Genomic DNA, 72,089 nt, shown 5'->3' with positions numbered 1-72,089 from the left:
GCAGGGAGCACCACACTTAACCAGAGGCCTCATCCCAAATGTCAGAGAAGTGCAGGGAGGCCTGCATCTTAACCAAAGGCCTCATCCCAGATGTCAGAGAAGTACAGGGAGGCCTGCATCTTAACCAGAGGCCTCATCCCGAATGCAGTTCTGCTGCACATACTGAGTTTGAAGCCAGACTAAAATCTCACCATATCTTCAGAAATAATTAATTAGAAACCAAATGGAATGAAATGAATGTAGATAACAAACTTTATGGCTGAAACCAAAATTCACTCAAAATTGCCCATAGACAAATTTCAATTATCAAACTCTAACAATTCTAGACAAAACTTTACGTGACTTTGGCTCCAGTGATGAGTTTTAAAATGTAACATCAGGCTTCCCTGGTGGTCCAGTGGTTGAGAGTCTGTCTGCCAATGCAGGGGACACTGGTCCAATCCCTGGTCCCAGAGGATCCCACCTGCAACGGGGCGGCTAAACCTGTGTGCCACAGCTACTGAGCCCATGAGCCTAGAAGCATGCACTCCACAGCGAGAGGCTACTGCATGGAGAAGCCTGCACGTCGTAACCAGAGAGTACCCCCCCACACACACACATCACAACTAGACAAAGCCAGCACACAACAATAAAGACACAGTGAAGCCAAAAATATAAATAATAAAAAATAACAACTTTTAATAAAAAATCTATCAACAAAAGAAAAAATAATGTGGATTTTATAAAATTAAAAATTTCTACTCTATGGAAGACATTAGTCAGAAAACCAAGAGACAAATCACATACTGGAAGAAGCTATTTCCAAAACACATATCTAATAAAGGATCTGTACTCAAATTATACCAAATGACCCTATTAGAATTTGGTAAATGTTGAAACACACACCTGACTAAAGAAGATAAACAGATAATATATAAGCATATAAGAATATACTCAAGATGCTGGTGGAATGCACGTACAACCAACTTCGAAGACATTTTGGCAGTTTTCTCCAAAGCTAAACAGTCTCACCTTAAGATCTAAGAAGCATACCTCTTGTATTTAGATAACTGCTTTGAAAAACTGTTCAATAAAGGCTATTATCAAGTAATGCATGGCAGTTCTATTCATAATGGCTAAAAAATTAAACATATCAGGATGTTCTTCAATAGATGAATTTATAAGCAAATTATGGCACAAACTTGTCAAGGGAAGCATAATACAGAACCCCCAAATATGCCCACTTGACAAAAAGATTATTTTGGGCTGATAAATTTAAGAAACAGCAGAACCAGGAGAATCTTTGAAAACCAAGTAGAAAATGCCTTTTTATGAAGTAAATTTGTTTTTATTAATGATATCTCCATTTGAAAAGATGTGTCCCTCTCTAAGTCAGGAATTGGATGATGACTAAATATCAGGAAAAGTTTGTCAATGGAACGGACCTGGATGTAAATCTGTGTAACTGCCATCCTCTTGTTTACAGTGCTTTGCCTAATAACCTCTCTTAATTGGCTTCCTCCATTCCCTAACATCCTTCTTTCTTTCTTAGCTGAAGATAGCATTTAAAAATGGTTAAGTCTTGGGCCATTTCAGAGAGTGACTGAGTTTTCCCAGGTATCTTTCAAGTATACAGGAGGTACGCATGGCATATATTAAACTTCTGATTGTTTTTTTCTCCAGTTCAGCTTCTTTTCATTACAAGGGGGAATCTCCATGAAGAACATAGAAGAGTAGAGGGAAAATTATTTTTCCTTTTGTATAAAGAAATGCAATAGTATTCAGAGATATAAAGGAGTGAACCATCAACCCATACTAAAAAAAAAAAAAAAAAAAAAAGGATGACTCTAACCCTTATATTGCTAAGTGAAAGAATCTAGTTTGAAGTGCTACACACTGTATGGTCTTATTTATAAGACATTCTAAAAAGGGCAAACCAGACATAATAAACAGTTTATGGAAGATGTCACTGAAATATTCCATATGACACCTTAGTGATGACTACCTGCCACTATGCATTTGATCAAACACATTAGATTTTTTTAATATACAATCCAACAAATAAATTTTTATCTGTTCAAATTTAGTTATTTAGGGTATGGGAGTGTCAAAGACTGGAATGCAAAATTTCACAAAGAATCTAACTGATCGAGAAATGTATGAAAAAACTCAAGACTTCCCTGGTTGTCCAGTGGCTAAGATTCCACGTTGCTAATGCAGGGGATGTGGGTTCAATTCCTAGTTGGAAAACTAAAAGCTCACATGCCATACAGCATAGCCAAGAGATTAAGAGGAAGAAAAAGAGAAAACTCATACTTGGTGGTGGGGCAAAATGGGCTGAACTGAGTTAACTGTGGAAATGAATGGAACCTGCAGGTCAAAAGCAAAATGTACCATATATACATAAAGAATGGACTCTGAGTTCTTTCCCATGGAGGGTAGTAGCTAATAGTTCTGAAACTACTGTGTCAGTCATCAAATGGAACAAGCACTGAATTCGATAAATGACAAGTAGTGGAAGCCAGTTTTCTTAGCGCTGGTGTGGGAAGTTGCATAAAGACAAAGGGAGAAGTTTACGATATCCATGTCATAACAGATCAGGTTGGAGACATCAGTATAAACGGTCTGTAGCCTCATATATATACACATGGGAAGTACATGTGGAAGTACTTGTAATTATATGTGTGTGCATAGGCTGGGATGCATACACACATTTCCATGCATTATCTGCTGAGAGTATTAAGCTCCCACATGCAAGTTTTTAATACTATTCTCTAATAAAAAGGAACAAGAGCTCTTTGAATAAAGGACTGATACTAGGACTGAGAAAGTAAATATGTGAATCAGGATAATGTTAAAATGTAAGAAAGAATTACCCCCAAAAAACCCACAAAAGATAAATTATGTAAAATGAAAACAGGACCAAATGGAAAAAAGCTCTCAATAGCCAAAGTAAGAATGAATTAAACAGTCTAAATAACATAGTACTGGATTATAGCCAAAAGTTTAAAATAAATTTCATGTGTCCAAACTGGTTAAAATAAATTACATAATTTTTATGAATGGTGTTAAATAGAAGTCTCTATGCAGAAAAATTCTAAACAATTGATATAGACACTCAGCTGTCCACCAAGTATTTGAAGCTAACTCCCCTCTCCTCAAATATGGGTCCTGCATTATGACTTCTTCCTAAACAAGACACACAGGATGAACATGGGAAAAATTAACAAAGAAAAACAACAAATGTGGGCAACAATGTAGAGAAATTGGAACTCAAACTTTACTTGCAGAGATGTACAATGATGCAAACCATGTATGCAAAATTTTGGCATTTTCTTAAAAATATAAAATTGTAATTATCATATGTTTCAACAACTCCTCCACTCATAGGTATATACTCAAAGAATTTAAAACAGGTGTTCAAATATAAACTTGTACTTCAATATTCATAGTAGCACTGTTCTTAATAGCCTGAGGTAAAAACAATTAAAATGTCCACGAATGGATGAATAGATAAGCTAAATAGGGTAGATCCATAAGATGCATTATTCTGCCATATAAAAGAATAAAGTAAAATAGAGACACAGCTGTGGAGAATAGTAGGGAAGATCCTCAAAAACCTAAACACAGAGTTAATGTAGAATCCCTCAGTTCTGTTCCAGGGTATACAACCAAAATATTTACAAGCAAAGACTGGGACAGATTTATACCCCATATTCATACGAGCATTATTCATAGTAACCAAAAGGTGGAATCAACACAAGTGTCCTACAGCAGGTGAATGGATAAACATAATGTATTATATATTCACAATGGGATACAGTTCAGCCTTTATTAGTTCAGTTCAGCTGCTCAGTTGTGTCCAACTCTTTGCTACCCCATGGACTGCAGCACGCCAGGCTTCCCTGTTCATCACCAACTTCTGGAGCTTGTTCAAACTCATGTCCATCCAGTCAATGATGCCATCCAACCATCTCATCCTCTGTTTTCCCCTTCTCCTGCCTTCCCCTTCTCCTGCCTTCAGTCTTTCCCAGCATCAGGGTCTTTCCCAAGGAGTCAGTTCTTCATATAAGGTGGCCAAAGTATTGGAGCTTTGGCTTCAGCATCAGTCCTTCTAATGAATATTCAGGACTGATTTCCTTTAGGATGGACTGGTTGGATCTCCTTGCAGTCCAAGGGACTCTCAAGAGTCTTCAACACCATAGTTCAAAAGCATCAATTCTTCAGTGCTCAGCTTTCTTTATGGTCCAACTCTCACATCCATACATGACTACTGGAAAAACCATAGCTTGACTAGACAGACCTTTGTTGACAAAGTAATATCTCTGCTTTTTAATATGCTGTCTAGTTTGGTCATAGCTCTTCCAAGGATCAAGTGTCTTTTCATTTCATGGCTGCAGTTACTATTTGCAGTATTTCTGGAGCCCAAGAAGATAAAGTCTGTCACTGTTTCCATTGTTTCCCCATGTATTTTCCATGAAATGGTGCCGTGATCTTAGTTTTTTGAATGTTGAGTTTTAATTCAACTTTTATAACTAAGGTAATTCTCACATTATGATGTGTATCAATATTGAAGTCAATAGACTAAGTGAACAAGCCAGACACAGAAAGACAAACGATATGATTGCACTAGTGTGAGATATCCAGATAAGCCAGATTCAATTATAAAGTAGAATGTGGTTGCCAGGGGTTGAGGTGGTTAAGTGTTCAATGGTTAGTTTCAGTTGGGGAAAATGAAACGTTTCCAAAGCAAATGGTGAGGATATATTGACAGTGATGTGAATGAAGTTAATGTTATAGAAGTTATAAAAACCTGAAATGTTTTTAATCATAATGAAAAGATAATGATACATGTTGCAACATGGAAAAACACTGAAAACACCCTGAAACACTGAAAAATATGGTGAAAGAAACCGTATAGAAAATGCCACCCAGATCATACTCATCTTGTACACTTTAAATCCATGAAGGTTTATAAAATGAGTCAAAGCCCCAGTGGTGGTTCCAGAAAAGAAAACTGCATTAGAATGGAGAAAGACATTTGCACAAATTCGGGCAGCTGGTGAAAGTGGAAGCAGTCTTGTGAATACGACTGTAATGTAGAAACATATTATCCCTCATTTGGGGATTATTTGCTGGTTCCCTGAGAGTGTGGCCCTGTTTTGGGTGAAACACACTGTTATTTGGTGTGAATGTATAAAACTTTGTATTGCTATTTAAAGTTGAAATATTTGAAATTTACTAGAAAGTAAATCACTTTTCAATACAACCATGTAACATGCTAGAAAACCAGAGATGACATCAGCTATTGCTATAGAGACCAAGACTTGCCCAGACCAAATTCAACTAAGCTGGTGATGCTAATCGCCCTTGTAGGAGTCCACACGGTATTAAAAGGCACTGCGGGAAGAGTATATTAGTAACCACTATGTTTTGGGTGCTGTGAATGACCCTGATGTAACTTAAACAGTGAGATTTCTGAATTCTAGCTTTCCACATAAAACTACCAAAAAAATTGTCAGAACTAAAAAATGAATTCAAGGACTTCCCTGGTGATCTAGTGGTTAAGACTCTGCACTTCCACTGCAGGGGGTGTAGCTTCAATCCCTACTTGGGGAACTAAGATCCCACATGCTGAGTGGCATGGACAAAAAAAAAAAAAAAAAAAAAAAAAAAAAAAAAAAAGAAACAAACAAACAAATGAACAAAAAAAAACCATGAATTCAGTAAAACTGAAAGATCATTTGTGATTCTTTATATGAATAATGAACCATCAGAAAGAGGAATTAAGGAAATAATCTCATTTACAATTGCATCCCCCCAAAACTAAGAATTTAACCAAGGACTTGAAAGACCTGCAAACAGAAAACTGTTAAGACATTGATCAAAGAAACTGAACAGACACAAATGAAAAGATACCCCATGCTCACGGGGGAAGATATTGTTAAAATGTCCATTCTAACCAAAGCAATGTACACATTCATGCAATCACTACTGACATTTCAGTGACATTTTTCACAGAAACAAAAATAATCTTAAAATTTGTGAGGAGACACAAAGGACCTAGAAGAGCCAAAGTGACCTTGAGAAAGGAGAATAGGCTGCTGGCATCTCACTCCCTGACTTCAGTCTACATTATGCAGCTAAAGGCACCAAAGGAAGTGTGGAATTGAAACGGAAACAGGCATAGAGACACGAGGAACAGAAAGCTCAGAAATAAATCTACAGCCATGTGGTCAGTTAATTCACAAAAAAGTAGCCAAGAACATACACTGGGGAAAGGACAGTTCCCTTAAAAACGACGCTGGGAAAAACAGACATGGCACACCAAGGAACAACACTGGACAGCTCTGTCTAATACCACAGACAAAAGCTGACTAAACTCCCACCTTTCCACATCAAGCCCTTCCAGTCCTGGGCTCTCTGAAGACAGACACTGTCAGCAGTCGGCCACACACAGGAGCCTTCTCCTCACTTTTCCTCACCTTCTCCTTCAACAGCACCACCTCCACGCAGGTCCTGAGGAGACAGGCTCCCACCAGCATTAACTGAAACCCACGATGTCCCAAAGCTGAAGCCCCAGCAGGTCTGAGGAGACCAGACTCCCATCAGTGTAAACTGGACCCTACAAATTCCCCAGCTGAAGCCTCAGTGGATCCTGAGGGGCTGCCTCGGGGGGCTAGGTGCTCCTGCAGATTCACCCTGGGGATGCAGAAGTATCGGGGAGGTGGGCGCTGTGTTCCCTGCCACCCAGTAAGAACACTAAGATGAAGCCTCCCTCACAGCTTAGTGGAGACCCCACCCCCTGAGGCAGTTCTGCTAGGTTCATTAAACTGTGGAAATTCAAACTGAAGTAAAGTATCCCAAAAATTCTCCAACAATGTTAATGAACAATTAACATGAAACAGTATGGAATGAAATATAATCACCAAATTATCTCAAATTTATTAATAGACATTTAAAATGTGAAACTATAAAAATTATATATATAAACGTAGAAAATCTACATGATCATGGATTTGGTCTACTGATCATGAGCTTTGAGTTTTCACACACAAAAAGTCCACAAAAGAAAAAAATATTGTTGACCTTATATAATTAAAGATGTCTACTCTGAAAGACCTTATTCAGAAAATCAAAAGACAAGCCACAAACTGGGAGAAAATTATTTGTAAAACTTTTATCTGGTAAAGGATTTGGACTCAAAAATAGACAAAGAATGCTTAAACAGTCCCATGAAAAAATGGGTAAGGATCTGAACAGACATCCAGCCAGAAAATATATGTAGATAGTAAAAATCATACAAAAACATGCTCAACATTATACGCCATTAGGGAACTGCAAATTAAAATCATAAGATATCACACCACACCTATTAGGACTGCTAAAAATGATAGAATGATCTCGGTTCATTTCCAAGGAAAACCATTCAACATTACAGTAATCCAAGTCTATGCCCCAACCAGTAATGCTGAAGAAGCTGAAGTTGAATGGTTCTATGAAGACCTTCAAGATCTTCTAGAACTAATACCAATAAAAGATGTCTTTTTCATCATAGGGGACTAGAATGTAAAAGTAGGCAATCAAGAGATACCTGGAATAACAGGCAAGTTTGGCCTTGAAGTACAAAATGAAGCAGGGCAAAGGCTAACAGAGTTTTGCCAAGAGAACGCGCTGGTCAGAGAAAACACCCTCTTCCAACAACACAGGAGAAGACTCTACACATGGACATCACCAGATGGTCAACACTGAAATCAGATTGATTATATTCTTTGCAGCTGAAGATGGAGAAGCTCTATACAGTCAGCAAAAACAAGACCTAAAGCTGATTATGGCTCAATCATGAACTCCTTATTGCAAAATTCAGGCTTAAATTGAAGAAAGTAGGGTTTTCCACTAGACCATTCAGGCATGACCTAAATCAAATCCCTATGATTATACAGTGGAGATGATGAATGGATTCAAAGGATTAAATCTGGTAGACAGAGTGCCTGAAGAACTATGAACAGAAGTTCATGACATTGTACAGGAGGCAGTGACCAAAACCATCCCAAAGAGAAAGAAATGCAAGAAGGCAAAGTGGCTCTCTGAGGAGGGTTTACAAGTAGCTGAGGAAAGAAGAGAAGCAAAGAGCAAGGGAGAAAGGGAAAAATATACCCAACTGAATGCAGAGTTTCAGAGAATAACAAGGAGAGGTAAGTGAACAATGCAAAGAAACAGAGATAAACAATAGAATAGGAAAGACTAGAGATCTCTTTATTAAAATCGCAGATACCAGGGGAACATTTTATGCAAAGATGGGCATAAGAAAAGGCAGAAAAGGCAAGGACCTAACAAAAGAAGAGATTAAGAAGAGGTGGCAAGAATACACAGAAGAACTATACAAGAAAAGCCTTCACGACCTGGATAACTGTGATGGTGTGTTCACTCAAGTAGAAACAGACATCCTGGAGTGTGAAGTCAAGTGGGCCTTAGGAAGCATTACTACAAACAAAGCTAGTGGAGGTGATGGAATTCCAGCTGAGTTATTTCAAATCTTTAAAAGATGATGCTGTTAAAGTGCTGCACTCAATATGCCAGCAAATTTGGAAAACTCAGCAGTTTTCCATGACTTTTTCCATGGAAAAGGCAGATGAAAATTTCGAAGAGGCAGATGAATCAGAGATCAAATTGAAAAGGTAGAAGAACCCGAGAACAAATTGCCAACATCTGTTGGATTACAGAAAAAGCAAGGGAATTCCAGAAAAGCATCTACTTTTGCTTCATTGATTACTCTAAAGCCTTTGACAAAATGTGTGCAAAGTCCTTCCAGACTGGAGGAAAGGGTTTGGAACCGCACCATTGACAGCATGCTTGCTGAGTTGGTGCCTACAGGCCAAGCAGGATAGTCCTGGCCTGGGTGTTCTCTAGGTTTCAGTTTCCCTGAGTTATCCTTCCTGTCCTGTCTCCCACTGCCTTTTTTCTTGCTTCCTCACCTCTGCCTGGGAAGACTTCCAACAGCAGGTAGAGGTGACATATCCTCTTCCTAATCAAGTGGCGGCTGGCAGTCCTGCAGAAGGTCCAGCAGAGCCCCATTCAGATGACCACCTGAAGTGCTGTGGCCACCCCTCACTCCCTCTTGCCAGCCCAGCCCTGTGGCTTCTGAAAGGACAGAGACGATGGCATCAAGTCCTTGCTGCCTAGAGGGGGTATTTGTAAAGAATTCAACCTGGGCACACATGGGAAGGACTGGCCGGCTGAGTCAGGCTACCCAGGTCAGCCAGTAGGTGTCCATCAGGGTGCTCAGAAATGGGCCTTGTTGTTCTGGCCAGGTCTGAGGAACAGGTGTGGGTCCTGAGGGCCAGGATGGACATGTGGCTGCTGCTCCGGCTTGTTTCCTAATCATTTTATCTAGCCCACGAGTGAGAGAGAATTTCATGGAGATCTCTACATGAGAGGAATACAGGGGTTGGAGAGAGGAGAGGTGGTGGCCACGTGGAGACAGGGCCCAGTGCCCTGAGTGGTGTGGAAGCCTCTAGACGACTTGCTGGAAGGAGGCCACAGAGATCACAGACCTGCTCCAGGAGCTGCTGTCTGTTAGTCCAGGTCTTGCTCTGCGGTGCTCAGGGTCAGGTCTGACCAACAGGTGGGCTGGGGGTGCTATGCAATGAGGGCTCTCTGTGCACGGTCCCTTTGTGCCGAGTCCTGAGGGGTGCCTGGCCAGATGGGCCCCATGCTCTAGGAGGGGCCTGCCCGTGTGAGTCTCGTGGTTACTGGGTGCCTGCCCCACAAGAACACCATGCTCCTGGGAGAGGCATGTGACTGAATGTCCCTTTAGTGCAGCTGGCGCAGAGCAGCTTAGCGACTCCCTCAGGGGCATTGCTGGGATGAGATAGGAAGCAAGACACTCTGTGGGGCCTCTGAACCCTCCTGGGCCCATCCAGAGTGAGGAGGTCCACAGGCAGGCGCTGGCCAAGGTGCTGTGTGGGGACGCCCCCTGGGTACCTCTTGCTTCTTCCACCTGAGACCACAGAATCCTCCCCAAGACAGAGCAGACAGCCTACTCTGGGCAGGTGGGAGCTCCTAGTGACCTGCGGGGACACGAGAAGGAAGGACCCAGCAAGAGGTGGGTGGGTGCCTAGGCAGAGCCATGGGGCTTGGGCCATGAGGGCACCTTTCTGGGTCTGAGCTGGGAGTGGACAAGCAGGTGGTGAGTGTGAGCCCAGAAAGCTGCTCTGTGACGTGAGTCTGAACCTGCTTCAGAGTGACAAGCCTTCCAGATGATCCCCAAAACAGGATTGTAAGACAAATCCTATTAAAAGAATGTAAGTGAATCCCCTTAAGAGGAGGCTCTGTGAGCTGGTCCTAGGAAGGTGTGAAAAGGACGGATGGGGACCTTGTTATGAATGGGCAGTCACGCTGGGTGGATGGGGGTTACAGACACCACTCCATGGCCCCAAATCTGACCTTCTGGGTGGGTTACTTGGATTCTCAGAGCCTCAGCTTCCCAGCCAGCTTATGAAGTAATGGTAGCATGGACTGACCAGTAATTTGTTCAGAACAGGGTAGAAAAAGGTCTCCTAGAAATTCCACAGAACACTGTCAGGATGGGACTCACAGGCCGTTTCCCACAGACCTGTCTTCCATATCAGGATAGCAAGTCTAAGCCAACTTGCAGCAGCAGATCCCAGAGACGGGCTCGGTTTGGGAGGTCCTACTGTTTCCTGAATCTTGGAAGGAGCAGGCTCCAGGGGGCAGTGCCAGTTTCATCCCACGACCTCGGTCAGATGACAGAGTTAAGACTGGAAGTGATAAGGTGCATGAGGTTATATTCCCTTGACATAGTGATGAGGAAGCACTTTACCTCTGTGATTTGCTTTCTCAAAACCCATAACCCTAGTCTAATCACAAGAAAAACACCAAACAAACCCCAGTGCCGCACAGTCTACAAAATACCTTGGCCAGTCCTCCTCCACACTCACAAGGTCATAGAAATCAGGAGCGTCCAAGCCCAGAAGAAACCAAACAGACATGATGATTACATCTTGCTTTGGATCCTAGAACAGGAAGAGTTTTAATGAAGGAAACCTGAATAAAATATTTCCAGCTAATAATAAGGTTTTAATGTTTATTATGACAGTTTTGTAGAAAACTAGAAAGAAGAAAACTTAAATAAGTCAAATAAGAGAAAGCTGTTGTACCAAACTGAAAATCTAGAGAAAATTGGTGATTTCTTTGTAAAAATACATTACTCAAATGGACCCTAAATTCAAGAAAATGAAAAAGACGAATTAAACATTTAGGGATCCCTTCCCCCTCCTGTTGTCCTCTCAGTGTTCTGGGGTTTCCCTCCCCCAAGAGAGGGAATAAAAGGGAAAGAGCCATTCAGAGCTCCCTAAGATCTCCCTAGTATCTCCCTCTCCCTAGCCATGTCCACCCCACCATACCCCCACCCCTGCCATGAGGACACCCCAGGAAGGGTCAGGGAATATTGATTCAGATGTGTCAACTAGGATGTTTCTTATGACCAGGGACTGGACACATTTACTGAAGTAAAATAAATTAATATTTGCTGGTTTAAGAATGGGTTTGGACCTGGTAGATCCAGTGGCACATACTCTCTCAGTGTGACTTGCTCCTCTCCAAACCTTCGTCCTGCCTTCAGGGGGCTCCCTTCATAGGCACAGTCTCTTTCACTGTGTCTGGGGCTACAAGCAACTCCAGGCTGACAACCCTTACCCATCCATTTTCCCAAAAAGGATTTCTCTTTTCCTTGGTTTCCACGAAAAATCATGACTTTAAATTCCTTTGGCCTGGCTTGAGTCAGACTCATCCTTGAACCCATCACAGGAGCTAGAGGTTGGAAAATAGGATTGGCTATACATGGATATTAAATCCATCTTCAAGCTGAATGTAACATGGAGCCAGACCTCTGGAACTGTTTGGAATGGAAGCAGGTGAGGTGTAGTTCCCAAAGGAAAGCTGAGGTGCTAGACTTGGGTATAGAGAACAGATACTGGTTTGGAAAAAGCAGCAGTTTCCATGTCAATGACAGCTCACTGCACCATGCAAAATCTGACATAGGAGGATGAAAGGGGTTCCCTTAGGGTCAGGGGTTGAAGCCACCCAGCCAGTGCTGTTACTGACCTCCCACGACAGCAAGAAGTTCTTCCATTTTCTGAAAAAACAAAGTAGGTATCAGTGGTAAACTCAAGTCTCCTACCTTAGGCATTGAGTCCTTACATCTCAGACACTGGCCCAGAATAGCCCATATGCCCTCAGAAGACACACAGACCTCATTCCTATCCCTGAGAGGTGGGAGCCCTTGAGTCATGCCAGCACCCTGGCCATATGAATTACCCATCTCTGAAGAACAATATCAACAACCATAGATACTCAAATGATGCCACTCTAATAGCATAAAGGGAAGAGGAACTAAGCCTCTTGATGAGGGTGAAAGAGGAAAGTGAAAAAACTGGCTTAAAACTCAACATTCAGAAAATTAAGGTCATGACAAGCAGTCTCATCACTTGATAAATAGATGGGGAAAGAGCAGAAACAGTAATAGATTATATTTTCTTGGGCTCCAAAATCCCTGCAAATTGTTACTGAAGTCATAAAATTAAAAGACACTTGCTCCTTGGAAGGAAAGCTATGGCAAAGCTAAACAGGGTATTAAAAAGCAGAGAGATCACTTTGCCAACAGAAGTCCCTACAGTCAGAGCTATGGTTTTTTCCAGTTGTCATATACAGATGTGAGAGTTGTACCATAAAGAAAGCTGAGTGCTGAAGAACTGATGCTTTTGAACTGTGGTGTTGGAGAAGACTCTTGCAGTCTTGGACTGCAAGGAGATGAAAGCAGTCAATCCTAAAGGAAATCAGTCCTGAATATTCATTGGAAGGACCGATGCTGAAGCTGAAACTCCAATACTTTTGGTCACTTGACGCAATGAGTCAACTGACTCATTGGAAAAGACCATGCTGCTGGGAAAGATTGAAGACAAAAGGAGAAGTGAGTGGCAGAAGAGGATATGATTAGATAGAATAACTGACTTAGCGGACATGATTGTGAACAATCTCCAGGAGACAGTGGAGGACAGAAGAGCCTGGTGTGTTGCAGTCTATGGGGTCACAAAGAGTCAGTCATGACTTAGAGACTGAACAATAATAAATGTGGTCCAGCAACTCCACTCCTATATATATATATATATATGTATGTGTATATATATATATATATATATATATATATTCAAAGAATGGAAAACAGGCATTCAAACAAAACTTGTACACTAATATTCATAGCAGCACTGGTCACAATAGCCCAATGTAGAAAGGATTTAACTGTGTGTCAACAGGTAAACAGATAAGCTAAATAAGATAGAGCCATAAGTTGCATTATTCTGTCATATAAAGGAATAAAGTAAAATGGTGCAGCCACTGAGGAAAATGGTACAGTGGCTCTTCAGAAACTTAAACAACAGAATTCACATATGATGCTTGATTCTGATCCAGGATATACACCCAAATATTAGAAAACAAAGACTGGAACAGATATTTGTAACCCATATCCATAGCAGCATTATTCACAGTAGCTGAAAGATGGGAACAGAAGTGTTCTTTGACAGATGAATGGATAAGCACAAGACAGTATATACACAATGGAATATGATTCAGCTTTTAAAAATAAGATAATTCTCACACATGCTGCAATGTAGATGAATCTTAAAAAGTCATTATGCTAAGCGAAACAAGTCAGACACACAAGGACAAACATTCTATGATTCAGCTAGTATGAGATATCCAGATAAGTCAAATTCAATGTAGAATAAGGTTGCCAGGGGTTGAGTGTTGTTAGTGTTTAAAGGTTAGGGTGTCATGTGGGGAAAATGAGAAGGTTCTGGAGATGTATGGTGAGGATATTTTTACGACAATGTGAATGTAGTTAATGAACAGTTATAGAACTGTGTGCTTTAAATGGTTTAAATGATAAATGTTATGTTTTCAATCACAATGAAAAAAATGAATGAAATAATAATAAATGTTACAATGTGGATAAACACTGAAAACTTCTTAAGTGGAAAAAAAAAAAAAAAACCTGCAGAAAAAACCAACCCAAATCATGCTCATCTTGCACACTTTAAATCCAACAAGGTTTTTTAAAATGAGGGAACATCCCAGTAATGAATAGTTCCAGTAGAAGAAAACTGGATTGGAATGGAAAATGATATTTCCACAAAGTTGGGCAACTGGTGAAAGTTGAAGTGGTCCTGTGGATAGGACTATAATGTGGAAACCATAATTATCCCTCACTTTGGGGTTATGTACTGGTTCTCTGGGAGAGTGGCCTTCCTGATTTCACAGGGTAAAATACACTGCAGTATTTTGCAAATGTGGAAAACTTGGTACTGCTATTTAAATTTTTTTTACACACTTGAAATTCACTAGAAAATAAACTAATTATTAAAACCACGACATCATACCACACCAGAAAAATGAAGACAATCTTTTTTATTACAAAGGCCAAACCCCACCCAGATACAGTTCACCCACCGTGGTGATGGCCATTATAGGAGTTGACATGTTACTAAGAGGCACTGTGGGGTACAGTAGATAGGAACCTGTCTGCCCATGCAGAGGACATGGGTTCAACCTCTGGTCCAGGAAGATTCCACATGCCATAGAACAACTAAGACTGCAAACCACAACTACTTGGCCCGCGTTCTAGAGCCCGAGAGCTGCAGCTACTGAAGCCCGTGTGCCTAGAGTCTGTGCTCCACAATAAGAGAAGCCATTGCAATGAAAGGCTGTGTACCACAATGACGAGTAGCCACCAAAGAGTAGTTTGAGACTCCAAAACTACCAAAAATAAACATATATATATATTTTTAAAGAGACTGTGGGAAGATTATATTAGTAGCCACTATGTCTTGGGTGCTGTGGGTGACCTGGATGTAGTCAAAATAGTGAAAGTTCTAAATTCTAGTTTTCCAAATCAAACCACACACAAAAAATGTTAAAACTAAAAGAAAAATAAATTCAGTAAAACTGCAGAATTTAAAAAATCAAGACACAAAAGTAATCTGTTATTCTATACACTAATAATGAAATATATCTATTTAAAATCCCATTTACAATTGAATCCAAAAAAAAAAAAAAAACTAGGAGTGAATTTAACCAAAAATATGAAAGACTTACATACTGAAAGCTGTAAGACACTGATGAAAGAAACTGAACAAATAGAAAGATATCCTGTGCTCCTGGGTGAAAGAATATTATTAAAATATGCATTCCACTCAAATTAACATACACATTCAATGTGATCCCTACCAAAATTCCAATGACATTTTTCATAGAAACAGAACAACGTTAAGATGTGCATGGAATCACGAAGGACCCAGAACGCCGAAGCAAACCTGAGAAGGGAGAACAGGCCGGAAGCGTCTACATTAGGAAGACACGGTCACCAAGGGAAGTGTGGGACTGACAGAGAAACAGATGCACAGGCCAGAGGGGCAGTGTAGAGAGCCCAGAAAAGTCCCATGGGCTCAGTTAATTCACAAGGAAGGAGACGAGCGCATACACCAGGGAAAGGACAGTCCCCTTAATAAGCGGCGCAGGGGAAACTGGACACCACACACCAAAACACAGCTCTGTGCTCTGTCCCCACCACACACAAAAAACTGGCTCAACACCCAGTTCTCCACATCAAGTCCTTCTTCTCCTGGGTCCTCAGAAGTCAGCCACACACAGGCATCATCTCCCCGCTTTTTCTCACTTTTCTTTCCCTTCTTCTTCCGTAGCACTGCCTCCAGCAGATCCTGAGAAGACTGGGCTCCTGTCAGAGTGAACAGGACCCTACAACATCCCAAAGCTGAAGCCGCAGTGGGTCCTGTCAGCATGGACTTGACCCAGGGTTGTCCTGAAACCCAGGCTGTCAGCGTGTACTCAGCCCTGCGTGTTCCAGAAGCCAAAGCATGTCAGTTCCTGAGGAGATGATGCTCCCATCAGCCCTGAACTCAGTCCTTATACAGAATGCACATTCCAGGGCTGGGTCAGGGAGGCGCGCCCGTGTTCCCTGCCAGACAATTGGAAAGTGCAGACCAAGTCACCCTCTCAGTTGAGTGAAGGCCCAGGCACCTAAGAGCAGCTCTGCTAGATCCTTTAAACGGTGGAAATTCAAACTGAAATAGTGCCAAGTGTCCTGACTTCCCCAAAATAATTAAGGAACAAATAAATTGGAAACTGTATGAAATAAAATGGTTGTAGACACAAACTTCAAAACTTAACACCAAATTCAAATATATTAACAGACATTTAAAATGTAACTCTACAGAATTACAGAACTCTATCTGTAATTACAGAATTACAGAGATAAACTTAGAAGAAAATCTACATGACCTTGGGCTTGGTTTGTAGGTCATGAGCTTGAGTTTTAACACATGACACAATAAGCCAATTCACAAAAGAAAAAAATTTAAAAAGCAATATTGTGGATTTTATACACTTAGAGATGTACTCTGAAAGACTTTATTCAGAAAGTCGAAAGACAAGCCACAAACTGGGAGACATCTTGCAAACCACATATTTGTTAAAGGATTTGTACATCAAAGATCTCTAGAACAACCCCGGAAAAAATGGGTAAAAATCTGAACAGATATGTGACCAAAAAAGACATACATATAGTAAAAATCATACAAAGATATGCTCAACATCATACACTGTTAAGGAATTGCAAATTAAAATCATGAGATATCACAGCACATATTTAAGACTGCTAAAGTCCAAAAATATGACAATCCCAATTGTTGAAGGTGAGGAACAACAAGCTCTCCCTCATTGCTTGTGGAATGCACTTTGTAAGGCACTTGGGCAGTTTTTCCAAAACTAAACAAGACTCACTTTGGGACCTCTCAAGTACAAATTGGCACTTGCCATTGGCACTTGCTATCTACCTCTACAAGAATTAAATAATGTGCTGTTGCAACTGCTGACCTTCAACAACCCCTGAAAGGAGTTCAGGTGGAGAGCAGAAATGAGGCACTCCATGCTTGGGGAAAAACTGCCAGACCAGGTCTTCAGATAGATTATTTTCAGGAGCTGATTTTATGAGCCCAATTCTTGTATATCTTCCCATATCTAGAAAAGCACTAAAATCCTTCATGGTAATGACTGTTCCTCATGACTAGCAAAGCTTCACAAGAATAGTAGAAAGCTCCTGGAAAAAATGTGTCTGATTGCATGTATCCCCTCTTCACCAAGGTCACATATATGCAGACCTTTCCCCTCTGCCTCTTTGGAGTAGTTCCTCAGAACTATCTGAGGTACTTTCTCCTGGACTTAAGTTCTTATTTTGCCCCAAATAAAACTTAACTCACAACTCTCACATAGTACTTTTTTTTTTTTTTTTAAGTCAACAGATCCAACAATCGTGCTTTCAGTATTTAGGCAACTGCTCTGAAAATCTATGTCCAAATGCAAACAAAGATGCAATTACATACAGTAGCACTATTCATAATTGCTAAAAACTTGACAAAATTAGGATATCCTTCAATAGATGAATGCATAAGCAAAGTGGGGTACATCGATTTCAAGGTGATTAGAATATACCATCCCAAAATTTGTCTGATAATAAGGATTGTTTTACTCTGATTAAAAAAAAGGAAATTTAGAAATATGAGAATGCTCTTCTGTGAAGGATATTTACAATAGGAATATCTTTCATAACAGCATGTCCCCCCTTCAGTTCAGTCTGATTCTGCTACCCCATGAACTGTAGCATGCCAGGCTTCCATGTCCATCACCAACTTCTGGAGCTTCCTCAAACTCATGTACATCCAGTTGGTGATGCCATCCAACTGTCTCATCCTCTGCCATCCCCTTCTCCTGCTTTCAGTCTTTCCCAGCATCAGGGTCTTTTCCAATGAGTCAGTTCTTTGCAGCAGGTAGCCAAAGTATTGGAGCTTCAGCTTCAGCATCAGTCCCTCCAATGAATATTCAGGACTAATTTCCTTTAGGATTGACTGATTTGATCTCCTTTCAGTCCAAGGGACTCTCAAGAATCTTCTCCAACACCACAGTTCAAAAGCATTAATTCTTTGGCACTCAGCTTTCTTTATTGTCCATACATGGCTACTGGAAAAACCATAGCCTTGATTAGATGGACCTTTGTTGGCAAAGTAATGTCTCTGCTTTTTAATATGCTGTCCAGGTTGGCCATAGCTTTTCTTCCAAGGAACAAGCATCTTGGGTCAGTGGTAAAGAATCCACTTGCCAAGGCAGGAGACACAGGAGACATGGGCTCAGTCCCTGGGTTGAGAAGGTCCCCTGGAGAAGGAAATGGCAAACCACTCCAGTATTCTTGTCTGGGAAATCCCATAGACAGAGTAGCCTGGTAGGCTACAGTCCTTGGGTTCATGAAGAGTCAGACATGCCTGAACATGCACACATGTCCTTCTTTGCACCAGATAGAAGAATGACTAAATCTCAAGTAACTCATCACTGTAGAAGCCCTGACTTAAATCTGCAAACAATCATACCCTTGTTTACCCTGCTTTGCATAATATACTACCACAACTGGCATCCCCCCTTTCCCAAGGTCTTCTTTTGTTTTTTTTTTTTTTTTAATTTTTTTTTCTTCTTTTGTTTTTATCTGAAGATTTATATTTAAGGTGATGACTTTGGCTATTTCTGGGAGTAACTCAGTTTTTCTGGGTAGTTTACTTGTATAGAGAAGGTATACATGCTATTAACTTCTTTTTTTCTCTTAGTAATCTTTTAATACAAGGGGGTTCTCAACCGAGAATCTAGAAGGACAGAGTAAAAATTGTTTTTCCTCCTATACACATAAAATGAAACACTACTCAGTAATAGAAAGCAGTGAACTATCAACCAATGGAAACACCTGGATAAATCTTCAGCGTATACTGTTAAGTAAAAGAATCCAGTATGAAGAGGCTTCACACAGTATGACCCCATTTATAACATTCTGGGAAAGGCAAAGCTACATAGATGGCAAGCCAATCCTGGAGTGGGGGGTTTGAAGTGATACTATAAAATGGATAACTGTCACTATGCATTTGTCTAAGACCATAGATTTGTATAGCCCAAGGGGTCAGTCATAATTTATTCAAATTTAGTTATTTAGGTTGTGTGAGTGTCACAGGATGGAATACACAATATGGCAGAATGTAACTATATTAGGAATGTATGGAAAAACTCAACTGTAGGGGTTGGAGTAAAAGATGTTAACCTAAGTTAACTCTGAAAATGAACAGAATCTGTAGACAAAAGGCAAAATGGACTGTGCATAAACAGTGGGCTTTATTTTATGGAGTTCTTTTCCAGGGTGTAGTAGCTAAGGATGCTGAAACCTCTGCACATGTAACCTGGAAAGGAGCAATGCACAGATAAATGGCAGATGGTAGGAGCCAGGCTCCTCACTGTGGGAGTGGGAAGTTACAGATAAGCAAGGGGAAAGTCTCTGCCTTCATAATCATAGATCTGGGCTTCCTGGGAGGATGACATGGGGAGTTGACTGCCCAGGAAAAAATGTACAGATCTTCACCCTGGAAAGGCCTGGCTGACATAGGAACGTCACACACCATCTTTCTACCCATACCTGCTGCAAGCACTCAGCCCTCCATGATCTGTTAGTTGCAGCTTTTTAGATATTCTAATCCCCAGGCTGATAAAGGAGTATAAGGGTCTTGCTTACCCTTACACTGTCCTAGAATCCAGGCCCTGAAGGTTGGAGCCAGGATGGGGGTACCTGGGCCTCTAACCTGCAGCTGGCTGGAAGAAAGGAGACCAGTCCTGAGGGCCGGGATTCCCTGGAGTCCGTGAGCCCTGGTGTCCTGATGAAATTCATCCCCATTGGGGACATGGGCAAGGTCTGCAGTCATTCTGTTTTCTTCTGATGAAGCCCAGCAGCACTGCTCTCAGAAGTCTCATGGCGGTGTTTCAAACAACACAGTGGTTTTACAAATGAACAAGAGAAGGAAGCCTTTAAGTGAGTGTAAACTCACTTGACAAACCTCCATTTGTCTAGCTCCTTGGAAACCTGAGGATAAATCTTATTAATGTTTCAAAGTCCTTATACAAGTTCTTTACCCATCTTTCAGTAAATTGAGCTTCTTATTTAGGACAAAAACTTCAGGACATTAGACTTGACAATGATTCCCTGGTATGACACCAAAGGCACAGGCAACAACAATTATTAATTAAAAAATGAACAAATTTTGTTGCTGTTCAGTAGCTCAGTCATGTCCAAGTCTTTGCGACCCCATGGACTGCCAGGCTTCCCTCTCCATCACCATCTCCTGGAGCTTGATCAAACTCATGTCCATCAAGTTGGTTTTGCCACCCAATCATCTCAATCTCTGTCATACCCAGTAGGATGACTACTCTCAAAAAAAAACAGAAAATAACAAATGTTGATAAAGATACGAACAAATTGGACCCCTTGTTGGTGGGGATAGAAAATGGTACAGCCACTGTAGAAAGCACTATGGCAGTTTCTCAAGAACTTAAAAATAGGACTCTCCTAGCGGTCTAGTGGTTAAGAATCCACCTGCCAATGCAGGGAACACTGATTCTAGCCCTGGTCAGGGAAGATCCCACATGCCACAGTGCAACTAATCCCACATGCTGCAACTGATGAAGCTCGCATACCTAGAACCCATGCTCTACGAGAGAAGCCAATGCAATGAGAAGCCTGCGCACTGTAACTAGAGAGTAGAGAAAATGTATTGTAGCCTGGTCAGTGTAATGGTCCAGATGCAATTACCATATGGCTGTGTCTTCCTAGGGCTTCCCTCGTGGTTGAGATGGTAAAGAATCTGCTTGCAATGTGGGAGACTGGGTTCAGTCCCTGGGTTGGGAAGAGCCCCTGGAGAAGGGAATGGTTACCCACTCCAGCATTCTTGCTTGAAGAATTCCATGGACAGAGACGCCTGTTAGGGTATAGTCCATAGGGTTGCAAAGAGTCAGACACAACTGAGTAACACTTTCACATATACTGAAGTAGCCCTTACTAAATATAATGGGAGAAGGCAGAAAATACTCACCAAACTGCAAGAGAAGCGGTGACTGGACTTGTAATTGGGCTTAAGTCATGCATAGGTTGTCCTGGGACATGATTGCTTCCTGGTATAGATCATAGCTCAGGCTTGAAGTGCCCTGGGCATAAGACTGTCGTGGGGTTTTTGTATGGTATGTGTCAGTCAAGGAGCAAGCAGGGTCAGACATATACTCAGGTCAATCAGCATCTCCTTCTCCTATCTCTTCCCTAGACTCTGAGATGTCTGGAACTAATTCTCTCAAATCTATCATCCACCATCCCTCACACTCCAAAATCTTTCACCTTCACACTTATCTGAATAAAAGGCATCACCATTCATCCACTGGCCCAGGCTATGATGAAATCTTGAAATCAGTGTTGATTTTTCTCTATCCTTCATATCTCATTCTCAGTGCACTAGAAAAGTCTATTTTTCTACCTCCCCAAACAGCAAGGAGATCAAACCAGTCAATCCTCAAAGAAATTAACCCTGAATATTCATTGGAAGGACTGATGCTGAAGCTGAAGCTGCAATACTTTCACCACCTGATACAATCAGCCAACTCATTGGAAAAGACTCTGATACTGGGAAAGACTGAGGGTAAGAGGAGAAGGGGACAACAGAGAATGAGATGGTTAGATAGCACCACTGACTCAATGAACATGAGCAAATTCCGGGAGATAGTGCAGGACAGGGAAGCCTGGTGTGCTGCAGTCCACGGGGCCGCAAGGAGTCAGACAGACTGAGCAACTAAACGACAACAATGAAATTTCTTTATCTGTAGCACTGATGTGATCTTACAAAGTGATCCATAGTAGTTTTCTCATATTGTATGTGTACTGCAGCAAGAAGGCTAATCCTCAGAGCATGAAACCTGATTAACAGTCTCAAATCCTAAGTTCTATAACCTGCTGCATGTTCTGATATTTTAAAATCTGGTTACCACATATGCAGACTGATATAATTTTTAAAGAATAAGAATGTGTAAGTGTGAATATATTCATGTATGTGCATGTATTGTATTTTATATACTATATATATATATATGTACACACACATGTATACAGACATATAGCAGAATGGTAGAGAGAGAGACACAGAAAAACAGAGAGAGGGGCTGTACCTCTACCTTATTCACAATCAGCTTAATTTTATGTATGTGGGAAAATGCTTTAGAAAATAAAAACTGGAAGAAAATGCAATATGTTAACTATGATTGTCTTTGGGAAATAGAGTGTGGGTGATTTTTGCTTTGTGCATTTTATAGTTATGTAATAATTATATATTTACATTACCTTTGTAATCTCTATCATGTTTTAAGTAATAAAAAGCTTTATGTCCAAAACTTCAGTCCTTTTTAATAAAGTTTTATCAAAAAATATGATTATTTCAGGGGCTTCCCCAGTGGCTCAGTGGTAAAGAATCCACCTGCAATGCAGGGGCCAAGGAGACATGGGTTCAATGCCGGGTTGGAAAGATCACCTGGCGAAGGGCTTCCTGCCTGGAGACTCCTGTGGACAGAGGAGGTGGGCTACAGTCCATAGGGTTGCAAAGAGTTGACCACGACTGAAGCGAATTAGTTGCTTCATGCACACATGATTATTTCATCTTTTGTTGTTATTGTTGTTCAGTTGGTAAGTCATGTACGACACCTTGCGACCCCATGGCTGCAGCACACCAGGTTCACCTGTGCTTCACTATCTCCCCGAGTTTGATAAAATTCATGGTCATTGAGTCAGTGATGCTCTCTAGTCATCTCATCCTCTGATGTCCCCTTCTGCTTTTACCTTCAGTCTTTCCCAGGGTCTTTTCCAGTGAATCAGCACTTCGAACCAGGTGGCCAAAGTATTGGAGCTTCAGCTTCAGCATTGGTCCTTCCGATGAATATTAAGAATTTTTGAAAGTTGAGTATTAAGTTGAGTATTAAGCCAGCTTTTTCACTCTCCTCTCTGAAACCTCATCAAGAGACACTTTAGTTCCTCTTCACTCTCTGGTATTAGAGTGGTGTTATCTGTAGATCTGAGGTTATTGATATTTCTCCCAGCAATCCTGATTTCCATCTTGTGGTCTATCCAGCCCAGCATTTTGCATGATGTACTATGAATATAAGTTAAATAAGCAGGGTGACAATGTACAGCCTTGACATCTTCCTTTCCCAAAGTCAGTTATTCCATGTCCACTTCTGTTGCATCTAGACCTGCACACAGGTTTCTCAGGATAGGTTCCACGTTCAAGCTCAGGAGGGGCAGCTGTGAGGAGATACTCCTCATCCAAGGTAAGAAGCAGTGGCTGCACTTTGCTGGAGAGCCGTGAAGAGATACTCTATGTGCAAGATAAGAGAAACCCAAGTAAGATGGTACGTGTTGCGAGAGGGCATCAGAGGACAGGCACACTGAAACCATAATCACAAAAAACTAGTCAATCTAATCACACAGAGAACAGTCTTGTCTAACTCAATGAAACTAAGCCATGCCATGCGGGGCCACCCAAGACAGATGGATCATGGTGGAGAAGTCTGACGGAATGTGGTCCACTGGAGAAGGGAATGGCAAACCACTTCAGTATTCTTGCCTTGAGAACCCCATGAACAGTATGAAAAGGCAAAATGATAGGATACTGAAAGAGGAACTCCCCAGGTCGATAGGTGTCCATTATGCTACTGGAGATCAGTGGAGAAATAACTCCAGAAAGAATGAAGGGATGGAGCCAAAGCAAAAAGAATACCCAGTTGTGGATGTGACTGGTGATAGAAGCAAGGTCCAATGCTGTAAAGAGCAATACTGCCTAGGAACCTGGAATGTTATGTCCATGAATCAAGGCAAATGACTGATTATATTCTTTGTAGCCAAAGATGGAGAAGCTCTATACAGTCATCAAAAACAAGACCAGGAGCTGACTGTGGCTCAGATAATGAACTCCTTATTGCCACATTCAGACTGAAATTGAAGAAAGTAGGGAAAACCACTAGACCATTAAGGTATGACCTAAATCAAATCCCTTATGACTATACAGTGGAAGTGAGAAATAGATTAAAGGGACTAGATCTGATAGACAGAGCCTGATGAACTATGGACGGAGGTTCATGACATTGTACAGGAGACAGGGATCAAGACCATCCCCAAGAGAAAGAAATGCAAAAAGGCAAAATGGTTGTCTGAGGAGGCCTTAAAATAGCTGTGAAAAGAAAAGAAGTGAAAAGCAAAGGAGAAAAGGAAAAACATTCCCATTTGAATGCAGAGTTCCAAAGAATAGCAAGGAGAGATAAGAAAGCCTTCCTCAGTGATCAATGCAAAGAAATAAAGGAAAACAATAGAATGGGAAAGACTAGAGATCTCTTCAAAAAAATTAGAGATACCAAGGGAACATTTCATGCAAAGATGGGTTCGATAAAGGACAGAAATGATATGGACCTAACAGAAGCAGAAGGTATTAAGAAGAGGTGGCAAGAATATACAGAAGAACAGTACTAAAAAGATCTTCACGACCCAGATTATCACGATGGTGTGATCACTCACCTAGAGCCAGACATCCTGGAATGTGAAGTCAAGTGGGCCTTAGGAAGCATCACTACGAACAAAGCTAGTGGAGTTGATGGAATTCCAGTTGAGCTATTTCAGATTTTAAAAGATAATGCTGTGAAAATGTAGCATTCATTATGTCAGCAAATTTGGAAAACTCAGCAGTGGCCACAGGACTGGAAAAGGTCAGTTTTCATTCCAGTCCCAAAGAAAGGCAATCCCAAAGAATGCTCAAACTACCAATTGCACTCATCTCGCACGCTAGTAAGGTAATGCTCAAAATTCCAAGCCAGGCTTCAGCAATACATGAACCGTGAACTTCCAGATGTTCAAGCTGGTTTTAGAAAAGGCAGAGGAACCAGAGGTCAAGTTGCCAACATCCACTGAATCATCAAAAAGCAAGAGAGTTCCAGAAAAACATCTATTTCTGCTTTATTGACTATGCCAAAGCCTTTGACTGTGTGGATCACAATAAACTGTGGAAAATTCTGAAAGAAATGGGAGTACCACACCACCTGACTTGCCTCTTGAGAAACCTATATGCAGGTCAGGAAGCAACAGTTAGAACTGGACATGGAACAAGACTGGTTCCAAATAGGAAAAGGAGTACGTCAAGGCTGTATATTGTCACCCTGCTTATTTAACTTATATGCAGAGTACATCATGAGAAATGTTGGGCTGGAAGAAGCACAAGCTGGAATCAAGATTGCTGGGAGAAATATCAATAACCTCAGATATGCAGATGATACCACCCTCATGGCAGAAAGTGAAGAGGAACTAAAAAAGCCTCTTGATGAAAGTGAAAGAGGAGAGTGAAAAAGTTGGCTTAAAGCTCAACATTCAGAAAACTAAGATCATGGCATCTGGTCCCATCACTTCATGGGAAATAGATGGGGAAACAGTGGAAACCATGGCTGACTTTATTTTTTTGGGCTCCAAAATCATTGCAGATGGTGATTGCAGCCATGAAATGAAAAGACGCTTACTCCTTGGAAGGAAAGTTATGACCAACCTAGATAGCATATTAAAAAGCAGACATCACTTTGTCAACAAAGGTCCATCTAGTCAAGGCTATGGTTTTTCCAGTGGTCATGTATGGATGTGAGAGTTGGACTGTGAAGAAAGCTGAGTGCTGAAGAACTGATGCTTTTGAACTGTGGTGTTGGCGAAGACTCATGAGAGTCCCTTGGACTGCAAGGAGATCCAACCAGTCCATCCGAGAGGAGATCAGTCCTGGGTGTTAATTGGAAGGACTGATGTTGAAGCTGAAACTCCAGTATTTTGGCCACCTCATGGGAAGGGTTGTTGACTCATTGGAAACAACCCTGATGCTGGGAGGGATTGGGGGCAGGAGGAGAAGGGGATGACAGAGGATGAGATCACTGGATGGCATCACCGACTCGATGGACATGAGTTTGAGTAAACTGTGGGAGTTGGTGATGACAGGGAGGCCTGGCGTGCTGGGATTCATGGGGTCGCAGAGTCGGACACGACTGAGCGACTGGACTGAACTGAAAGTGGTCTGGTACTTTCATCTCTTTAAGAATTTTTCACAATTTGTTGTTATCTATACAGTCAAAGGCTGCTGTCTATCTATACAGTCCAAAGCTATCTATACAGTCAAAATCTGCTGCTGGTTGCTGCTAAGTCGCTTCAGTTGTGTCCCACTCTGTGGGACTGGTTATATGGGTCATTAAGGCCTTTGTTGTATAGCTCTTCAGTGTATTCTTTCCACCTCTTAATTTCTTTTCCTTCTCTTAGGTACTTACCATTTATGTCCTTTATCACCCCATCCTTGCATGAAATGTTCCTTTTCTATTTCCAGTTTCCTTGAATAGATCGCTAGTCTTTCCATTCTTTTGTTTTCCTCTATTTCTTTGCATTGTTTACTTAAGAAGCCCTTCTTATCTCCCCTTCCTATTTCCTGGAACTCTGCATTCAGTTAGACATATCTTTTTCACCATTGCCTTTCGCTTCTCTTCTTGCCTCAATTATTTGTAAACCTTTCTCAAAGAACCACTTTGACTTCTTGCATTTTCCTTTGGAATGGTTCTGATCACTGGTTCCTGCACATGTTATAAATGTCCACCAATAGTTCTTCAGGCACTCTGTCTACCAGATCTAATCCTTTGAATCTATTCATTGCCTCCACTATATAATCATAAAGAATTTGATTTAGGTCATACCTGAATGGCCTAGTACTTTTCCTTATTTTCTTCAATTTAAGCCTGAATTTTGCAGTAAGGAGCTGGTGATTTGAGCCACAGTCAGTTCCAGGTCTTATTTTTAGCCCTTTAGCCCACAAATAAAACTCATACCATATTTCCTATCATTATGAAATGAAACTTGGACTCAGTAAATATCACCCAATAAAATATATCTTGAATGATTCCCTTTTAATGCATCATATGAAATTACACTACTGAAAAGCAGACATTAAACACATGTCCTAAAATAATTCTTAAAACATCCTTTAGGAAGAATTTAGTTCAGTAAGTCAACATTATACAACTACATGTAATACATATGTTTCAAAATAACCAAATAACATGAAATTTTAACAGAAAAGAATTCAGAGAAGTCTCCAGTTAAATATCACATAGCATTCTTTATTGCTGGTTGCCAATGTATCCAGGAAGCAGGATAATTGATAGCATCTTTGCTTTGCATAGAATGGAGGCATGTGGGTTTAAATATTTTTTAATAGAGCATTATTGAAAGCAGAGTCAAAATTAAATCAGGACAGTGAGCTTTTTTGTACTAGTTTATTCTTGGGAACGATTTTGAGAAACATCAATTTCTCCTATTTTGTAAAATTCTTTTTCTCTACTGTATCTTAGCCCATGATTCAGCATTTAAAAAACTACAGTATTTCCCCACATTTCCCATGAAACTGTAGGTACACAAACAGCTCTGATCTGAGGTGGAGAAGGCTGTGGAAGAGCAAGGACACATCTGAGAGTACAAAACCCGATGACATAAATAATGGCAGATTATCAAAACTGTAGAATGGTGGACAATCTACAGCTGGGAAACCTGATACCTGAGTTGTAACTCTAGATTTCTTATGGTCCTTTGTGTGAGAACAGGCAAGTACAGGGCTTTGGAAATCGGTTTCTTTAACTTAGAAATAAGAATATGGGTCAGGTTTATTAAATTATTAAAATCTCTTTCAGATGCATAGTTATATCACTCTACTGTACCAAACTTTGGACACGTAACTAACAGCTACTGCTTTGGCAACAGTGAAAAAAACATCAGTTTCAATACTATTTAAAACAGTAAATGATCTACTCACATTTTCAAAATGTGATACAATGCAGACCATTGGAATATTGTTATCCCTGAACAATTCTTACTTTTTCTTTATAATTTTATTAATTTATTTTTTGGCTGTGCTGGGTCATCCTTGCCTCACAGACATTTCTCTGTCGATAGCTGCAGTGTGTGGGGCTACTCTCTCTAGCTGTAATGCCTGGGCTTCTCATTGCAGTGGCTTCTCTTGTTGTGGAGCACAGGTTTCAGGGTGCACAGATGTCCATAACTGCAGTATATGGGCTCAGTAGTTGCGGCTCCAGGTCCCTAGCACACAGGCTCAAGAGTTGTTGGGCACAGGTTTTGCTGTTCCACGGCATGTGGGATCTTCCTGGAATGGGGATCAAACCTATGTCTGCTCCTCTGGCAGGCAGATTCTTTACCACTGAGCCACCAGTGAAGCCCCAGTTCTTATTTTCTTACATTAAGAAAAATTTAACCTCTTCCTGATCTAAAACACCATATCATTTTCTTTTTATTTATGTAACACTAATTTTCTTGGTTATTATGAACTTTAATTCTGAATAAAATGGTGGCGCTAGTGGTAAAGAACCTGCCTGCCAATAAAGGAGACATAGGAGACTTGGATTCGACCCCCTGGGTCAGGAAGATCCCCTGGAGAAGGAAATGGCAACCCACTCCAGTATTCTTGCCTGGAGAATCCCATTGACAGACGAGCCTGGTGGGCTACAGTCATAGGGTCGCAAAGAGTCAGACACAACTGAAGTGACTTAGCACAGTTTTCTTGGTTATTATTAAACTTCAGTTCTGAATAAAATTTTCAGGTCAATGTATGACAAAAACGACTACAATATTATAAAGTAATTAGCCTCCAACTAATAAAAATAAATGGAAATAAAATAAAATAAAATTTCTAGGGAAATAGTTCTCAGTAATGTTTTAAAATATTCATTAAATTGCTATTTACTTTGAAGTGTCAGCATTTTCCAAGTACTCAATACAGTTTACAAAAGTAGAAGTTTAATTTGAAAATCTGTAGGATTTTAGTGTTTTTACTTCGAATTAATATTCCCTCATATTCCCAGGTGGTGCAGTGGTAAAGAATCCACCTGCCAAGGCAGGAGATGCAGGAGACAGCCAGTTCAGTCTCTGGGTTGGGAAGATCTCCTGGAGGAGAAGGAAATGGGAAACCACTCCAATATTCTTGCCTGGAAAATACCATGGACAGAGGAGTCTGGCGGGCTCCTGGGGTTGCATCGAGTTGGACACGATTGAGCACACACATATTTTAAGAAAAACTTAATAAATGTTAATGATATTGATATCTGATCATTTTAAAAGAAATACAGGGAAATCAAATGCCTTAAATAGACAAACGTCTTCAGGAGAATATTACCAGGCTTGATTCTTCTCTTTGGACCTCAAAAAGTAAATTCACTCAGCTCCCAGAACTCAGCTTTATTTCTGCTACAGGAGAAGAGGTTATTTCTTTCTGTTAGACCATTCAGTCAGTACAGCTTGCTGTAAACAGGAAATAATATTTTATTTAGCATAGTAAGATGAAAATTCTATTTGAGGGAAATGACTTGTTGGGTCTTTGCAAACACCTCAATATCCCTTTTCATTTATCTCACAAGAATGCTATGGAATTACTATTTAGATTTCTTTTTAGAAGGTCCCAAATGCAGGTCACCTCTGTATTTTGAGTGCTACAACTAGACTGTCCAGGGAAGCAGAGATTTATTCTTGTACATTAGTAATGTGCAATGTTAATTTACATTATCAACCCCATCCATGTTAATCTTGTCACAAACATGAGGTGGGGAAACACATGTCTCAGCATAAGAAGAAAATGAAAACAATGAACACTTACTTATTAAGCCTTTCCTTATGCTTTGTTAATTAACTATGATGTGATAACAGTTAATTCACTAAGCATGATAAATTAGATGAAAATGGTCAGGATGCTTAAGAAAATATTTGATGTGAAATCTATCACACACATAGTGAAGATCTCACAGCCATAAAAGTAGGTGTACTTTTTTCTAGTTTTCTTTATCTCCATGGAATTGGCAAGTATCTTTTAAGCTCTAAATAGCTAATTCAATACAATAAATACTTAATCTATTCTGTTTTTTTTTTTAATCTGTAGCACTGATGTGATCTTACAGAGATATCCATGACAGTTTTCTTACTTTGCACATCCACTGCAGCAAGCAGGCTAATCCTCAGAGTGTGAAACCTCCTAACTGTCTCAAAGTCTAAGTTTCATAACCCACTGGGTGTTCTGACATTCAATTAATAGACATGGGCATTTGAACTAACTCCTTAAATATTACGAATTTCTTTTTTCATTTTTGATTGTTTGATTTCTCTCTCAGTACTTTTATCTGCAAAATGAAGGTAAAAACACAAACTCTGAATAGCTGTTGTAAAGATAAAAAATAATACTTATAAAGCTCTAGTAGAGAGTATACAACAGATGCTTAATAAACAGTAACTTTACTCTCATCTACTAATGCATTGCCTCACTGGTTAAAGTAATATTTCAACTCAGAGCATACACTTGGTCTGTGATAAACTAGATGACAAGTATGAGTCTGATTAATGAGGATATGCAGAGATCAAATAAATATATACTCTTTGGACATTTTCTACAAATTATCTTTTCATAATTTCTTCTAAATATAAGTTGTATGACTCTGGATTAGCTAAGAGGACAAAAATTGTCTATCATTGTTATGGCTTTAGTCTAGAAAAGAATAGTAATAGTGACCCTCGACTCTTGTGAAATTTCCATAACTAATGGATACCACTACAATGAAATGGACATCTTTTGATATCAATGAAATGATAAAGTGAGACAAAATTTAGGAAGATATATTTTAGAGGTCTGCTCATTATAAAGTGCCTATGATCGTCATTTTAGCAGGAACAGATAAAGTACATTCACATTAAAAACATAAGGCAACATTCTTAAATAAAATGCCTCGATGATTTGAATGATTCTACTGAACTACTGCCTCAGCTGACCAAAATTCTAAGTTGTACAGTGTAAAAGGAACTACTTTGAGCTAAAGGTTAGTTTTAGAAGAAATAGTATATGTATACTTTGCAGTAATCATTCATTTTAAAACCTGAATCTACATGTGCAGTTAACCATTCAGAAATTTAATTATTTCTATGATTAAGGTACTAGATGATTTTCTTTTGATATTGGGGAATAAATACACTTAAATAACATGCACAGGTTAGTGCAAGTCATCATGGATCATCAGACTGTAAGAATTATCAGGACATGATAAAGGGTTATATATTTCAATGGTTAAAAGCAATCTGGTTATTAGCTCTTCATTTTTGGCAATTTACCAGATTGCACAGTAGTAATCTGCCTGCCAATCAATGCAGGAGACACAAGAGATGTGGGTTTGATTCCTGGGTCAGGAAGATCTCCTGGAGAAGGAAATGACAACCCACTCCAGTACTCTTGCCTGGAAAATCCCATGGACAGAGGAACCTGGCGGGATACAGCCCATGGGGTTACAAAAGGTCAGTCAGATGCGACTGAGCACATAGGTACACATACATCTAGAGATAAAAATGCCTTCACTGTTTTCACTGATTAAACTCCAAAGTATCTTTTTCATTGTCAGCAGAAATAATCAACATTAATCAAAACAGACTCTTCTAACTATAAATAGTTGCATGAATAGTTTTAAAGTTAGTTTAATAAATAATTAAATAAGGCAAGAATCAGTTCACTTCAGTTCAGTCACTCAGTCAGAGTCTCTGACTCTTTGCCACCCCATGGACTGCAGCACCCCAGGCCTGTTTGCCCATCACCAACTCCCAGAGTTTACTCAAACTCATGTCCACTGAGTCGGTGATGCCATCCAACCATCTCATCCTCTGTCATCCCCTTCTCCTCCCACCTTCAATCTTTCCCAGCATCAGGGTCTTTCAAATGAGTCAGTTCTTTGCATCAGGTGGCCAAAGTATTGGAGTTTCAGCTTCAGCATCAGTCCTTCCAATGAATATTCAGGACTGATTTCCTTTAGGATGGACTGGTTGGATCTCCTTGCTGTCCAAGGGACTCTCAAGAGTCTTCTCCAACACCACAGTTCAAAACCAATTCTTCAGCGCTCAGCTTTCTTTTTTTTTTTTTTTTTTTCAGCTTTCTTTATAGTCTGACTCTCACATCCATACATGACTACTGGAAAAACCATAACTTACATTAGACAGACCTTTGTTGTCAAAGTAATGTCTCTACTTTTTAATATGCTCTCTAGGTTGGTCATAGCTCTTCTTCCAAGGAGCAAGCATTTTTTAATTTCATGGCTGCAGTCACCATCTGCAGTGTTTTTGTAGCCCCCCCCCAAAAAAAGTGTCACTGTTTCCATTGTTTCCCCATCTATTTGCCATGAAGTGATGGGGCCAGATGCCATGATCTTAGTTTTCAGAATTATCAAAACACTTTTGAGAACACAATTCTGCTTGGAGGGTTCCATGGAGGAAGTGCCTCATTTTCAAGAAAGGGATGGCGTTTCTTTTGTTTTCGTTCAATTCGTTCCTTCCTTTCTTTTTTTTCCTAAAGAGAAAACAAAACAAACAAACAAACAAAAACTAAAAATGTATATACAAATATGACCATTATTTTCAAATCACGTTGCTTACTGAAGAACAAAATAATCATTATAGGGTATTTAAATGTCATTTGTTAGCTTTGTTAAGTTGCATCTGATTCTTTTCAACCCCATGAACTGCAGCATGCCAGGCTTCCCTGTCCTTCAGTATCTTCTGGAGTTTGCTCAAACTCATGTCCATTGAGTTGGTGATGCTATCTAACCATCTCATCTTCTGCTGCCCTCTTCTTTCCTTGCCCTCAATCTTTCCCAGCATCAGGGTCTTTTCCAATGAGTCAGTTATTTGAATCACGTAGTCAAAGTACTGGAACTTCAGCATCAATCCTTCTAATGAATATTCAGGAAAGATTTCCTTTAGGATTTGATCTTCTTGCTGTTCAAGGGACTCTGAAGAGTCTTCTCCAGCACCACAATTTGAAAGCATCAATTGCTCAGTGTTCAGTCTTTTTTATGGTTCAACTCTCACATCCATACATGACTACTGGAAAAATCATAGCTTTGACTATTCGGACCTTGGTTGGCAAAGTGATGTCTCTGTTTTTTAATATGCTGTCTAGGTTTGCCATGGATTTTCTTCCAAGGAGCAAGCATCTTTTCATTTCATAACTTCAGTCACTATCCAGTGACTTTGAAGCCCACGAAAACAAAATCTGTTATTGGTTCCACTTTCTCCTCATCTATTAGCCATGAAGTGATGGGACCAGATGCCATGATTTAAGTATTCTGAATGTTGAGTTTTAAGCAAGCCTTTTCACTCTTCTCTTTCACCCTCATCAAGAGACTCTTTAGTTCCTCCTTGCTTTCTGCCATTAGAGTGGTATCATCTGTATATCTAAGGTTGTTGATGTTTCTCCCAGTAATCTTGATTCCAGCTTGTGAGTCATCCAGCCTGGCATTTTCAGGATGTCCTCTGCATAGAAGTTCAATAAGTGGGTGACAATATATAGCCTTGATGTACTCCATTCCCAATTTTGAGTGCATTCTTTCATGTCTGGTTCTAACTGTTGCTTCTTGATCTGCATACAGATTTCTCAGGAGATGGGTAAGGTGGTCTGGTATTTCCATCCCTTGAAGAATTTCCCACAGTTTATAGTGATCCACACAGTCAAAGGATTTAGCAGAGTCAATGAAACAGAAGTAGATGTTTTTCTCAGTTCAGTTCAGTTTAGTTGCTCATTCATGTCTGATTCTTTGCAACCCCATGCCAGGCTTCCCTGTCCATCACCAACTCCTGGAGCTTGCTCAAATTTATGTCCATTCAGTCAGTGATACCATCCAACCATCTCATCCTCTGTCATCCCCTTCTCCTCCTGCCTTCCATCTTTCTCAGAGTGAAGATCATTTCCAATGAGTCAGTCCTTCACATCAGGTGGCCAGAGAACTGGAGCATTAGCTTCAGCATCAGTCCTTCCAATGAGTATTCAGGACTGATCTCCTTTAGGATTGACTGGTTTGATTTCCTTGCAGCCCAAGGGACTCTCAAGAGTTTTCTCCAACACAGTTCAGAAGCATTAATTCTTTGGCACTCAGCTTTCTTTATAGTCCAACTCTCACATCCATACATGACTACTGGAAAAACCATAGCTTTGACTAGACAGACCTTTATCGGCAAAGTAATGTCTCTGCTTTTTAATATGCTGTTTAGATTGGTCATAGCTTTTCTTCCAAGGAATAAGCATCTTTTAATTTCATGGCTACAGTCACCATCTGCCTTGATTTTGGAGACAAGAAAATAAAGTTTCTCATTGTTTCCATTGTTTCCCCATGTATTTGCCATGAAGTGATGGAACCAGAAGCCATGATCTTAGATTTTTGAATGTTGAGTTTTAAATCAACTTTTTCACTCTCTTCTTTTACTTTCATGAACATGCTCTTTAGTTCTCCTTCGCTTTCTGCCATAAGGGTGGTATCATCTGCGTATCATGTATTTCTGGAAATCCCTTAATTGGTTAGAAAGCAATAGCAGCTAGGGAATGTTGCTGAATTATAAGTATACTATCAACAGGCATTAGCACACCACTTAATTTTTTTAAATATTAACAGTGATAATATTTTAAGAGAATTATGAAAATAGGAAGAAAAAGATCTTTAATTCCATAAATCAAAGAGAATAATTGTTAGAAGTTAGTGATGACTTTTGGAGAACAGGGTCTCAGAAATAAATTACTAGATTCAAAGGCTGAGTATGTGATGGCAGCAGAAGATACTTCAGTGTTTACAGATATTTGAATATTGAGGCTCATATTTCTTTGCTTATTATTGAGCTTGAGCACCTTTTCATTTGTTTAGTCTTCTTGTGAATTTTTTGTCAAATTATTTGCTCACCTAACTGCATGTTAGGTGTTTACAATTTTTAGCAATTTGCATATTTTCATGTAACACATATTATCCTTGTAGCATTTTATCTACATATTTTTAGTCCTTAATTTTTTTTTAAATTAACATTTCAACGATAGACAACTAAACTGTTTAAAGAGCAATACAGTCAAAACCTGCACACTCACTACCAACCTTTTGAAATAAAACATGATCAATACTTGTGCAGCCCTTGCATCCATTCTCTCACTGCACCTGTTTTTTCTCTACCCTCCAGACCTAACCATTACTCTGAATGTAGTGCTTATAGTTGCAGCACATCTCTTAATACCTTTATCACACATATATTCATCCCCAAATAACAATTTTTAGGCATATTTTTAAAATTTATGCTAAAAGGTGTCATGTTGGACTCTCAAGAGTCTTCTCAAGCAACACAATTTGAAAGCATCAATTTTAAATCAATGCTAAATGGTACCATGCTACATATTCTTTGGCAACCATCTTCTTTATAATCATATCTCTAAGATATATCTATATAGAGCTATAGTTCTAATTCAGTGATGCACAGAATCCTAGTATATCAACAATTTACAATATACCTATTTTGGTGTTGAAGACATGATGTTCTAATGTTTTCTTCCCACACAAAGACAATGCTGCTGTAAATGTCTGATTCTTTGTGCTTATAAGTCAAGAATCTCCATATACATTTCTAGGAGTGAAACTGACAGTTTGTAGGGTATGAATATGTTTGACTTTGCTGCATGACAATTTATTTTCCAAAGTTGTAACAAATTATCTTCCAACAACTTTTCAGTCAGTTCAGTTGATTAGTAGTGTCCGACTCTTTGCAATCCCATGAACTGCAGTATGCCAGGCCTCCCTGTCCATCACCAACTCCCAGAGTTTACCCAAACTCAGGTCCATTGAGTCGGTGATGCCATCCAAACATCTCATCCTCTGCCACCCCCTTTTCCACCTACCTTCAATGTTTCCCAATATCAGGGTTTTTTCAAAAGAGTTAGCTCTTTGCATCAGGTGGCCAAATATTGGAGTTTCAGCTTCAACATCAGTCCTTCCAATGAATACCCAGGACTGATCTCCTTTAGGATGGACTGGTTGGATCTCCTTGCTGTCCAAGGGACTCTCAAGAGTCTTCTCCAACACCACAGTTCAAAAGCATCAGTTCTTTGGTGCTCAGCTTTTCTAACAACCATACCTGACTACTGGAAAAACCATAGCCTTGACTAGACGGACCTTTGTTGACAAAGTAATGTCTCTGCTTTTTAATATGCTATCTAGGTTGGTCATAACTTTCCTTCCAAGGAGTAAGCGTCTTTTCATTTCATAGCTGCAATCACCATCTGCAGTGAGTTTGGAGTCCAAAAAAATAAAGTCAGTCACTGTTTCCACTGTTTCCCCATCTATTTCCCATGAAGTGATGGAACCAGATGCCATGATCTTAGTTTTCTGAATGTTGACCTTTAAGCCAACTTTTTCACTCTCCACTTTCATCAAGAGGCTCTTTAGTTCCTCTTCACTTTCTGCCATAAGGGTGGTATCATCTGCATATCTGAGATTATTGATATTTATCCTGGCAACCTTGATTCCAGCTTGTGTCTTCTCCAGCCTCGCATTTTTCATGAGGTACTCTGCATAGAAGTTAAATAAGCAGGGTGACAATAAGCCTTGATGTACTCCTTTTCCTATTTGGAACCAGTCTGTTGTTCCATGTCCAGTTCTAACTGTTGCTTCCTGACCTGCATATAGGTTTCTCAAGAGGCAGGTCAGGTGGTCTGGTATTCCCATCTCTTCCAGAATTTTCCACAGTTTGTTGTGATCCACACAGTCAAAGGCTTTGGCATAGTCAATAAAGCAGAAATAGATGTTTTTCTGGAACTCTCTTGCTTTTTCAATGATTCAGCGGATGTTGGCAACTTGACCTCTGGTTCCTCTGCCTTTTCTAAAACCAGTTTGAACATCTGGAAGTCCACAGTTCACATGTTGCTGAAGCCTGGCTTGGAGAATTTTGAGCATTACTTTACTAGCGTGTGAGATGAGTGCAATCGTGCAGTAGTTTGAGCGTTCTTTGGGACTGGAATGAAAATGACCTTTTCCAGCCCTGTGGCCACTGCTGAGTTTTCCAAATTTGCTGATATAATGAATGCAGCACTTTCACAGCATTATCTTTTAAAATCTGAAATAGCTCAACTGGAATTCCATCAACTCCACTAGCTTTGTTCATAGTGATACTTCCTAAGGCCTGCTTGACTTCACATTCCAGGATATCTGGCTCTAGGTGAGTGATCACACCATTGCGATTATCTGGTTGTGAAGATCTTTTTTGTGCAGTTCTCCTGTGTATTCTTGCCACCTCTTCTTAATATCTTCTGCTTCTGTTAGGTCCATACCATTTCTGTCCTTTATGGAACCCATCTTTGCATGAAATGTTCCCTTGGTATCTCTAATTTTCTTGGAGAAATTCCCATTCTATTGTTTTCCTCTATATCTTTGCACTGATCACTGAGGAAGGCTTTCTTATCTCTCCTTGCTATTCTTTGGAACTCTGCATTCAAATGGGTATATCTTTCCTTTTCTCCTTTGCTTTTTGCATCTCTTCTTTTCACAGCTGTTTGTAAGGCATCCTCAGACAACCATTTTGCTTTTTTGCATTTCTTTCTCTTGGGGATGGTCTTGATCCCTGTCTCCTGTACAATGTCATGAACCTCCATCAGTAGTTCATCAGGCTCTGTCTATTAGATCTAGTCCCTTTAATCTATTTCTCACTTCCACTGTATAGTCATAAGGGATTTGATTTAGGTCATACCTTAATGGTCTAGTGGTTTTCCCCACTTTTTTCAATTTCAGTCTGAACTTGGCAATAAGGACTTCATTATCTGAGCCACAGTCAGCTCCTGACCAGAGCTTTTTTTTTTTTTTTTTTTTGATGACTGTATAGAGCTTTTCCATCTTTGGCTGCAAAGAATATAATCAATCTGATTTCATTGTTGACCATCTGGTGATGTCCATGTGTAGAGTCTTCTCTTGTGTTGTTGGAAGAGGGTGTTTGCTATGACTAGTGCGTTCTCTTGGCAAAACTCTATTAGCCTTTGTCCTGCTTCATTCTGTACTCCAAGGCCATATTTGCCTGTTACTCCAGGTATTTCTTGACTTCCTACTTTTGCATTCCAGTCCCCTATAATGAAAAGGACATCTTTTCTGGGTGTTAGTTCTAAAAGGTCTTGTAGGTCTTCATAGAACTGTTCAATTTCAGCTTCTTCAGTGTTACTGGTTCCGGGATAGGTTTGTATTACTGTGATATTGAATGGTTTGCCTTGGAAACAAACAAGAGATCATTGTGTCATTTTTGAGATTCATCCAAGTACTGCATTTCGGACTCTTTTGTTGACTATGATGGCTACTCCATTTCTTCTAAGGGATTCCTGCCCACAGTAGTAGATATAATGGTCATCTGAGTTAAATTCACCCATTCCAGTCCATTTTAGTTCTCTGATTCCTAGAATGTTGACATTCACTCTTGTCATCTCCTGTTTGACCACTTCCAATTTGCCTTGATTCATGGACCTGATATTCCAGGTTCCTATGCCATATTGCTCTTTACAGCATTGGACCTTGCTTCTATCACCAGTCACATCCACAACTGGGTACAGTTTTTGCTTTGGCTCCATCCCTTCATTCTTTCTGGAGATATTTCTCCACTAATCTCCAGTAGTATATTGGACACCTACTGACCTGGGGAGTTCATCTTTCAGTGCCCTATCTTTTTGCCTTTTTATACTGTTCATGGGATTCTCAAGGCAAGAATACTGAAGTGGTTTGCCGTTCCCTTCTCCAGTGGACCACATTCTGTCAGATCTCTCCACCATGACCTGTCTGTCTTGGGTGGCTCCACATGGCATGGCTTAGTTTCATTGAGTTAGACAAGCTGTGGTCCATGTGATCAGACTGGCTAGTTGCCTGTGATTGTGGTTTCAGTCTGTCTGCCCTCTGATGCCCTCTTTCAGCACCTACTATCTTAGTTGGGTTTCTCTTACCTTGCACATAGGATATCTCTTCATGGCTGCTCCAGCAAAGTGCAGTGGCCACTCCTTACCCTCCAGCAAAGTGCAGTGGCCACTCCTTACCTTCGACATTGGGCAGCTCCTCTTGGCCGCCACCCCTGACCTATACTTACCTATACTTACTTTTTAGTTTACATTGTTATATATCCTATTGTTTGGAATTTTATTGTTGTTGTTTAGACAGTAAGTTGTGTCCAACTCCTTGCAAACCTCATGGACTGTAGCCTGCCCTGCTACATGTCCATGGGATTTCTCAGGCAAGAATAAAGGAGTGGGTTGGTATATCCTTCTCCAGGGGATCTTCCTGACCCAGAGATTGAACCCACATCCTCTGAATTGCAGGCAGATTCTTTACTGCTGAGACACTGAGGAAGCCAGCTTAATGCTTAAATTTTTTGAAGTATGTATTACAGTAAAGAATTGTTCGAAGTGACTTTATGTCCAAATGTCATGAATAATCCAAATTGTTACTGCCTCACATCTATTAATTTGTGTTATTTTATTATATAGTACATCCTTACAGGTAATGGGTTCTGAGGAGTCCATGGTCTATTAGTCTCCTTGCTGCTGCTGTTGTTCAGTCGCTCAGTCGTGTCTGACTCTTTGCAACCCCATGGACTGCAGCACACCAGGCTTCCCTGTCCTTCACCACCTCCCAGTTTTATGCCCAGTTTGCTCAGCTTTATGTCCATTGAGTCAGTGATGCCATCCAACCATCTCATCCTCTGTCATCCCTTTCCCCTCCCACCTTCAATTTTTCCCAGCATCAGGGTCTTTTCCAATGAGTCAGCTCTTCATATCATATGGCCAAAATACTGGAGCTTCAGCTTCAGCATTAGTCCTTCTAAAGAATATTCAGGGTTGATTTCCTTTAGGATTGACTGGTTGGATCTCCTTGCAGACTAAGGGACTCTCTAGAGTCTCCTCCAAAACCACAGTTCGAAAGCATCAATTCTTCAGTCCAGTCTTCTTTATGGTCCAACTCTCACATTTGTACATGACCACTGGAAAAGCCATTGCTTTGACTATACGGACCTTTGTTGGCAAAATGATGTCTCTGCTTATTAATATGCTCTCTAGGTTTTTTTCAAGGAGAAACCATCTTCAATTTCTTGGCTACAGTGTGCTCTTTCATTCTGTTAAGCACCAAGACTTTACCATGGTTAAGTAGTATACAAGAAGCCATGCATGAAGTGATTATAAAATCCAAACACATAAATTACTGTCCCTGTCCCTTAGGGAACTTTCAAAATAGATGGTTAATAACAAGTACGTAAACAACAGATAATTCCAAACTGTGTAAAATTTTATGAAACATATAAATAAGCTGTTGTGATTGATAAAAAAAAATAAAAGGAAGTTCTTACTTTCAAAGCAAAGTGGATTCAGGCATTCACTTTCAGTGAGAGGTGATGGGTAAGAGGAGACACTGGTGACGTGCACGGAGGAGAGGTGTGTGCGTGAGACTCTCACACAAGGAGAAGATGGGTGAATAGAGTGCCAGTGTGAACACAGCCTGGCAGGGATGGGAGAGGGTCCCTGATGAGAATGACATGGTGAATGTGTAAGATTTACTGTCTACTGTGGCAAGTCATCATAACATTTAGAACACAAGTTAAAAAAAAAAAAAGCTGTCAACAGGAGATTTGGAGAAGGAAGACAGAGAGTTGAGAGGTAAACAGCACCCAGGGCAACAGAGGAGGAGACAGCGATAAGCGGAAGGAGAAGTCAAGTATGCAGCATGCCCAGGGTCTAGGGTATGGGGCAGGAAAGAATACATCCTATAGGTTGAATGGTCTGGCAAAACCATAACTCTCAAAATGGAGTTCTGGGAGAGGGTTATTAGGCTTGGAGTTTATTAAGGATGGAAAGAATATTAAGAACTATGGAGTATAAACAAACTTTCCAGAAGTTTACTATAAAAAAGGGCAGCAAAATATGGAATTGTAACTGGAGAGAAAAGAATTGAGAGTTTATTTTTATTTAAGATTAAATATACTGAGACTTGATGGGAATAATCCAGGAAGGTAGAAGAATGTGGATTCATAGGTGAGTGAAATGGTAAGTTCATATTTCATTGTGTGATTGGTATAATCCTGTTTCATATTATTCTGAAAATTTATCTTCCATAGTCTCACATTTTTATTATATCAGGTGAATTTTAGAACCATTTGGTTTCCCTGCTATACTCCTTTTCAAAAAATGACTGTGTATCTGAGAATTAATATAAAATCCAAACAATGATATAGGAATATCTGAAATGTTAATAGCATTTGGTATTTTCATCCTGCAGCCTTGACTGCCTGTTTCTTTAAGTCTGTGCTAAAACTATAAAGTGGTTTCCTTGTATTCCCAAGAGCATGGTATCAGGGAACCCTTTGACAATCTCTGCTGAATGGCTTGGGAAGAGTGGCACTTTGGTAAGTATTAGTTGTCTATACTTCTTTTATCAGTACATAAAAGGAATTGATAATGTCACAAGAAGAATATGTTAGTACAAGGGTCCATTAGAACACAATTATTCATATACAACAAAAGAAGTGAAGAAAGCTGAGACTTATTTTTCTCTTAACATTTTGCTCTTTTTCATGAGAATGTTTGCATCCTTGCTACTCCCAGGAAAGAAGTTCCTTTCAGAATACTAATTGGCAAAATAAAAGCTGTAATTGGACCACTGCCAATCAACTTAATACTTTAGAGAGTGGGAGGCCCACTAAGCTAGGTGAGGGAAAAGCAGTGACCATGCTGTGTTCTCAGAAACTGAGTAAATTAACCTCTTTATCCATTCCATTTAACATGGGGAGAGAGAGGAACTTGAAGCAACTTTGAGTTTACCAGCAGATGCTAAAAACTCAGGGCAGGAAAAGCGCAATTAAGTATCAACCTTAACATCAATTAAGATAAACTGATGTTATCTTGAGAAATAATTAAAAGAGGCTTGTTAAAAAAGTTTTTTCATTGTTTGTTGGGGTATGAATCTTTTGTTTATTATTATTATTATTTTTTTTATTAAACATAACTATGAATTAATATGGGCTTCCCTGGCTGCTCAGCTGGTAAAGAATCTGCAATGTGGGAGACCTGGGTTTGATCCCTGGGTTGGGAAGATCCCCTGCAGGAGGGCATAGCAACCCACTCCAGTATTCTTGCCTGGACAATCTCCATGGACAGAGGAACCTGGCTGGCTGCAGCCCATGGGATCACAGAGTCGGACACGACTGAGTGACTAAGGACACACTAAGCACATGAATTAATATGGGAACCAGCATGAAGCATCTTACTTGATCTTTGACTACAATGTTCACTGAAAACAGTGACCCATCAAATGTTCACTCCCCAAGCTAGGTTGTACATCAAAATTTTGATATGTTACTTTATATGAAAATTGAAGTAATTAGCTCTTCTGTATAGGAGTAATTTCCCATTCTCTCTGCAAGCAAATTTCAATAAGAAATTGGTAAGATGGGAAATAGATCTATAACATGTTGTACATAGATTTTTTTTCAGGTAGCACTATATTATAGGGATATATTGTACATCAAAACAAGTTATTTTGTCTTATGTCTTTGATGAGATTTTGTTCTCCACAGGATTGATTAGAATGAGAAAGTGACTAAACATTATAATAAAACATAATGTACCTAACTTAGTATTTTACATTAGTCATGTATAACTTAGTCATCTGAGAAATTCTATCTAATTTTTGAGACTATGTGAAAATAAAACTGAAAAGTGAGACATTTACATTTAATCAGTACTCTAAAGGGCTTCCCAAGTGGTGCTAGTGGTAAAGAACCTGCCTGATAATACAGTATAAGTAAAAGACACGAATTTGATCCCTGGGTCAGGAAGATCCCCTGGAGGAGGACATGGCAACCGACTCTAGTATTCTTGCTTGAAGAATCCAACGGACAGAGCAGCCTGCTAGGCTACAAGTCCAAAGACTCCAGCATGACTGAATGAATTGAGCACATATGCACTACTTTAAGAGATACTAGCAGAATTAGCATGCATTGCCTTAATATAAGAAATTTTTTAATTTTTCTTAGAACAAAGCATCATTTAAAAGCTCAGTCTAAGAAAGTCATCATAGAACGTTACTATTCTCATTCAAACCACTGAAGCAATTTTGATTGCCTTATTTTATTACTGTTTCTCTGCATAGATTTAGCATTATAGCAGTATTAAACACATACACGAGAATAAATTCTGTTGGTATTTTTACTAGGATTTACATTAAATTTGCAAATTACTTCAGGGGAAAACTGATATCTTTATAATATTATTATATTGCTTCTATCTGAGGGCAGTTTTGCTCTAATTTCTCAAGTTTTCATTTGTGTACTTCAGGAGTATTCTGAAGTTTTCTTCATACTGGTCTTGTGCATTTTCCTAAGTTTATTCCTAGGTATCTCATCCTTTATCCTACCTTTAAATAGCCTGCTTCGGGTCCTGTGTGCTTCTCTAGTTACTGATTCTAAACTTTATGTGAAGAAACCTAGAATACTCAGAAACACTTTGAATGAAATTATGAAGGGAGATTAACACAAACTTATAAAAATATATAAAGTCCTGATAAGCAGAAGAGTATAGCACTGGAATATTTCTAGTGAGACTGACCAATGAAACAGAAAGTCGAAAAATAGACCCAAAAATATGGGAATGATCTAATGTATCTAAAATGAGTATCTCAAATCAGTGGGTAAAAAGATGTGCTGTTTCATGAAAGATGCATTTGGAAAAAATAAAGATGGAATCATATTTTCCATCATACACCAGGACAAGTTCTAAGTAGAACAAATGTTAAAATGTCAAGATATTGAAATCATAAAGTTATTAGAAGAAAAATGGGAGCTTTGATTTCAGATTTTAGAAGGTCCTTTCAACTATTCCTAAAATTGAGAAGCCATAGAAAAAGACTAATAGATTTGATACCTGAACATAAAATTAAATTCTTCATTAAATAATATGAGCAAAGTTGACAATACAATGGGAAAAAAAATTTTTGTAACTCATATCAGAAATGATAGCCTAATTTCCCTAGTACATATAAAAGCTTCTAGAAATCAAGAAGAAAAAGACCAATGAAAAAATGTTTAGTTTATGATCAGTGTAAAATGGACTCTTTATAGGAAAAATAAATACAATTAATCCTTATACAAATGAAAAATGTTCAATCTCAATCTTAACTAGAGAAATACAAATATGCAAAAAATATGCAAAAATGCAAAAAAAAAAAACGTCTGAATGACATACTTTTAACTTTAACTTTTTGAATTAACTTTTAATTCATGGTGATAGACATGAATTCAAAAATTCATGACTCATATCAATGTATGGCAAAAGCCACTACAATATTGTAAAGTAATTAGCCTCCAACTAATAGAAATAAGTGGGAAAAAAAAAAAGGAAAAAAAATTCATGTTGAACTACATGAATTTTTTAACCAGAAACCCTATTGGACCCTAAGCCCTATGGAGAAATTTTGCACTTTTTGACTAATGTAAAGTATTCAATTGGGCCTCCCAGGGTGGCACTAGCGGTAAAGAACCTGCCTGCCAATGCAGGAGATGAAAGAGACATGGGTTCAATCCCTGAGTCAGGAAGATCCCATGGAGGAGGGCATGGCAACCCACTCCAGCATCCTTGCCTGGAGAATCCCATGGACAGAGGAGCCTGGTGGGCTACAGTTGATGGGGTCACAAAGAGTCAGACATGCCTAAAGCAACTTAGCATGCAAAATACTTATTCATATGAAATGTATTTACTTATTCAAAAATCAATTAATAAAATACATATTTATGTTGATATTTTAAGATAGAAAATGATATTTTGCTTGCCCTCAACAAAAAGCAAGTATAAGCATAAGAATATTGAAAGAAACAAAAAAATATAAAGTCATTTATTATCATTTCTCCCAGTCTTCACACTTGCTTTCTTTCATTAAAAAACCACTTAAGTAAGACCATGTCCTTGAGATGGTCATCAGAAAGATCAAAAGGAAATAAAAAATGAAATAACTTTCTCATTAAATACTATTTTACTGTGTGTTAGGACCAAGTTCTACATAAACTAACCTGGTATCTTCAGTAATACACTTGTTAGATTTTTATGATTTTAGATATGAGAATTATTGCAAAGAATAAGTGGGCCACAATATTATGACTAAAGTTTTAAGCCTGAGTGCTTTAGGGAATAGTAGAATCATTAATTATTCCCAGGTGGCTCAGATGGTAATCTGCAATGTGGGAGACCAGGGTTTTATCCCTGGACCAGAAAGATCCCATGGAGAAGGGAATGGCAACCCACTCCAGGATTCTTGCCTGGAAAACCCCATGGACAGAACAGCCTGGTGGGCTACAGTCCACTGGGTCACAAAGAGTCAGACATCACTGAGCACACACACAATCATTAATAGATATGAGTAGATTGAAGAAATTATGATATATATAGAAGGAGAGGATGAATTCAACAAGGCAACTTCCAGGCAGAAACAGTCAGTAGGCATGAGACAAACAGAATTGGAATTAGGGACAGAAAAGTCACAAAAAGTACATTTAAGATACACAACTGCATTAACAAATAACACCTACCAGCCATTTTTCATATTCCTCAAGAGCTTGTTTATCTTTTTCTTTTTTCTCAGCTCTTTTCAGTTCTTCTTTTCTTTTCTCATGTATTTTTACTTTTTCCCTTTCCTTGAAAAAAACTTCCTTTTTTTCATTCCTATGTAAGATAGTATAACACATTGGCAAGTTAAAGGAGAATATATAATAAAGATTCCCCAATGTGTCTCTGCGATAAGACTGAGCATGTTAATAACATTCAAGTAAATGAATTTTAGAAAATCCTAAAGTGTTACTAATTTCAGATCTATCAAAACATTTGCTATTTTAGATTACCATTTTTCAACAGCAGTTAAGTTATCTTTTCTTTTCTCAGCAACAGTTTCCTCCTCTTTCTGTTTCTTTGCTCTTTCATATTCTTTCTCTTTTTTATTTTTCTCCTTAAGGTATTCCATCTTTTTTGCTTTCCATTTTTCAAAAGCCTGAAAAAGTTAAGAACTACCTTCTTATTGAATGTGAATATAATAAAATAGTAAAAGTACAGTTAATCACTAATTTTCAAATACTTAAAATTAAGAAAGATATTAAAGCTATTGCATACTTGCAGTGCTTCTCCTTTTCTCATAGCATTTTCTTCTTCAGTTTTCTTCTTGTTTTTTTCCTCAAGCCTTTTTTTTGAAGCTATCTTCTTTGCTTCCTTTTCTTTCATGGCTTTCCAGGCCTCAAATGATGCTAAGGCTTCTTCTCTCTTAGCAGCTCTTTTCTATTTTGGAAAAATAATAGTCATATGTGTGTGTATTAATATAAATTGACAGATATAGATATACATGTAAGTATGTGTCTTTATTTTCCTTAATTTCATCAAGTTCGGTTTCAAAGCAATCTATTTTAAATGATTTAGAAAAATTAATTTATAAAAAATGGTATCTGAATTATTCACTGTATTTTAAAATATCCTTTTCTAAGCACTTCTCAGATATTGATCTACTACCATGCATAGGAAGGAAGCTTTTTTGGGAAGTGCACTGAACAAATGTTTTCAGAGTATACTGAAATAGGTTAACTGGTACTGCAAAGTGCTCATAATGAAATATTGCATTAAAAGAAAAACATCAGCAAAGTTACAGGCCAGACAGATAATTTAAAATTTTTTTTAAATTACTAATTTTACCTCTTTCTTTAACCTATTTCAGTTTAAAATTACAGTCAAAGTAAGGTAAATTGGCCAAGTCACACAGAAAGCCACAGGTCTTTGCTTTAACCCTGAGTTTTGACTGATATCAGAGCATACAATTCTTACTGCATAAACATGTCCCAAATGTTGAAAACATGGGCCAGACTGGAAAATGTTATTACTTTACTTACTTCAGTCTAATCCCATAATATTCTGCTTGCCTTATAATATTGCTCAGCATTAAATGCTATGAAGTCTTATTACAGAGATAACATAATTTAGAAGGAGAAGTATGGCCACCCTCACTGAGCTGTGAAGACCAAATGAGCTGTCTGGCACTGACTGTGGCAGATCAAGCTCAAACATGTCCCAGTGTCCAGGCACCCCCTGCAGGGCTGCTCCACTCAGCACTATTTCTATTCATGGTAGTATTAAAAAAAAAAAAGAAGGGTTGGTTTTGTTGTGTTGTGTTTTCTTCAGTGATTTTACTTCAGAAGATGAGAAACAAATGAGCATGTTGTAGGCTATGGGGCAGGAGATAGAGGCAGAAAGTGAAGTACAAGTGAGATTGAAATGAGAGCCCAGCTCCATTCAATGGGAAGGTCAGGGGCAATCACTCAGGTAGAGGTTGGTCTTAAAGACATAAAAAATTTCAAGACAGAAAAGAGGATAACTGAAGGTTAATGTCTGAAGACCCTTTACATTCTTGGCTAAGTTGTAATAGTGAATTCAGTTTTTAGGAATGAAACAGGTACATGGTCACAAGAAAAAAAAATGTTCATAATCAATAGTGCCAAAGCTACTGCACACATAAGAAAATCTGTGTATCTATGCTTTCATGTAAACCAGTTATATTTATATCAACTAAAAATGTATAAAGTACTAGAGAAATAAAATCAGAAATCATTTTTATATACAATTTATTTCACCATTTAAAAAACAGTTGATTTAAAAATATTAAGTATTCAGAACTATTTTACTGACTTAAAAATCCAGAATATTTTTCATTTCCATATTTCAGAATACCTGTTCATTTTGAATCCTTAAGTTTTCACTTTCAATTCTTTTAATTCTGTGCATTTCATGTAAATAAATATTTTTCTTTTCTAACCACTCCTGTGAAAAGAAGAAAAAGGCGATTTGTTATGCAAACTTTCGCAAATGAATTAGAATTCTTATTTCTGAAATATATAATTAAAACTTAAAAAAACCCAAAACATAAACCTTACAAACTTTACATGTGCAAATATCATTCCTTTTTCTGATAATATTTTAATATATAACAATGAGCAAGAATTAAGAAAATCATATGTATGTTATCTTTCTCAGTATTAGGAACAGATTTCAAAGACTAAATATGATGACTGCATATATTAACATTTTCTCTGAAATTCACATGGACAATTTTCTAAAATATGATGTATTTTATATAACAGATAAGACCAAAAAAGACATCTGTTTTGAATTTTGAAAAATTAGAAAAGCTTTTTTCTAAGTAAGTTTAACTCAAATACAAAAAGTCTCAGGAAAGAAAAAAATATTAAAACACTTTTGTTCATAACAATATAAACTTTAAGTTGAAAAAGTATAAAAACATAGATATACCTTAACTATATTTTGCTTTTGTTATATTTTTATCAATTGCAATGGCAAATTATCTTTCTTTACAATTATGATTAGTTAAGCAAAGTTTAAAGTAGCCCTGGTGGCTCAGATGGTCAAGAATCTGCCTGCAATAAGGGAGACCTGGGTTCAATTCCTGGGTTGGGAAGATCCCCTGGAGAAGGGAATGGCAACTCATCCCAGTATTCTTGCCTGCAGGATTCCATGGACAGAAAAGCTTGGCAGGCTACTGTCCACAGGATTGCAAAGACTCGAACACAACTGAACACACACACACACAAGCAAACTTGGAGAAGATTTGGATTGCTCAGGCATTATAAAGGAAATGGATTAATAAATCATTTCTGACAGTTCATTTTATTCCCTGATAAAAAAATCTTATGTGATTAATTCTAATTAAAAAAACAAATATTTTCCTTTTTACCTGATAAACAGTTGCCCTTAGGTTATCTGCTCTGTCAGGTTCTGTGTTCTGTTTCTGTGAGGGCTTTTGGTCCAAGACTCTCAAAGTCCCTAAATAGTGAGAAGCTGGAGCTGTCGACGGAGTCCTCCTTAGAGAACTAGGCTTCTTTAAGAACTCAGAGGTCATTAATCTGAAAAGATCCAAATGAATCAAGATAAACTATTACAATTACACTGGTACAAGAAAGATCCATTAGATTTTGAAACTACTATATCTAAAATCTACATTATAATTTAATAAATTATAATTACTTTGAAAATGATGTGGTATTTTATTTATTAGTACACAAAGACCCCTTCAACATAATTTAAATTTTTTTACTTTAATTTACATACAGCTTCAAAATAATTTTTCTTTTTAGGTTATTTATAGTTAAAACATTTTTAAAAACATGGACTCAAGTTACATGGGAAAAAACAATACTAATAAGTAGGTTTTAACAGTTTCTTGTATTACTTTGCCTTATTGCTGCTGCTGCTGCTGCTGTTTAGTCGCCAAGTCATGTTCAGCTCTGCGACCCCATGGACTGTGGCCCACCAGCCTCCTCTGTTCACGGGATTTCCCAGACAAGAATACTGGAGTGGTTGCCATTTCCTTCTCCAGGGGATCTTCCTGACCCAGGGATCAAATCCCTTCTCCTCCATTGGCAGGCAGATTCTTTACTGCTGATCCACCAGAGAAGCCCCATTTTGCTACATAAACCATCTTAAATATAAAGTTAGACTAATAACCTCTAACTTAGGGTTGATGGGAAAATCTGGCTCACAATCTCTTCTGGTATACAAAGTTATTACACCACAGCTATTTCATTTATTTTCATAATGCCAACAGTGGCCTCCCTACTACAATAGCAGATGAGAGTAATTACAACAGAGGCCATCTGGCCTATAAGACCTGCCATAGGTACTAACTGGCAAACTCACAGAAAAAGTTTGCCGATCCCTCTTCTATTTGAGTAATAATTTTTTTTTTCTATTTGAGTAATGACAATGTAAAAGATGCAGAAGGTTTTGATTAGCACTTATGAGTTAGGCATCAGTGTGAATGATGATCAGTTCTTATCATTTTAATAAACCAACTTAGTGCATAGAACCTCAAAGTTTAAAGTATAATTTTACATGCGTTGGACAAAGACACTTAACAGAGAAGGTGAATGCTAGACTTCAGCTTTATTACTACTTTATATCTACTGTCTCAGGAAAAATAGGAGAAAGAAACCATCTCATGAGCAACGTAGAACATAGATGATCCTTAATCAATTCCTTTTATAAAAGAATAGATGCAACTAAGGGGATTGACCATGAAGTAACTAATTCATTCTTCTCATAAGAAAATTAAGAATACCAAATGAAATTTACTTTCAGAAGTTAAACTAAAACTTGCTTTGTTGAAATATAAACCTATAACTGAAGGAAAATGATAACTTTATTACCTGCTAGATGCACTAGATGCTCTATTATTTGTTGGTTTTTTATTCTTCATAGTTCTATCTTGAATTGCTTTCTATTAAATAGAAAAAGCAAAAGATTACTCACTGTATATATCACAGTTATAGTAAGAGGCCAACTGCTAGAAAGTCAATGTTTTTTGAGCATCTACTATGTGTTCAGCATTGCAGTCACCAGGAACAAATAAGGATATCACATTTAAGGGAAACTGATTGATACTAAACACATAAATAATGTGACTCATGAAAGTGATAAACTAGGTGTAATGGCAGTGACAGAGTAGAGTTGAGGAGCTACTTTAATGCAGGTGATCAGGGAAGGGCCCCTGAGGATGTGACATCAGATGATGGATAGAAAAGGGCCATGTGACACTCTGGGGAGGACTTGATAGTTGTGAGAAACAGACCAGTGAAAGGTGCTGAGACATAGTGAACGGCAGGGGGAGTTGAGGAGCGTAAGGTCCAGAAAGAACCATGAGAGATGTCCAGGCAGTGGGGAGGAGTCTGCATTGCATTCCATAATGAGAGCCCAAGGAAGAGACCTTAGAGGGGAATGACTTATTCAGACTTAAAATCACTTGGTAACGAGTAAGAATAAAGCCAAAGATTCGATCAAAAGAAATATGTTATAATCTTCCTTGTTTTATATAAATCGCCTGTTCTAATTTAAATCGCCTATTCTATATAAATTGCCTGTTAAACATTTCCAAAACCTTGTCTTTAAATCCCAGAATACCCTTCTTCCTTTTAAGGAATGACTTTTCTACTTTACACAAGCAGACGGGTGCCAGCACTAACGTGATAGCACAGCTGTAAACACATCCCTAACTTGGCATTAGTGTTTTCCTAAGGAAAATGGTTAAGGAAAAATACCTGGAATATGTCTTAATGAACCTTCTCCTTAAAATGTAGTGAAAATCTAATACCCTGTATTACAAAAGTCCTGTTCGACCACAAGTTTTCAGGTAACTGTTATTTTCCCCAATAGTAAATATACATAGCCACCAGTTAACTGCAGGAGAAACTGGATAAAGAAAACTCAGGAGAAATAGAGGCTAAAAATGCTTCACCATAAATTTTAACAGTATAGTACTCTAGTGTAATATAGTATATTGCTGTTTGTTGCTCAACTCTTTGCGACCCCATGGACTGTAGGCTCCTCTGTTCATGGGATTTCGCAGGCAAGAATACTGAAGTGGGTTGCCATTTCCTTCTCCAGGGGATCTTCCCAACCCAGGGACAAACCCGTGTCCCCTGCATTGGCAGGCAGATACTTTACCTCTCAGTCACCAAGGATGCCTGCAATATTGCATAGGGACAAGTAATTCTACATATCACAAATCTGGTTCTCAAGGTAATGATAATAATATTCCTGATAATGACCCTGTCCTTCCATTTAAATAGGCATGGATGCTGATAAATATTTCTTAAAAGATTTTTATTTTTAAATTTTTTAAAGTATTTAAAAAGATATCCAAAGGAATACATTTCACTAATCCCAAACCCTCAGAAATTATTCCAGACAGCTATATTTTTATAACATGAAGACCTACAGAAATCAACCCACTTCTGGGTATGTATTTCTGAAACATTTAAAAGAATATTATGATCATATACCTCTGAAAATTTTAATGAAATGCTGGGTTTTACTGTACTCACTTCAACACTTCTCTGAAGTGAAAATTCTACTGAATACAGACCACGTGACAGTATAATACCACCATTAAAAGACGAGTCTCACACAGATAATTTAGAAGTACCTACCATGGAAGATAAAATATTTAAGAGTTTTATTTTGAGTTTTAAGGTGCAGTATAGATGGTACAATTTTATATAAATACCTTTGAAGACTCAGTACACAAGATACTCTGAAGTTGTAGTAGTGGTGGCTCTTCAGCTGTTAAGCCATCATGCATAATCAGTTCAGCTTTCTTCTTTTCTTCTTCAACGTCACCAACAGTCACTTGACTTTCCTTGAGTTTCTCAAGTGCAGTAGTGACAAAGTCTATCAAAAATGAGGTCTTTTCATTTTCAGTTGATTTCAAGGAATTATGGCTTTCAGTGCATTCTTCATTCTGATATACTTTGTGACAAAGTAACAGAATTAAATCTCCCTTCTGAATTAAGGAGGTGGATAACTGATTCATTTGCTTTCTGCTAAATGAAAACTGTCTCTGATCTTTCTTGCAAAATAGAAATGGAGAAAACAACCATACTCAACTTGAATAAACATTTTTCCAAAGTGATCTATAACAGAGAAAACAGCTACTAAATCTACTAAAGCATTTGGTACACCTCAGGAAAATATCATATAAGTAAATAGAATGGAATAACCATCCTGAAACATAGAAATGTCACAAATGTTTGTATAAATCAAGTAAGTGAGATAGCAATATCTATTCTATTTAAAAGCCTGTGTTTCTTAGCTGGAACCAAAGGCATAGATCTCTAAGCTACCACAGTTACTAGCAATGCAGTTGTGAAATTGTACAGACACAGAGAAAACCAAGAATCAATGCAATTCTAGAAGAGTCTGCCACACAGAGAATAAGGTCATCTGCCAGAGTTTTACTCCCACTAAGATTCAGTGTTGCCTCTGATAACAAAAGGGCAGGAATGGAAGGCCTAATACTCACCATCTCAGTGCTCAAGGGACAGGCTCTGGCATGGAGGATTCAGTTTTGCTTTTACAGAATTGCTTCTACTATTTTGATTCTATCACACTTTAGAATGTACAACAGAAAATCAGTGCTTTCTGTGCTGATCACCAACTTTCAGTTCTACTAGTACCTGGCCAAACCTGTATCTTTACTGTCAAAGTCTTAATGCTGAGGCTTTCGTTACAGCCATTTTTGGGGAGCTCATTTTGAGGTAAGCTAGATATAATATCACTTTATAATTCCAATTATATGTTCATATTTGGACAGTACTCATGATTTAAAGTATCAATAATGGATTCTGCTAATCAGTGTACTCAGTGAAAAGAACAAGGACTTTGGAGCCAAAGATTCAAATTATGGCTCCATCACTGACCTTGGGTATGTTTCCCAATATCTTTGCACTTCAGTTTTTCTCATCTGTAAAATGATAAAAATTATACTACACAGTAAGCACTTAATAAATGCGAGTTATGCATACCAACCTTAGAAACAGTTATGCCTTTATATCTCATAGGACTAAGGAAAGAAAGAATGTTAACTTATTTATACCTCACACTTACTGTGTGTTAACTACAGTCCTGTTATATGTGCTTTACATGTATTAATTAATTTAATTCTTATAACCACTCTACTCTTATGAGCATTTTAAAGATCAATATATAGGGCCAGAAAGGTTAGTTACCTTCTCATGTACCTTGTACCTGGATTTAAGTCCACCTTAGTCTCAATTTAAAAGTTCACCTAACCATTATGCTGAGTATTGGAGCAACAAATCCATAATAATAGCTCACCCTGAGTGAATACTCTACTTTGTCAAGAATTGACTTAGTGGCTAAAATGCATAGCATCTCTTAATTTTCACAATAGGCTAATGAGGTTGATTATTATAACTTGGGGGATTGAGGCAATTTCTCTTAAACTGAGAGATTAAGTTCTGCATCTATAATCACAAGGTTAATAAATTGCATCACTGAGATTAAAACTCAGGCAAACATAAACATATATTATTCCTGTAACTATGTGAAGTATTACTCCTTTGGCATACTTCTATGGCATTCTAAGCAATACAGAAGTTCACAAATAAAATGCAGTAGGATACTTTGATATAATCACCTGTAATGGAGGCTTTTTCCTCAGATCCTAGTGAAAAGGAATCTTTAAGATTTTCTTTATCAGATGATGATGGTACACTTGTTAACCATGGATCCTATTTAAAGAAACTATGAAAGTTTAGCTCTCAAGATTTGTGGAGGGCAATAACAGTATTAAGACTACTTCATTACTCTGAAATATGCATCATTAGTTTTCTACTGAAACACCATAAGGGTTAAGTCAAAGGAGGTTATAATATACTTTACTTTCAAGTTAAGAGCTCTTTCAGTTCTTTAACTGAAACTTCTAAATCCATCTTTAGCAATTTTCAAAACTGCTGCTGCTCTAAAATCAAATCTCAGAAATACTTAAGTATTTGACATCTCTTTCTCTAAGTACATACTTTCTAAGAAAGCATAAAGATCGTAGGTCAAAAACCCTTAGTTTGAAATGAATATTAATAGTTGTTCAAACAAAAGCAATTCATAAAACCAAGTGCATGTGTGTGTGTGTGTGTTGTTGTTTCAGCCATGTCTGACTCTTTGTGACTCTGTGGACTGTAGCTCACCAGGCTCCTCTGTCCATGGGATTCTCCAGGCAAGAATATTGGAGTGGGTTGCCATTTCCTCCTCCAGGGAATCTTGCCGACCCAGGGACAGAACTCGCATCTCTTTTATTTCCTGCATCGGCAGGTGGGTTCTTTACCACTAGTGCCACCTGGGAAGCCCAAAAACCAAGTAGCTACTTCCAAATGTTTTAGATTAGAAAGTACATAGATTTCATGCACTTTAGTTTTCCTCAAAATTACTATCTCTGAAATAAAATAATTATATATGAAATGAAGTAATTATATTTGTGTTCCTATATTAAACATCTCTTTGTAGGATAATACTCTAGTCTAAGGGTGATGATACTATAAGAAGTTTGATTTTTATTGTATAAAAATTTTTATTTTTTTCCCATATATTTAATGTCAAAAGCAATAAAGAGAAACCATCTGGGAAGATGGCAGAAGGGCTAAACACTGGAGTTTACCCTAAGAGATGAAGCTTTACCCAAGGAGATTTGCAAATTAGTAGCTTTTCTCCTGAGAAAATTTCCCCAACTGTGTAGCTCAAGTAGTAGTAGGCTGCGACCCTACCAGACTTGCTTGAGGAGTCAGAGAATAGAGTTTAGGAACAGAAGATCAGCCAATAAATTTGGGCAGAGGGCAAGAACCTCAAAATTGGCATATAAAATCCACCTCAAACCCTTGGCTGAACTATGCATGGCATGGAAAAGACCTCAGAGGGCCCTGTAAAATTGTAGTAGCTAGAAAGTAAAAAAACTAAGCAGAAGTTTTAGTCAATGTCCATGGCAAGGGAGACAGAGTTAGATATTTAAGTCTGGCCATAAAATCAGTAATGATAGAACACACGTTCAGAGAAACATAATAGAACCCAAAATTTCTACAACATATCATCCATAATATTCAGTATTCAATCAAAAAATTAAGTAACAGAAAACAGTGACTTATACTATGAAAACAAACAACAAAAACAGTCTATAGTAACCAACCCAGAGATGACCCAGATATTGCAATTTGCAAACAAGAACTTTAAAGTAGGTATCATAAATATCTTCAAGCATTTAGGAGGAAAAATATATACATAGTGGTGGAACAGATGGGTATCTTGTTATTAGATACAGAAAATACAAAAAAAAAAAAAAAAAAAAATTGGAAATTCCAGAGTTGAACAGTACTGAAATTAAAAAAAAAAAAAAAATTACTGATAGACTTAACAGCCAATCAGATACAGTAGAAAAAGGCAGTGAACTCAAAGTCTTTGAAGACAGAATTTGAAGAAAACAAAGGTGGAAAGACTGAAGAAACATGAACATGAACATGAGAGACTGGTGAGACATATCAAAAATTTCAATACACTAGATTACAAACGAGAGAAAAGAAAATGAAACAGAAAAAAAAAAAAACTAACTTCCCATTTTCATGGAAAATATCAGTTTACAGATCCTGACACTTCAATGAAATCCAAGCAGGATAAATATAAAGAAAAGCTATACCTAGGTACCTTGTAGTCAAATTATTGTAATTCAAAGAAAAAAGACAAAGTTTAAAAAAAAAAAATTCAGAAAGCTGTCAGAAAAAAAAAAAAAACCCAAAATGTTATAAAATGAGTACAACAAGGTAAATTTCTGCTGATTTTCTAACAGAAATTATAGAGGTCAGGAACAATGGAAACCTATAAAGAGCTGGAGGTAGGAGAAGAGAACTGTCAGCCAAGTACATATTCAGCTGTCATCCTTCAAAAATGAAGATAAACTGAATTTTTTTAGATAAGTAAAGATTGAGCAAAGCTGTCACTGTCTATAATACAAGAAACATAAAAATAGGTTCTTAAGATTGAAGGGGAATAACACTAGAAGGAGTATGAATCTAAAGGAAGAAATGAAGATCCTTAGAATGGTATATACCTTAGAATAGAATATAAATCTAAGAAAACTACAAATGTTTATTCTAGTTTATTCTACTCTTTTAGTTCTTTAAAAGTCTAAGACTAAAAGTTTAAAATCATTCATCATAAAATAACCGTTTGATCAAAAAAGAGATCACAAGAAAAATTAGAAAACATATTTAAAGGAATGATAATGAAAATAAATGGCATAAAAAATGGTGCTGCTAATCAGCGCATTAGAGGAAAATTCATAGTTTTTAAAAGTTTTAATAGAAAAGATGAAAAGCTTAAAATGAAGGGACACATTTTCTAACTTAAAGATAAGTAAATTAAAACCAAAGAAAATCCAAAGAAAATAAAAGAAATAAAGAATAAAGAATAAAAATCAGTGAAACTGGAAACAAACAATAGAGAAAACTAACAGTCAACATTGGTTCTCAGAAAAATTTAACAAAACTGACCAATGCCTGTCAAAATTTAACAAGAAAGACAGAAAACACAAACTATACATTAGAGATGAAAGATGGAATGTCATGATAATTTTATTGCCATTAAAAGCATAAAGGAATATCACAAACAACTTTATAAATTCAGCATCTCAGATAAAGTGGTCAAATTTCTAAATAGACATAAATTACTAAACTGATGAAGTAGCAAATCTGAATACCAAAGTATCTATCCAAAACAAGAAAAAAGTCAAATTTAGTATCAAAGACCTCTCCACAAAGAAAATTCTAGCCCCAGATAATTTTGCTGGTGAATTCTCCCAATTACAGAAAAAATGATACCAAATTTTTGGTTTCATACCAAATTTTAGAAAACAAAGAGAAAGGAAACACTCCCCAATTCACATGATTCCCATGCCTGACAATAACATTATAAGGAAAAAATTATAGTCTGCCTCCATAAACACAGATGTAGAAGTCTTAACAAAATATTAAGAAATGAAATCTCACACTAAAATAACCTACTATGACTGACCAGATTTTATCCCAGAAATACTGAGTTAATTTAACAGAAAACTATAGCTATGTATCATCATACAAAGACATACACGAAGCAAAGGTAGGAAGTGAGGCTAGAGCAAAAAGGAAAGTGTCATCCTTTCCACATCTAGCTGTGACACTTGAAGGAAAGTAAGGCAGTAGAGAGGTGCAGTGTCATGTAAGAATTCACACACAGTTTAAGAGACATAAGTATAGCTGAATGTGGATGATAACAGACCCTTCCAGAGGCAAAGATTATGGATACAGGAGAGAGAAAGGTAGGACAAAAAATTAATGGAAATCCCTGAAAAGGTGGGCTTAAAGAAGATTCACAGTATGCTCAGGAAAATTTTATAATGAGGAATAAGGAAATTTTAAATTATTAAAAACAAAAGTATCTAATATACCCAACAATAAAACAATAGATCTACATTATGGGTTATGTTATCGTCGTTAAGGTGAATGTAGTCTCAAGATCACCTAGCAACCCAGAAACACTTCAGTGCTCAGTGCTAAGAGATTTTAAAAAAAAAAGCATAATACAAAACATTATGAATGTTAAGATGACAAATATGATAAAATAAGTGTAGGAAAAATAGTCCCAAAGGGAATTAGAATAATGAACATTGTTGTTATTAACTGGTGGGATTATGAATAGATATTTTTCGATTAAACTTTCTGTCATAATGTTACTTTAAAAACTTTAGGAATACTTTTTTCTTTAATCAAGGGACATAACATGCATTACAAAGAGGATTTAGTTAGGCATCACTACCGGTCTGAATAATGTCCCTCAAAATTCATGTCTATCCTCAATCTAAGATGGAATTAATTAAGATGAGGATACACTAGCCCAGGGTGGACCCTAAATCAAATGACTGGTGCCTTTTTTTAGAGGAAAGTGAGGGAAGACACAGAGACCAAGTACAAAAGGCCATGTGATGACGGAGAAAGGGATCAGAGTGATGCAGCAGACAGCCAAGGACCACCAAAGGGTTCTGACAACCACCAGAGGCTGGAAGAAGCAAGGGAGGATTTCTCTCTAGAGTCTTCAGAGAGAATGTGACCCTGTCCACACTTTGATTTTGGACTTCTGACCTCCAGAACTTAAAAAACTTGTGTTGTTTTAAGTCTAGTTTGTGGCAATTTGTTGTAACAGCTACAGTGAACTACCACAATATCCACTTGGTCAGATGATCTTATTCAATATACAATAATTGTTTGGCTTTGATAAGACCATCTCTTCTCCTGATTTTTATAACAAATTAGGACATAGCACACTGAAGTTAGAGAGGTTTGTATCAAATTGCTGCTTTACTGGTAAAGCTAACCTACAGGACAAGAGTGGAACAAGAACCTACTGTAATCACACTTCTGGTCTGAACTGGAGAGATCCATTCATTTAGCTGCAATACAAAGGACTTCCTCTTCTTCCTCTGTACCACCTCTCTGACTCATATCTGAACCACAGAGGAGTCAGAAGAAAGAAGCTTAGCCAGGTACTGTTTAGTTTTCTCTGATCTGCTTAAGCAGACTGTGGAGCAGGAATGTTCTTCTCATACTTATCGCTTCTGAAATGTGAGGTGGAAGTTTCCTAGCCATAGTGAAATTTAACAAAGAAGGCCAAGTGTTCTCCCCTAAAGACAATACACAGTAAACTCCTGATGAACTCCTGAAGGATCATATCTACTCCCATTGTGGTATCCCAAAAAAGATAGGATACTGCTGTGAACATTCAATATACATTTGTTGAGTGATTAAAACCAAATGAATAAAATGACACTGGCCATAAATTATACAATTAAAATATGTGTAAATATATACTTGCAATTAAAGTGTTGCATAGATTCAAAAGGACTGCACTGTTTTTTCACATTTTACTTTCTCTGATATTGGATGCATCTTATAATGACTGGTGTGTTATAGCTTAATTAGCAGTTTTCTTCTTTCTTAGCGGTACACGAAATAATTCTGCATTTTTGCTCTATCTTACAATGCAGTTTTAGACCCAATAGAATATATTTAAAGAATTTAAGTTCCTTGTCATTTGCTGAAGAAAACATGTAAAACACACACAAACACACACATGCATGTACACAAATAGTCTCTCTTTCTCTTATAATCAGATGCAAAAATCTGAACTCAAAACACAATTCAGCAACAGTGCTAACCTCAGGATCAAGATTTTCAGAGAATGCATTCTTCTCAGCTTCTGGTTGTCTGCCATTCAGCCTCGGGAGGAACGAAGGTGTGGAATGTGCCTCAAATTCTTCATGTGGGACAGTTTCTTTATCATCTCCTAGGCTATCTTTCTTCTCCCCATGGCTGTGCTTTTTCAACATGCTCCTTGGTCGAGGTGAAGGCTTAAAATGGTTGTCTGCTTCAAGGCTGCTGTTATTTTCTGCAGAAAAATACAATGCTTTAATACATTTAATACAGTAAAAAAGTATATTTTTTTAAGATGATCATGGCTTCTCCTACACCCCAGGTGCCACCAAACTTCCCTTCTGTTTCCAAGCACCTTGCCTCTCTGTCCTGGACAAGAAGCCCACACCCTTCTCTACAAAGAACTCCAGAAAGTAAAAATAGGTAAAAAAAAAATTTTTTAATGGCTGCCATTCTGAAAGTAACTAGTATACTTCACTCTTGTGAGTAGTGAACTATTTTACTTTATCAACTCTCATAGTATTATTTTTTTTTTAAACAAACAAAACCATGTCTTGATTTCAGCCTTTATAAAATGAGGCAGTTCATACATCAAACCTTTATTGAGTGTTGGCCGCCAGGCCCTGTTCACATCATTCACATTAACAGATCTCAGAACCAAGACACTGGCAATGGCCCTGTCCTAGGATTTTAGAGGTTGGGGAGGAAGATGACTGCAAACAAATAAAATTATAAGACAAAGGTAAGTGCTGTAACAAGTATGAAGATGATGTCGGTACAGGGGTTGAAGAGCCAACGTCCCTGGAAAGAGGAATGGAGACCTCGACAAATTCTGAGTCCATAAAACCTCTCCAGCAGTTACTAAAATTCCTCAGTTACTGTTTCCACTACTTCTAAGTTTAAAACAACATTTGAATGCTGGTATACTTCCAGCCCTCAAAACATGATATACAAGTTTTTTACATGAGATTTTCCCTAAATTTCACCTTATATATATATATCCATTTCTCCACTGTCCTACCAACATATTCTTCCGACAAAGCTGCAAAATTGAATACCTTTCTCTTTTTTACCTGGAATTGGGGTTATAAATCCTGCTAGAAGATTCTACAGTCAGACCTAATTGGAACCACTATAAATGTTTCACTGCTAATTTTAGGTATGTCCTAAATTCTGGTCAAATGTCCAATTTAAAATCTAAGAGTTATCCTAGATTCCTCCCTCAAAATCCAAAGCATCATGATACCGTATTGACTCTACCTCTAAATATCTCTCATTTATCCCACTTTCTACATCCCCACTGTCAGTTCCTTATCCAGTCTTGCCTAGATAGTGCCTCAGCAACGTTTATAAAGCACAAATCAGGATCACACCACCCCTCTCCACAAAGTTCTTCAGTGGCTCCCCATCATCCAGTCCTGCAAGCTCATTGCCTCTGAACAATATAAAAGCTTTCATAGTCTTGTCCGTGGTTACCTGTGCTGCCTCGTCACCGGCACACTCCCTTGGTAATCTGTCCTGATATGCTGGGCTCACTGTCCTTCTGCAGTTGGACCACATCTCTCTTGCCACCAAACTTTTACCCTAGTTCTTCCTTAGCTGAGGGTGTCCACTTCTGGCTTCTCCTGACAAATGCTTGCTTGTCTTTGGAATCTCAGTTTAAGCAGAATATTATATAAAGCTTGATAAAAGGTTTTGAGTCTTTTTTACTGTAAAAACACTTAACAGGAGATCCATTCTCTGAACAAAATTTTAAGTGCAGAATACAGTATTATTACCTAAAGGCACAAAGCCATATAGCAGAACTCTAGAACTTGTTCATCTTACTAACTGAAACTTTACACCTTTTGACTAGCAATTCCCATTTCCCTCTCCCTCCAGCCACTCTTAACTACCATTCTTACATTGAAATATTAGCCCCAAAACTGATATATTAGGAAGTAGGACCTTTGGGAGGTGATTATGTCATAACGGCGGACCTTCATGAATGGAATGAGTGCCCTAAGAACAATGTTCTAGAAAGTTCCCTTGCCCTTTCCACCATGTAGATACAATGGGAAGCCTGCGACATGGGAAAGGACCCTATCCACCCATATGAGCCCTGTGACCTCAGACTTTCATATTCCAGAACTCTGAGAAACAGATTTTTATCGGTTATGATTCACCCAGTTTGAAGTTTCTGGTTGTGCTGTGCTGCTAAGCTACTTCAGTCAGGTCTGACTCTTTGAGAACCCATGGACTGTGGCCCACCAGGCTTCACTGTCCTTGGGATTTTCCTGGCAAGAATACTAGAATGGGTTGCCATTTCCTCCTCCAGAAGATTCTCCCAACCCAGGGATTGAACCTGTGTCTCCTGCATTGGCAGGTGGGTTCTTTATCATTAGCACCACCTGGGAAGCCCCAGTAGTATTTGGGAAGTATTTGATTACAGCAGCCCAAATGACTAAGACAGTATTGGAGGATTGGTACTACATCTCTACTGCTGCAGTTGTAGTTACCATCACAGTGCTTGTAACAGTGAAACATATCATACAAACAACAAATATGTGTGGATAAATAAAATGATCTTCCTATGAACAAATGCTGAATAATAAAGTGAATAGTAAAAGCATTTATAGCTTGCTTAGTTTATGCCAGATTGCTCTAAACCCTTCAGATACATAAACTCATTTAATTGCCTCAAACCCCTTGTGGTTGTTCAACTATTGTCCCCTTTCACAGATAAATAAAATGAGGAACAAAGAGCTCATGTACCCATGGTTATAAACTCTAGCTTGTGGAATTAAAGCAGGAGCACCCTGGCTCTAATGCTAATGGAGTCAAGGTGCTCCTGCTTTAAAGTTAAAAACAGCATACCCTGTAAAAATTACTTTCTACAATCACCATCTATGTGACCATTACCTGATGAAATGAAAGTGTTTGATTATTGTACTTTTTATAGCAGACAATATAAGTCTGAATTTGGCAATAAGGAGTTCATGATCTGAGTGAGCCACAGTCAGCTCCCGGTCTTGTTTTTGCTGACTGTATAGGCCTTCTCCATCTTTGACTGCAAAGAATATAATCAATCTGGTTTTGCTATTGACCATCTGGTACTGTCCATGTGTAGAGTCTTCTCTTGTACTGTTGGAAAAGGGTGTTTGCTATGACCAGAGCATTCTCTTGGCAAAACTCTATTAGCCTTTGCCCTGCTTCATTTTGTATTCCAAGGCCAAATATGCCTGTTCATCCAATTAGCTCTTGACTTCATACTTTTGCATTTCAGTCCCCTATAATGAAGAGGACATCTCTTTTTGGGTGTTAGTTCTAAAAGGTCTTGTAGGTCTTCACAGAACCATTTAACTTCAGCTTCTTCAGCATTACCGGTTGGGGCATAGGCTTGGATTACTGAGATATTGAATGGTTTGCCTTGGAAATGAACAGAGATCATTCTGTCATTTTTGAGATTGCATCCAAGTACTGCATTTTGGACTCTTTTGTTGACTATGATGTCTACTCCATTTCTTCTAATGGATTCTTGCCCACAGTAGTAGATATAATGGTCATTTAAATTAAATTTGCTCATTCCAGTTCATTTCAGTTCACTGATTCCTAAAATGTCAATGTTCACTCTTGCCATCTCCTGTTTGACCACTTCCAATTTGCCTTGATTCATGGACCTAATGTTCCAGGTTCCTGTGCAATATTGCTCTTTACAATATCAGACATTACTTCCATCACCTGTCACATTCACAACTGGGTGTTTTTGCTTTGACTCCGTGTCTTCATTCGTTCTGGAGTTATTTCTCCACTGATCTCCAGTTGCATATTGGGCACCTACTGACCTGGGGAGTTCATCTTTCAGTGTCCCATCTTTTTGTCTCTTCATACTGTTCATGGGGTTCTCAAGGCAAGAATACTGAAGTGGTTTGCCATTCCCTTCTCCAGTGGACCACATTTTGCCAGAACTCTCCGCCATGACCTGTCCGTCTTGGGTGGCCCTGCAGGGCATGGCTCATAGTTCCATTGAACTAGACAAGGCTGTGGTCCATGTGATCACGTTGGTTAGTTTTCTGTGATTGTGGTGTTCATTCTATCTGCCCTCTGATGGATGAGGATAAGAGGCTTATGGAAGCTTCCTGATGGGAGAGACTGACTGAGGGGGAAACTGGGTCTTGTCGGGAGTTGGTGATCGACAGGGAAGCCTGGCATGCTGCAGTCCATGGGGTTGCAAAGAGCTGGACACGACTGAGTGACTGAGCTGAACTGAACAGCAGACAAGTGAGAACAAAGGAAACTTTCAGGTTCTAATATTTTTATAAAGCATTAAATGATATTCAGCAATATCTCATCATGTTAAAAATATTGCTGTAAATGTGATAAGTAAAAAAGTCTAAAAATTTAGAGGATAGAGCTAAACTTGTTAACCATATTACTTCTTTAATGAATAAATTATTCATTTATATATTCAAATACTTAAAATATTCTACATGCCAGGCACTAACCAGAAGACTCAACTTTTTCCTTCAACTTGAGTAACCTTGGAGTAATGATTTCAAATATTTTATACCAAAATTCCACTTCCAGAAGCATCAAGTTTTCAGAAAGAAAAAAAAAGTCTATAATTATCAAAATGTCATTTCACTATCAAATATGAATGATTACTTATTTCAGTAATTATTTTTATCCTACATATACTGATTTGCAAATGGTTAATGATTGTTCAAAAATTCAGTATTGCATATTCATAATCCTGGGGCCATCTTGTGGTCAAAGTACAGCATTTCTCTATTCATTTTAATTTGTCACAGGTTTTAAAAAAGGTATTAGATGAATTATTGCTGATTACCATAAAGTTTTAATTATGTATTTATATCTATGTCAGACTAATTTTTAGCTTCTGTAGTATGCTCACAGTTTCTTATCACCTAATGAAAAGCTTTTCAGAATCAGGACAAATAGGATAAACATAATCTATAAAAAATCATTTTCAAACTCAACTAGGACTAAGGAATACTACATACTCTATCTTTCATGAAGATTCACTGTGCATATGTCTTTACTAATGGTTCCAAGAAGTTCTGTCATAAAGAAATCAGTTTAAAATTTCTATAACTGTGTTTTCCCCTTAATACAATGAACAAACTGTGGAAACTACTGTGGGAAATGGTGATTTATTGGATTATTCACTATTTGATTGTGTTTCCCTTCTCTCCATTTTTTATTTTACTCAGTACACTGGTAAGGTACATTTTAGCAAGTAAATTCTATTTCATTAGACTTTGTGCTTACACTTTTGTAGAAGTTTATAGTTTGAGACATACTTCAGTGTGTGCTGTCATGTCTGACTCTTTGCAACCCCATGGGACTATAGTCTGCCTGCCAGGTTCCTCTGTCCATGGAACTTTCCAGGCAAGAATACTGGAGTGGGTTGCCATTTCCTCCTCCCAGGGGATCTCTCCAACCCAGGGATCAAACCCACCTCTCCTGCGTCTCCTGCATTGGCAGCTGGATTCTTTACCACTGTGCCACCTGGGTACATTCTTCAAACAATTCTGTAGGAAGGGAGAGAAAGTTTCCTCTCCTCCTCATGAGGACAGTAAAGTGAAGTGAAGTCACTCAGTCGTGTCCAACTCTTTGTGACTCCATAGGCTGTAGCCCACCAGGCTTCTCCATCCATGGAATTTTCTAGGCAAGAGTACTGGAGTGGGTTACCATTTCCTTCTCCAGGGGACCTTCCCGACCCAGGGATCAAACCCAGGTCTCCCGCATTGTGGGCAGACGCATTACTGTCTGAGCCACAGGAATCCCCATGAGGACAGTAGGTCAGTTCACTTCAGTAGCTCAGTCGTGTCTGACTCTTTGCGACCCCATGAATCACAGCACGCCAGGCCTCCCTGTCCATCACCAACTCCTGGAGTTTACTCAAACTCATGTCCATCGAGTTGGTGATGCCATCCAGCCAGGCTTACCCTATTGCTAAGGTCATACATAATTAACATACAGTGGATTTCTCCTTAGTATCATTGCTGATTCATATCTTCTCCTCATCTGAAAGTGGATAGAATTGTCAGGGGTGGAAAATGGAGTGGGTCCCTAATACATATCTGAAATAAAGCTTTGCCTGAGGTTATCAGTGCTATCTAATATATAAAGAATGAAATACTTACCAGTATTGTATTTAATGATGATATAAAGGAAAGAGGTTTTTGTGAAGGTTAGTATCAACTACTACTGTTTTCCATAAAAGAGAAAAAGACTGGAAGACCCCAAATCCTTCACCTTCTATGCCCTTGTTCCTGCATGGCAGCCCAGGGGATCTCATGGCAGTTGGTACCTGCTTCACTCCATCTCTGCTCTGCTATGTCCAGAGCTCAGTAGAATTGTGGAAAAACTACTATAATGGTCACACCAGGAACTTCCCCACAGAAAACTGAGTTTTAGTGAATTTTCCTGGGGAACAGAGACACCAAATGGAGATTCTCCTTCTTAAGGAAAGTCTGGAGGCTTAAACGATCAGAGTAACACCACCTCTCTCCCCCATCCCAATTTCAAATATACCAATGTCACACAGATAGTCTAGCAAATGGCTGCATGGAAATGATTCTTTAAGGACTAGTCCCAGTGCTGCGCTCTAACCCTAACATCTGGAGTGTGAGCTGGATTAGAAAGGATTCCACTGTAGTTACACTGCTAAAAGCAAAATTGGAGCTCACAGGTCTAAGTGAGGCTGGATGTGGATGCTCAAAGTTCTTCCACCTCCTGCGTTCAGTCTTGCATCTCTGCTGGTGCCTGATAGGAGGCCAAAGAACTTTCAGTCATCCACATCCAGGCTCACTTAGGTCTATTACCTTCAATTTTGTTTTAAGCAGTGTAACTACAATGAAATCTTTTCTAATCAATCTCATGCTCCAGACATTAGGGTTAGAGCAGCACTGGGGCAGTCCTTAAAACAATCATTTCCATGCAGCCATTTGCCAGAATATTTGTTTGACATTTGTATATTTGAAATGGGGTTTGGAGGAGGGGAGGGAGAGGTGTTGTTGCTCTTATTATTTAAGCGTCCAGACTTTCCTGAGAATTACAGCTTTCCTCTATGGTTCTGGGTTTCCTGGGTCGCACTAGTGGTAAAGAACCTGCCTGCCAATATAGGAGACATAAGAGACGTGGGTTCGATCCCTGGGTTGGGAAGATCTCCTGGAGGATGGCATGGCAACTCACCCAGTATTCTTGGCTGGAAAATCCCATGGACAGAGAAGCCTGGTGGGCTATGGTCCATAGAGTCACAAAAAGTCAGACACAAATGAAGCAACTTAGTACACACACATGTACCCAACCTCTACACAGCCAGGTCTCCAATTTATGGGCTTCCTTGGTGGTTCACATAAAGAATCTGCCTATAATGCAGGAGACCTGGCTTCAATCCCTGGGTTAGGAAGATCCCTTGGAGAAGGGACTGGCAACCCACTCCAGTGGGTTCTTGCCCTGAGAATTCCAGGGACAGAGGAGCCTGGCGGGCTATAATTCATGGGACTGCAGAGTTCAACACAAGTTAGCGACTAGACCAAACCAAACCAACAAATTACCTGAAGGTGTACTTTTGATTGGAAAAATTCTAGGTTTAGCTTCCATTTTAATTTTCTCTTTTTCAACTTCCTGTTGTTCATTTTGAGATTCAGATAAGGAATTTACAACTATGCCTTCACCATCATCAAGTGCAGTGTCATCGTTTTTGATAGAGACTACTGGCTCATGTTTCCTCACATCATGGCTTGATTTCTTGGTTTTTAAAAAAGACAGTTTTGGAGAATTGTTTTCTTCATCATCTGATATGTGAAAATTATTTGTTTTTTTCTTAATTGAATTTTCATCTACTGAGGTGTCAGAAAAATCACCTAAGGAAACTGAAAAATAGAAGAGAAAAATATTTTCAATAGTACATTTTAAAGTTTTGAAGGTTACAACAATCAAAAACAATACCTTAAAGACTAGAAATTAATTTACAACTGTGAATTGATTTGGAACCCTAAGAAAACTGCTAACTTAGGCAGTCTATAAAATAAAAATTTCAATTTCATTTATTTAAAACATACTTACTGAGTAAGAATAGTGTATCAAGTCAAGCACTGTGTTTGCTCTGAGAGAAGTCATTCAAAGGTTCTTCAAAATAACAACCAGTCATAGACATTTAGATTTTGGACTGCAAAACTTATTTATTAATGTTTTTCAAAAACTTCATCATATAAAATCAAGAATATTTGTAAATGGAAGAATTAACTAATAATGTTTTTCCATTAAAATTTTGGAACTGCTATTCCATCCATACCAGAGTATTAGATTTTATTATGAGAAGAATAATAAAGAATGATAACTTAACTATACAGTAATGATTTAACTATTGTTCTGGTAACTTTTGCAGAGAACATTCACTGAATATCAAAGAATAAAACACTGAATTTCAAGTTCAGAATTTTGTATGTTTTTCTTGAAATATGAATTGTTAATATCTTACATAACCAAAGAAACCAAATTAATCATACAGTAATGATATACTGGGTTTTTTAAACTGATTCCCTTTCACAACCAAAAAACCTTGATTTATAAAAAGCATTATAAAAGTGATTCTGATGTACACAAAGTTCAGTTCTATGGTCCCTAATTATTACTTCACTATAGGTCTCATAGGGTTAACCTTAAAGATAAACTCATCATCTCCAATGTAATTTACCACTGACAAGCAAATCTGCTATCAGTTAATTTTTATTTTTGTATACACATTCAGAAACCAGGACAATCATACAACTTCTTGAAAATTAAGAGTGACTTTTTATTCATTAAAAAGTTGGAGACCTAAAACCAGTGAATTCACTGGAATTTAGAATGGTGATTTTTTTTTTTTTTCCAGGTTTGGGCTATACATCACTAAGGAAGCAAAAAGAAGAGATTTCTTTTCCCAAGTTCTCACATACCAATCTCATCACTGTCAAAGTCATCTGAGTATTCAGAACTTCTTTGTCTGGCTGAGCGAGCTGTAATTGCTTTTATTAGCTCATTCTGAAATGAGATAATTAAAATCAATCTCCACCCAAATGTGTACTCTCGTATGTAGAATTAATTATTTAAACAAATAATGCTTGATTAATAACTGCTTTAAAGCTCAGATTTCATTCATGTAACAAATATTTACTGCAAGCCTTCTTTATGCCATGCACCCAAACTCTAAGAGGCAACACAGAACATCACAGACGACCCCTTTTTTCATGGAAGTTAGTTAAATTAAACAAGACAGACAACACCAAGAAAATTAATGGAGGGACTCTATCTGGACCAGGTTCATTATAAACTGATATTTTGGAAGAAACTGGTATTCTTTATGATTTTTTGTTTCAGCATATTGCTATTAACAGATGTAATCAATACCATAAATTGAGAAGCTCAGTTCAAAATTGTAGCAACTGGATACAGAAAGCTTAAATGTTACTATGTTAAACCAGAAAAAAAAAATCTTTATATGAAAATAGCAATTAGAAGTTGCTATTTAAGTTTCAAAAGCTAATTTAACTTTTAGTATAGTAAGAACCTAGTATTTAGTTTGGTAGTCTTAAAGCCACACAGAAGAGCTGGTAATACTAGAGCCCAAATACAATCATCTGCAAAACCTCAAAAGAAGCATAAGATTTACTCCTGCTCTATACAGGGCTGCTCTAGGATTACTTTCAAGTCCAATATTCCTAATACAGGAATTACCTTGTAAAATCATTCAAAATAAAATTACTTTACCTGGAAAGTAGTTCTTTTGGTGACTTTTGGACTCTTTGTATATGCCAAAGTTGTGCTAAAAACTTCATCAGACATAGTGTGTTTTAATTCTCTACCTTTATAAAATGGCTAACAAATGACAGGAATAATTCAACCTCTGATGATGGCTGAAACACACAAAAAACAAGTCAGACATTTTTGCATGTTTGAGAATTTGTATTACTACATTTAATGCTTCCCTGACCCCCAGAAAAGCCAAACAAAAATAAGAAAAGCATCATTGAGCTGCATGTTCACTTAAACAGAGGTCTTGAAAATAAATAGCAAATTCTACCAACAAACTGGTTTTCAAAGAGAAAAGAAAACTCAAACTTAAGTTATCCTAAAATAGTTTTACAATTATTTTATTATCCTAAATAAGTTTTACAATTATTGCACTCACTTGAATAATGAGCGCAATGGCTTGTTACCAATTAAAACAGAAACTTTTCCATCTCTCTTCCATTCAAAAGTAAAATACTGCCTCCAAAAGAGCCATATTTATTTAAAAGGCTACTTTTATTTTAAAAATGAAAAGTCTACTTTTACTTTTAAGTCAGCATAAAGGATCATCTAAGATCATCATTTAAATTTTCTTTTTTCTTTCACTCGTCCCTCTCACAAAAGTGTTAATAAAATTAGATAAAACAAAATGAAGCTTTTCAAAATCAGTGTCAAACGGTCCCGTGAAGGTTTCCAGTTGCTCCAGGAGGAGACTGCCGGGCCGCCCGCTGCCCTCCGCAGCGCGCGGGGACCGCTCTGGCCCTACAAGCTGACGCCCTGTGCCTGACCGCTCGGCCCATCGCGGCCGACCCAGCAGCCGCCACTAGCCAGGCCAGTGCACAGCCGAGCGTGGCCCCGGCCCCAGTTCTCCGAGACCCGCAAGTCCCGCCTTCTGTACTCACCTGGCGTTCCTGCGGAGGGTAGCCCGCGTGCGACCCGAGAACCCAGCGGCTGGCCCCTCTACTTGGCCTGCGCCTCGCTGCTTTCAGAGACCTGGCTTCTCAGGGAGCGAGGAGGCGGGACTAAGGACAGAGTTGGGAGGGGCGGTTGCTAGGATACAAGATCTCTGGGAGGAAGTGACTTCTCCCGCCCCAGGCCTCGGGTACCTAACACCACCCTACGGCCCTACGTGTCACTGAGGCCACCGCCCAGAGGAAGGAAATGACGTCAGCCCTCTGGGTCTGGGGAGAAAGGTGTTTTACCTGTCGCCTGTGCTTCAGTTGTTACCTAGGAGACAGGACCCTTCCGGCTCCCTGAGAGTTGGCGCCTGCGCACTGAGAGTTGGCGCCTGCCAGTGGCGTGACGGGCTTCAACAGTTGTCACAGACATGAAGTTCTGTGAATCGGAGTAGTGTACTGATGGACTAACACGCTGACGGATGGGACAGAAAGGCAAGATCATGACGTTGGCAGGCTCAGGAATCAAAGGGCACGTTGGAATCCTGGCGCACGTCTCTCTGTCCATGTGATCTCCTGCAAGTTAAGGTCTTGTATACCTTAGTTTCCGCTTCTGTATTTAAAAAAAAAGGAGAAGAAGAAGAAGGCAATAATATTAATAGTAACCTTAATAGCCATAAAGAAAGCTGAGCGCCAAAGAATTGATGCTTTTGAACTGTGGTGTTGGAGAAGACTCTTGAGAGTCCCTTGAACTGCAAGGTGATCAAAACAGTCCATCCTAAAGGAGATCAGTCCTGAATATTCATTGGAAGGACTGATACTGAAGCTGAAACTCCAATATTTTGGCCACCTGATGTGAAGAACCGACTCATTGGAAAAGACTGATGCTGGGAAAGATGGAAGGCAGGAGGAGAAATGGGACCACAGATGATGAGATGGTGGCATGGCATCAACGTCAGGGTGGGTCGACATGAGTTTGAGCAAGCTCCTGGGTGTTGGTGATGGAGAGGAAAGCCTGCCGTGCTGCCGTGCATGGGGTAGCAAAGAGTCAGACACTGAGTGACTGAACAGAAGTGCACTGGCTAACAGCTTTGCTGTGAGTGTTGAACGAAGTTATGCAGATGGAATACTTGGAAGATCGCCTGGGATTGCATTCCATCCGTGGTAGATGACACTCTATGTAACAGCCACCAAGGGCCTGGACAGAAGGAAATTGTCCACACAGCTGAAAAGCCATTCCAAGTGGTTCTTTAATGTAAATGCTTTGTGTATGTACTCAGTGGATATTCTAGCAAAAATTAAATCAGTCAACAAAAGGATCTAAAAAGGCAGAGGACTGTGTGCTGAAAAAGTAACCAAAAAAAACAGCACTTAGCTAGCATAGGGTAATCCTTAACCAAATAAACAAAAGAAAAAGACACTTCTTTAAAGACTTTAAAATAACAAGGATTTCTACTATTTTTTTTAATTTAGAAGAAGCTTAATCCTAATTGAATTGTCTGAATTTATTATTCATTGACTGGTAAATTAAACTTGTTCTCAATATTTTCCCCCACCTCTGAATTTTTTTCACTTCAACAATTATTTATAAAGAAATCACAGTGGATACAAGTTTAATAAATCAATATGTTGAAACACTAAATGTGCATAGCAAGAAATACTAAATTTAGTTTTTTAAAAAACCAATTCATGCTTTTAACAATCTGTGCGATGCAAATTTTTAAATACAGTGTTCAGTTTATGCTCAACTAGTTTGAAAAATTTAGTTTGATCAACATTTGCTTAACTTCGATGTTTTCAAGAAATTCATTTTAACTTTTTACTTTGTATTGGATTATAGCTGATTATCAATGCTGTGACAGTTTCAGGTGAACAGTTAAGGGACTCTTAAGGGCTTCTCATATGCATGTATGTATTCTCCCCCAAAC

At 38.4% G+C, this 72,089-nt stretch overlaps 1 protein-coding gene across 2 annotated transcripts; it reads right to left on the bottom strand.

Moving 5' to 3' along the window:
• Positions 1–32,163: 32,163 nt before the first annotated feature.
• Positions 32,164–70,495, bottom strand: MAP9 (microtubule associated protein 9). Of its 2 annotated transcripts, none has more exons than XM_043483985.1 (14): positions 70,168–70,495; positions 69,245–69,390; positions 68,434–68,518; positions 67,051–67,368; positions 59,491–59,720; positions 53,902–53,995; positions 51,970–52,133; positions 50,114–50,184; positions 48,643–48,811; positions 47,622–47,711; positions 46,023–46,184; positions 45,758–45,903; positions 45,449–45,581; positions 32,164–32,399 (listed from the first exon to the last, which is right to left on the bottom strand). In XM_043483985.1, the coding sequence occupies exons 2-14, from the start codon at positions 69,317–69,319 to the stop codon at positions 32,277–32,279; spliced, it is 1,860 nt and encodes a 619-aa protein (XP_043339920.1). In that variant the 5' UTR covers positions 69,320–69,390; positions 70,168–70,495; the 3' UTR covers positions 32,164–32,276. The 2 variants fall into 2 exon arrangements, with proteins under 2 accessions (XP_043339920.1, XP_043339912.1); XM_043483977.1 differs by having other exon boundaries at positions 32,165–32,399; positions 51,970–52,211; positions 70,168–70,493.
• Positions 70,496–72,089: the final 1,594 nt, after the last annotated feature.

Source organism: Cervus canadensis, chromosome 1, assembly GCF_019320065.1.
Source record: "Cervus canadensis isolate Bull #8, Minnesota chromosome 1, ASM1932006v1, whole genome shotgun sequence".
Classification (NCBI taxonomy): Eukaryota; Metazoa; Chordata; class Mammalia; order Artiodactyla; family Cervidae; genus Cervus; species Cervus canadensis.
Note: the sequence above shows the minus strand (reverse complement) of the source record. Positions and strands in the feature narration are given on the sequence as shown.

What these genes read in the sequence shown, in the direction of transcription:
- MAP9 (XM_043483977.1), bottom strand. Translation starts at nt 69,319, where the DNA reads ATGTCTGATGAAGTTTTTAGCACAACTTTGGCATATACAAAGAGTCCA. An exon ending in CTGAAAATCTTGATCCTGAG is followed by an intron (nt 53,996 to 59,490) that starts GTTAGCACTGTT and finishes TTCTTTAAATAG; the next exon opens with GATCCATGGTTAACAAGTGT. An exon ending in TAAGGGCAACTGTTTATCAG is followed by an intron (nt 47,712 to 48,642) that starts GTAAAAAGGAAA and finishes TTCTTTTCACAG; the next exon opens with GAGTGGTTAGAAAAGAAAAA.